A 72,089-nucleotide genomic window follows, 5' to 3' on the forward strand; every position below is an offset into this window, starting at 1 on the left:
CACAGACACACAGACAGAGAGACAGACTAGGGTCAATTTAATAGCAGACAATTAACTTACTAGTATGTTTTTGTAGTGTGGGAGGAAACTGGAGCACCTGGAGGAAACCCACGCAAACACGGGGAGAACATACAAACTCTACACCAATACACAGATAAGGCCATGGTCAGGAATCAAAATCATGAACCCAGTGCTGTGAGGTAGAAGTGCTAACCACTAAGCTGCCCATGAAGAATTTAAGTGATCAATGCAGGTACTGATGGAATTAGTAGAATCATCCATGGAAATTTGATGGAAACACGCTAGAGCATTTTTTAAAGTTTTTAGTTTGCTTTTTACATTAAAATATTTTAAAACTTTCCAACCTCCCCATAAGTACTGTGTTGGAGGGTCACTGTCCTAGGAACCAAGCCATTTGTCCAATTTGCATTGATTGTACATACAGTGGCTAGTGACCTCTGGAACACAGGGTTAATATGATAGCTGTCTTTTGACCAACAGAGTTCCCCAGTCATTGCAAATGATGGGCGTCCCAGGAAAGGAATCCACAACAAAGTATAGGATTTGAGGGAGGTTTTAAAGTAAATATGGAAAAACCACTTTAAGGCAGTTACAGCTTTTATGGCTATTTAAACAGAGATAATTAATCTCTATGGTGCACAGGATGTCACCGCACACTAAGAATATCCTGCATGCTTGACAGACCAAGAACGCCACTTGTCACGTTCATGGTCCGTCAAACATTTGGGAAACTGTCAACGCAAAGATCAGTTAAAGATGATTAAACAGTGTTTCCAGATGTGACGTCTGTGTGTATCTGTCCTAAGGGATGTGATATAGTACATATATTTACATTTTCTTGTCTTTTTCTGACTTTTATTGGAACATAATAGAAAATCATCACATCCAGGGAAACTACCATCTATTTATTGTCCAATATACAATGCTCACCATTACTACATTTCTAATATTATCCTATAAACCCAAAATAACAGCATATAACAAATAAGACAAACACACATATGCCAACATGACCAATATATCCAATGTCCACATTGGATTGATCTTGTTTCCATAGTCCTTTTGACAATTGAATTAATGAGGGCTGAAATACATCATTGATGTTAAATAAAGCAACCTACATCAGTTACAGCAAAATACTAAAGAGAGCATGTTAGTATAGCAATATCCTTTATCATTTTCAACCTTTTGGATCCCATAAGTCACACATTGCCCATTAGCTTCACCCGTGGTCTTAAGTAGTGATTCTGTTAAACCCATTCCTTTAATTGAGATCAATGTTTTATGTTATCCAAATTTTGCAAATATAACTCATATCCTACTCTGTATATTTCAAAAAAACGTCATCACTCTGTCCAACTGTTCCCATCAGCTGGTCTCCTCCATAAACACGTCAACTTGCCATGGGTATGCTGGTTCTTGTAGTTCATCTAGGCAACTATGGTTACGGGACTTTAGAGAGTGAAGGGGGCTGTAAAAAAGTATCAAGTTATAGACAACATAAAATCTGGAAATATAATGGGGGAGGAGTTTGACTTCATACCACCATAACCATAATGCTTTATATATATTTATTGAATAGCTTATTTTTATGCTTTGGTTATGTGGTTATTGTGTGTTTCATCCAAACCTTTTTTTTCACTGTGACCAAGAAACAGAAAAAAAATACCTGGTAACCCCAAGCAAGTAAGTGAAGATCAATTATTGTTGATCCTGCTGAGCAAAATGCTGATTGGCCCGTTAGGAAATCCCTCTGGGTTCCACAAAGCCTCCTATGTTACTATAACAACGCAGACTGCAGAACAATAAAATAATACAGTAATAACATAATTGTCTATGAATATTTTCTGCTGTTTGAACCATTACGTTTATATAGTCCTCCTGTAATAGTGAATGGCTCAAACTGTCCTTCTGAGAATTAGTTCTCTGATAAGCAATATAGTCTGCAGTATACAATGGGCAGATATGGCATGACTGATATATCTTTGGATGTAGATTACTATAGAATATGTGTTATATTATTAACAAGCTTTAGCAGCAGTGTAATGTGATGTTTGCAAAACTAGCTCATCACACTTTCTAATCATATTGAAAGGCTAATGCCAACAATCTCCAAATTTTACTATAATTATTCCCTAACCAAACGAACACATCTTCTGTGATGTGAGATCTTGCTGTGCAAAACTATTGTGTGTATGGGCTAGACACTAGGTCCCCCACAAGTAGACAGGGAATTTACGTTAGTTAGAGCCGGACAGGCTAGGGTATGTTTTGTTGTGTTCTTTATATTCACATTGACAGTTCAACATCCCTAACATTAGGTATAATGTAGAGCCTGGTGGAGAAGATTGTATACCGTCACTGTAAATGAGTATTGCAGATTACCTATTACAACCATCACATGCCTGGCAATTGGAGGTATCTGTGCAAGTTATAGCTGGTAATAGGGGGTATTTCTCTGCAGTATGTGGATTGCAATGGTTAGTTATCTCTCTCTACTACGGCCCATTGAGTAGAGCTAGGCAAAAAAGGAGTAAATTTGATTCTGGACAAATTATGTTCTAATGCAAGGGGTGCAAATTAGTTTATTATTTTGCACATAAAGAAAATACTGGCTGTTTTTGTCACACGAATACTATTAGCTTTATTTTTACACTGAAATGTAAAGTTGCTCTAGGACAAGCCCTATCCCAACTATAAATCTGTCCCCATAATCTAAATTTACCTCCCCCTCCAATGCAACATGGTTTTGACAAGGTGCAAAGTTACTCCTTTATTTTGCTTTGCTCCCCTTAATAACTCAGGCCCTATATATCTATTAATGGGGCATGGTATATTTACAATAGATATCTGTTAATGGGAAATATTTCTCTACAATATGTGGCTGGTAAGGGAGGGTTTGATCAATAATAGATGGCATTTCTGTGCAATGTATGGCAGTCAATTGCTGAATAAGAAAATGGCAGTCATTTGCTGGGTAGGAGAATGGCATTAATTTGCTGGGTAGGAGAATGGCTGTGGTTTGTTGAGTAGAATGGCTGTGGTTCGTTGGGTAAGAGAATGGCTGTGGTTCGTTGGGTAAGAGAATGGCTGTGGTTCGTTGGGTAGGAGAATGGCTGTGGTTCGTTGGGTAAGAGAATGGCTGTTGTTCGTTGGGTAAGAGAATGACTGTGGTTCATTGGGTAAGAGAATGGCTGTGGTTTGTTGGGTAGGAGAATGGCTGTGGTTTGTTGGGTAAGAGAATGGCTGTGGTTTGTTGGGTAAGAGAATGGCTGTTGTTCGTTGGGTAAGAGAATGGCTGTGGTTCGTTGGGTAGGAGAATGGCTGTGGTTTGTTGGGTAGGAGAATGGCTGTGGTTTGTTGAGTAGAATGGCTGTGGTTCGTTGGGTAAGAGAATGGCTGTGGTTCGTTGGGTAAGAGAATGGCTGTGGTTCGTTGGGTAGGAGAATGGCTGCGGTTTGTTGGGTAAGAGAATGGCTGTGGTTCGTTGGGTAAGAGAATGGCTGTGGTTCGTTGGGTAAGAGAATGGCTGTGGTTCGTTGGGTAGGAGAATGGCTGTGGTTCATTGGGTAGGAGAATGGCTGTGGTTTGTTGGGTAGGAGAATGGCTGCGGTTTGTTGGGTAAGAGAATGGCTGTGGTTCGTTGGGTAAGAGAATGGCTGTGGTTCGTTGGGTAGGAGAATGGCTGTGGTTCGTTGGGTAAGAGAATGGCTGTTGTTCGTTGGGTAAGAGAATGGCTGTGGTTCATTGGGTAAGAGAATGGCTGTGGTTTGTTGGGTAGGAGAATGGCTGTGGTTTGTTGGGTAAGAGAATGGCTGTGGTTCGTTGGGTAAGAGAATGGCTGTTGTTCGTTGGGTAAGAGAATGGCTGTGGTTCGTTGGGTAGGAGAATGGCTGTGATTTGTTGGGTAGGAGAATGGCTGTGGTTTGTTGAGTAGAATGGCTGTGGTTCGTTGGGTAAGAGAATGGCTGTGGTTCGTTGGGTAAGAGAATGGCTGTGGTTCGTTGGGTAAGAGAATGGCTGTGGTTCGTTGGGTAGGAGAATGGCTGCGGTTTGTTGGGTAAGAGAATGGCTGTGGTTCGTTGGGTAAGAGAATGGCTGTGGTTCGTTGGGTAAGAGAATGGCTGTGGTTCGTTGGGTAGGAGAATGGCTGTGGTTCGTTGGGTAGGAGAATGGCTGTGGTTTGTTGGGTAGGAGAATGGCTGCGGTTTGTTGGGTAAGAGAATGGCTGTGGTTCGTTGGGTAAGAGAATGGCTGTGGTTCGTTGGGTAAGAGAATGGCTGTGGTTCGTTGGGTAAGAGAATGGCTGTGGTTCGTTGGGTAGGAGAATGGCTGCGGTTTGTTGGGTAAGAGAATGGCTGTGGTTTGTTGGGTAGGAGAATGGCTGCAATAGGACATATAAAGGCTCATAAAACTACCATTTAGCTATTTTTGTGCACCAAAGACACACTTGGCCTGATTCATTGAGGAAAGTAAAGCAAAACCATGTTGCATTGGAGGGGGAGCTAAATGTAAAATGTGGGAACAGATTTATAGTTGGGGTACAGCATGTCCTAGATAAACTTTTAATGTCAGTGTAAAAATAAAGCTATCAAGTATGTGTGTGCTACATTAAAAAAAAACAGCCAGTATTTTCCTTATGTGCAAAATAATCAACTAATTTGCCCCCCTTGCATTGTAACATGGTTTTGTCCAGAAGAAAACTTATTATTTTGTTTGCCTTACTTTCCTTAATGAATCAATCCCAGTTTGTTTATCTGGAAATGCTGTAGGTTCATGTCCATGCACATTCTGCACACACCAACACAGCTGACAAGTGCACCCATACAACTGGCATCTTTGCTGGTATCAGGTACTGAGTCTCCTGTGTACTGCTTCCATACCCTTCCAGTCAAAATGCGATTTGCATACAGTGCAACACAAATTGAAAACCATTACAGTGATTCATTTGTTCCAGAAACATTGTTGCCAAAGCAAGACGTGATCTGTATTTTTGTCTCGTGTGGCATAAATGGATACATTTTCTACGAACTAACCTGATGTATTTTGAATGCCTCCATGTATTTTAAACATATGCAACCGCAGCAATGACTTTGTCATCAATATGAAATATTCATAGGGGGCCCTACTCCAAGGAAGCTAAGTAACTACAAGATTACAGTATAATTTTGAACAACATATATCACATAAATGCTCAGAGATGGAGAACAATACAATCTGTTGCTGCTATGATGACATATTATCCAACTTTTTATAATCTGGAAAGGTCATATAGTAGCACTGACATAAAACAACATTTTGACACACTTATCGCGCCCCCTTATAATTGCATAGGTGATTAATGATTTATGCAAGGGGATTCCCTCCCCACCAAGTGAATCTTTTCCTAGCGCCGATCAATGAGGCTACACAAAAGGAGGGATATGCACCACACGTTCGCCAGCGGCTGTGAATGTGTAATGACGTTAGACCTACACACAATCGATGCTCTGCTAGATTTCAGTGGGAAGCTACAATCCACAAAACTCCACCTTCCTCGCTGTATGTCTCTGACACCAGCACAAAGAGCTACTGCAATCCTCACTCATCACCATCCAGAGTCTGCAATCAGGACTAGAGGCAGCGCGATCCTGGGCTCTCACAGACGTCAGCAGACCTCACTCTCATACATTAGGGGGGAGGCACTTATTATTTTTTGAGACTACTAAGGGCAGAGTTCATGCACCGAGTGCATTGAGTGGAGGAGCAGGAAGGAATATAGAAAACATAGCACAGGAGAGAAAGAGAGGAATGCAGTCAGAAATGGGAATACAATGGACTCCTTGGAAGAATGATCATACTTTATAGACATTGCCCCCCCACTCCACCTCTGCATCCTATCCTTACTTGCACACATAGGTCTTAACATGTGCCTCCCAGGATACCCTAGCCTGACTCATGAAAATAGTCTATGGACAGAGATCTGAGGTTACCAGGTCGTCAGCGAGGGTTGTACTGACCTCTCTGCATCTCAAGTACTTATTCTATTACTGCAATACTTGGCAGTGTTTGCAGTAGGTAGAGGGAGGTCGTCCTGCGTCTCCTTACCCAGGTTACGATATTTCAGCTACTGTCAGCCTGCAGACTATGGGCTGTGGAGGCAGCAGAGCTGATGCCATTGAACCTCGTTATTATGAGAGCTGGACTAGGGACACAGAGTCCACCTGGCTGACCAGCACTGACACTGAGGTCCACCCAGCAGGACTAGGACATCCCTGTCAGGATGACCACAGCTCAGCAGAACCTATTGTGAGGGACAAGAGAGGATCGGTTCATCCTGGTGAGACAAGTCACACATCATCATCATCATCATCATCATCATCATCACCCCCTCCAACACCAACCAGATACTGATTTACATTGTGTCTACTGTACATGTATCTCATTCTGAGTTACTGTTACCTAGCACCATTCAGGAACTTTAGCTGAGGGCATTTCTGTGATTTTGTCAGCTCATGTCTTTCCGAGGTCCTTATGCTCAGTGATCACTAAAATGTTCTGTGCTTGTTATCTATTTTATCTATATATATATGTATATATATATATATATATATATATATATATATATGTATATATATTAATATATATATATATATATACATATGTATATATATTTATATATACATATATATATATATATTAATATGTATATATATATATATATATATATATATATATATATTAATATGTTTTTATATATATATATATATATATATATATATATATATATTTAATAGATAGTAATTTACATATATATATATATATATATATATATATATTATATATATATATATATATATATATATATATATATATATATATATATATTTATTTTGCTGTGTACCTTTAAGCCTTTAACAAGGAGCAGGAATTAACATACTCTAGTCATCTCTTCTATAATCATACATATGTTGGGAAGTAGATGTGAGGTGAGGTGAACAGTTTCATTGTGAAGAACTGTAGCAATGCATTTTTACTAAGTCAAAATCAATGATTAAGATAATTATGTGTAGAATGTGATTTGTGTTGAGATAAAAAAAAAAAATCCCATGTTCTAATTTTTTTTTTGCTGTGTTCGTGTTTCATCTGTTGAGGCAGAATATTTCTAATAAAATTCTAATTGTTTTTGTTTTATCTGATTTTGACCAATGTAAATTAAAAAAAAACCTGCCCCTCCACTTCTTATTAGAAGACAATAAATAACATTAAGTTCTTGTAAAGCAGATGCTCTTAGTGGGTTTAATATTTGCAGGTATAGAGTTTGTTGTCTGGTAATCTGCATATATGTTTTACTTTGCTATATAATGTATTAATGCAATTTTTAATTATCCCAATGATTTGCCTTATAGGCAACGTAATAGAGTAAGCCACCAGAAACATTGCTCCAACAACTTTCAGTCACTATTGTATAATTATTTGTACTACATGTAAGGCAAGGTATTTTAACTTTAATTCTAATATCTAGACACAATATTTATTGCATTACATTTTTTTTTGCAAGAAGGTAGTTCTAATTATAACGTCATCTTAAAAATTAGTGGTCACAATAGAATCAATGGCTATTTGTTTTGTAAGCCCATCAATGCTTGAGTGTTTAAGGTGCCAAGAACTATTGTCCAAAAATAGGACGGATTTGTACATCACCATCACCATCTATTTAAATACCATATTTGTAAATTATAAGTATGCTATGCAATTAATTATGTCATACGGCATTTGATAAAAAAAAAAAAGAATTAAGTTGTACCTATTAAAACCCAGTTTGCCTATGGGGAGTTCATATTCTCTTATTCCTTTAAAGTTTCAAATAGTTGATTTTGTCCATTGTTTTGTATTGATTCCGTTTTTGTCCTATTTATACTGTATATTATTTATTTTAATAAAACTATCCCTATTAGTTTTTATTTTCAAACTGGCGGTATTACAAAACAGACTTTTGTACTGTGTATATTTCTTATAGTTTGGAAAGCAGGTTATTGTGATACAATACTGGCGTTTGTTTTGCTATTGCTCAGGAATGTGCGCTGTGAGAAATGCACTGTGTATCTGTATGATTCATATAAAAGCATGGCAGTCAGGAATAATTAACTAATTATTCCATTTGCTCATTGCATCTGGTCAGGGCAGAACAGAAGGGACATGTATTGTAGCTATTCAGAAGCAAAACTGGCTTAATATTTTCACTGGCAATCAAGTGTATGACAATGCATTAAAAAAAAAAATACCCAAAAATGTTCCCTCCTCTGGAAAGCAAAACTAGACTGGTCGAACATCTCTCTGTATTACCTCTGTATCATGGCTGCATGTCAGGTTTGTAGCATGTGCCGTGTGTTCCCATATGATATCCACACATTCAATCAAAAGCCATTACTAACCTGCTTTTTTGTAAGGACTTAGTTGAGGCAGTATATTATCCCGTAGCCATATGGGCTACTATTTCTCAGAATAAAGTGCTTGTAGCTAGAGATCGGTAAATCGAATTGGCTGAAGATTGGGCTAAATTTCAGTAATTCACTGCTGACAAATTCATTTGCAAATGATTCCTCATGTGCCAAAAAAACACCAAATGAATACCAACTGGAGAATGGGGCCAATCCTGGTGCATGGAATCTAAAGATGCCAATCAGCAAGCATCAAGAAATGTCACCGGTCTATAGCCTTATAAAAGGAGCTAACAGCTCATTCTCGTTGCACTAAGGCAGTGATTTCCAACGGATTCAGGAACCCCTAAGGGTACTTAAAGTAAATTTAAACTTGAAGTACCAGTAATGGCCGCACTATTGTTCTATTGTTCTAAGTGGATGGATCTACTTGTGATGTGTTTCCTGTCAGGTGACATATCAAGTCCAGTCAGGGAGCCAGGAAGGAAGGAGTTAGAATGATCAGAATGACCTGTCACCATCTGGAGAGCTATAGGTTGTCACAGAGTTTCTGTAGCTAGCAAGGTACTTGTAGTTCTACAGAATCTGGAGATATAAAACTTTGCTGTAGTAACATTAGAGTCTATTCTTCTTTGCAGCAATTTTAGATAGCTTTTGCTTAGCTTCGATCTGTGTGCACCTTTATTTGCATTTTGTTTAGGTGTCGGGACTGAAGGACTAATGTTGCACATAGAACCACAGTGTGTTTGTGGTGAAGCTCTGTGAAACATTTGGTAGTTTCCAGGGGGAAATAAAATCTGTAAGGGGTTCCAGTGTAAAGAACCACTGCACTAGGGAAAACATACAGTCACCTCCAACCGTCAAAATGGGCGCACAGAGGAAGGAGCACGCTCTCCCTGGTATGTCACATGACCTCACTGCGCTGTGCTGAGCTCACATGACACAGAAATCGTCTGCCCCATTCTGCCTTATTCTTTGCTTTATAAAATAACAGAGAATAAGATCTGGTGCAGCCTTTTGGGGGCCCGCAGGTCAAGGCTCTGCCAGGCCCATGGGTTACCTGTTGTCCACCCGAGATCTATATTGTCAGATTAGATTTAATTGTGGCACAATATATAATAATTGCATTGATGAATTCAAAATTAATATTGGCAAATTGTCTTGATACTGACACACATTGCCTCTTTACTTGAGATAACATGGTACATTCTTATGCCTGCCTACATAACCTTTTACTCCCTGTGGCTCTTTTCACATTGTCCTACTTAATTCCCAATTAAGTGATCCTTGGAAGGATCAAGTAATTTAAGATTAAACAAACCCACGCCTTATCAATTATGTAATTCAGCTCAGGTTAATTCTGTTGGGAAATTAGTGGGAAAAACTGGAGTTGAACAATAAGTCCTGGACAAAATAGGTAATGAAGACATGTATGAAATCAGCTTTTGTTAGGGGTCCCTGCATGCAATAGGCCAAATAATGTACACAGACCATCACTTATATCTCATATCTCCTCCTCTAATGCCTGAAACAGAACATTTACTCTCTACATTCCTCTAGGATCCATTGGTAGTCATAATTTCGATGGTGGATATGCCGCTGATTAACCTGTCGACACCAAAATGGTGACAGGGTAAATGTTGAAACATTTATGCTGTCTTATCACTGAAAATGTAGACTTTGGGCCTGATTCATTAAGGAAAGTAAGGCAAAAAAAATTAGTAACCTCGAACCTGGGAAAAACCATGTTGCATTGGAGGGGGAGGTAAATTTAAATGTGGAGACAGATTTATAGTTGGGGTACAGGGGCGCACGCACGGGAGGTTTCTAGGGGGTTTCAGGGGTTTCTAACGAAGTGCCCCACATAGCGGCACTGTATTGTATACAGCACCGCCGCTGACGCTTCTTTGACAGCGCCGCGCCTGCTGTATAGTACAGTGCTGCCGAAACGGAGCTGCTGCGAATGCGCATGCATTTGGGTGGGGGGAAACCCCCCCTAAAAATCCTGCGTGCGCCCCTGGGGTAGTGCATGTACTAGATCAAGCTATAAATTTTAGTGTACAAATAAAGCTATCAAGCATGTGTGTGCTACATGAAAAACAGCCAGTATTTAACTTATATGCAAAATAATAAACTAATTAGCACCCCTTGCATTGTAACATGGTTTTGTCCAGGAGGAAACCTACTTTTTTTTGCCTTACTTTCCTTAATGAATCAGGCTCATTATGTTTGTCGACAGTAGTAATGTCGACAGTCACAAAGCAATGCGGTGGCTATACAGTAGTAAAGTTTAACCCCCCCCAAAAAAAGACCACATTCATCATCATCATCATCATCATCATTTATTTATATAGCGCCACTAATTACACAGCGCTGTACAGAGAACTCATTCACATCAGTCCCTGCCCCATTGGAGCTTACAGTCTAAATTCCCTAATATAGACACACACTCACACAGACATAGACAGACAAACAGGGAGATAGACAGACAGGGAAACAGACAGACAGAGACTAGGGTAAATTTTTGATAGCAGCCAATTAACCTAGCAGTATGTTAAAACCCGCAAACCATTGGCGTACAAAGGGTTAAAAAAAAACAGAGCGCGCCCACCCCTCTCCAATCAGGTTAACCCTAGTGCTGCCAGTCTAGTGCTGGTACTAGCAAAATTAGTTGGAGAAAACCAGCACTAGGCTTTGCCAGCTGGGGTTGGTGGCACTATAGCATGGGAACCCGCAGCGTTGGGTCCCCCTGCCATAATGACAACCAGCCCCAGGATGGTCAGCATAGGGCTGGATTCCTAGGGAGAAGGCATCTGCAATAAAAATGCGCCCCCCACCCCCAGGGGTACACAGCGCTCTGAAAGCACCAGGACTCTTCCCATACCTCTGGGACTGTCGGTGCGGGGTAATTAAATTGTTTTTAATGTTTAAACACTATTTTGTGTTGATACACTACAGATCCCAGCAAGCCCCGCCTGCCATTAAGAGTCTAGGCATGCCAGTGCATGTAGTACTACAAGCACCAGCGTACCCATGGTTTCCAGGATATGCTGGCACTTGGGGAACCACAAGTGCCAGCATGCCCTACCACTCAGGACCCGCTGTGTTCTGTTGTGGGTCATCCCCAAATTTAAATATACCACACTCCTCGTTTTTCACAGCCTCAGCATACTTGCCGTCCCTTGTGGAACGTCTTGGAGACGACTGAATTTCGGGAAATGCTCCCGATGTCATCATGGACCTGCTGCATAAAGTTTCACCCATGGCTGTAAGAGGAATGGAGTAACCCAGGGGCTGCTCCATGCAGTCATTTTTCCCAGGGCACCGGCTATCGGGAGGGACACCTTTCACAAGGTGCTAGTGCAGCTTCAATGGAAGCAAGGAATATCATCATCATCATCATCATTTATTTATATAGCGCCACTAATTCCGAAGCACTGTACAGAGAACTCACTCACATCAGTCCCTGCCCCATTACTGCTTACAGTCTAAATTCCCTAACATACACACACACACAGACAGACACACAGACTAGGGTCAATGTGTTAGCAGCCAATTAACCTACCAGTATGTTTTTGGTGTGTGGGAGGAAACCCACGCAAACACGCAGAGAACATACATACTACCTAGGAACATACATACCTAAACTCCACACAGATAAGGCCATGGTCGGGAATTGAACTCATGACCTCAGTGCTGTAAGGCAGAAGTGCTAACCACTGAGCCACCGTGCAATATGTCGTTAATCTGTCTGTCCACTGCAGCAGGAAATAAATGTGGTGTTCGATAGTGTACCTGTCCAGCAGCCACCTTACTCCTAAGGCAACTGCCTCTTCTGCCTACAAAGTCACAGCCCTTCAGCGCTGGTGACAGAGGAGGTAATTGTGACACATACAGGCAGAAGGGAGGAGGAAAGTATCCATGAGTGAGGGATGGATGTTATACAGGTAGGGCTGTACATAGATATTACTGAGCCCTTTTTCTCCATCACTACAGTCACATTCAAACCCTGGCAATACCTTGTAACAAAATATTCAACACTATAACATATTAATACATCCTGTTTACTAGTATAGTATGACATAGCATTAACACTACGGTATGCTGAACTACTTATATATTCCTTTTGGTTTTATTAGCTGTTGAATCCCATTGCTCCATTGCTTTTATGCTCCAGCTTTACGCTGCCTTTTGCTGTTTTGCCTCCTGTACATCCTTTGTCCTGTTATGTTAGTTTTGCTATGTATACTCCATTCCTCCAATATACGGCGCTGCAGACCTGGGTAGCGCCCTATCAATAAATGATTATAATAATTGATGTTGGAATAAATCTTTATGCAGCCAGAACATGTTTTCCTCCAGGTCCTTAACCTACTAAACACAGCCGCAGTCTTCCTTTCTGTGCATTAAATGTGCATTAGGTAAAATGAATAACAAATTCTAATTTGTGATTATATTTTATACATAGTTCACGCGGGCAACATGTAGGCTCTTGCTGAGATTGGCATGCCCTTATGGGTCATTTCAATGAGAGCTTCTCAGCTCATCGCTGATCTCTGATTACAGTGTTCCTGGATGTGCTGACTGCTTCGATTGCTCCTGTAATATATTAACTGTAAAGGCTACAAACACTCTGATGTTTGTGGTGTGTTTTTATTGCATACTATATCGTAAAATGCATATCAACCCTATGGCATTTAATATGAGGTTTATATGTGTTTCACCCGGTTAGATGTGTTTACAAGCGTGTTCTATTCATGTTGTTTTAAACATGTCTCTGTGATTAAACAGGAAATTGTTATCTTGTTGAAGCCAACGCATGTGGAAACACATATGTAAACGATTTTCATTGCTTTGTACAATGTACATGTTTTCAACTTTGTTGATGCGTATCAGACACACTAAAATAGAACAATAAGGGTCAACTGCAAGCGAAACACACCTGAAAAACCAAAATGTATATTGTCTCATTATGTAGTTAATATCTTCACATTCATTTGCATGTGCTTATGTTTAGTGTCAGCCTGAATGTAGCTGAACAGATATTTATTTGTATTAGATGTGATACTAGGCACGCTGAATGATCTCTCTCTGCAAATATTTATTTTGCAGGTGTTTTTTCTGCAGTTGTTGGTAGTTTAGCTACTGTACTGTTTCTGTGTCAGTGTCTTTGTGTATCCTTTGCACCATGATGAATACTGTGTAAGCAGAATGGAAGCCTAGCTCACTCACCAGAATCCTAATGAAATTCCCTTTATTTCATCTGATGTCATGTGATACACAGAGAACTTTTCTCAAAAGCCCCAAGGCCTTGTATTGATGAAAAAAACAAACCTCTCCCATGCTTTCTTATTACCAGCAGTAATGAGATATAGATGTCAATGGAAAATTCGATTTTATATGAAGCCTGTTGGATACAGATTCTTTAAGATATCCTCATTATGTTTACCTGCTTTTATTTTAAAGGAAATTGGTGTTTCCATTTTGAATAACCATTTATTTACATCAGGTTTAGGACGCTTATGCATTGCTGTTGTGTTTGCATTAAAAAGCGCAAATGCAAATGACCTATGAAAACGCATATACACGCCATGTTTGATATGCAGTCCACATGCAGTATATCTGTGGTTGATATGTGCTGGACGCATTCACATGCGTTTGCACAATGCCTACAGAACGCAAGTGGCACATTGCTTTTCTCATTAATTTCAATGGTGGTTCCTGCATGTACGCTACATGTAGAAGCCCCATTGTAATGAATGGCCTATTGGAATGAATGGGAGAATATTTGTCTACTGCTGTAGTGAAATCCAGCCCCAGGATAGGCAACCTTAGCTGGTTCCCACTAGTAGCAGTAAAACTTACAACGTGGGGTCTCACTGTCATAGAAGAACCAAAGTGGATGGTCAGCAAAAAGTAGGAGTCTCTATGGAAATGGGGTTTGCAAAATACAGCATGACCCCTCACCCAGTCACTACCAACCCTACTCTGAAAGCCATTTGGATTTTTTCAGTACCCCTGGGCCTTGAGTACTGGGTTAATGAAAAATGTTGGGATTCTTGGAGTGGCATCTTTGCCACCTCAGTAGTTCTTGTACATAGTATGGAGTCCATTCCATTATACTAAACAGTAATAAAACATTATATAACACAGACACAATTGTTGAGTAAGCTTTTATTGAAAAGAAAAGCTCACCAAACCCTTGTACACTAATTTATTATTTTAATTTTTTTCGTATTCCAAGGCAATCTTCTTCTTGTAATCCAATGGAAATTCTTCATGTAATACATGAGGAAAAGTTGTAATCCTAAGGATCTTGTAATCTACGGGATTCATACTTAATATGTAATCCATGGCATCTTCTTTTAATCTACAGGAATTCTTTTTATAATCCAAAATAATTATTTTACTTCTAATCCAAAGGAAAAATCTAAAGGGATAAAATAAAAACCTAATATGAATTGAATTGACCGGGACTAGTTTTAAATGCTCAGTCAATCCCAATTGCTTTTCCACACAAGCTGTAATGTAATGTTTTGGTGATAAGGGGAATCCCGGGGATTCCCTGATTTGATCACACATAAATAGGGATTATTTGAATACTTATTAATATAGGTACAAATCAAATAAGCAATGTTGGGAAGCTCTATTAATTTCAATGGCCTATCCATTTCAGTTGAATTTTACAGGCAGTTCACTATTCCATTGAAATGATTGGGTCATTGGAAAGAATGGAACATTGAAATGAATAGGAAACATACAACACATCACTGGTTAAACTGTTTGTGTTAACCCTTAGTGGATACAATATACTCCCATAGAGATGTGGGGGTAAATGTATCACATTTATCCCGTGGACTTTTTCAAGCATGATAAACACATTGAAATGGAATAAGCAGCATCCACAAAAGCACACTGTAACGCAAATGCACACGGATGCAAGTATGAAAACAAATGGCAATGGACACATAGGTTTTATTTATCTACTGATTTCATTATTTTTTTTTGGGCAGACCTCTTTGATTTTTTTCTTTCTATTTCTTTACAGTCTTGTAGTGATAAATGAGGAATTATAGTTAAGGTCTAATCCATATCCTAACTGTGTTATTATATTCAAAAGAAAATATGAATTGTCATAGTTTTATCATATTCAGGGTTAAAATTTCTGAAGCAGTTACCATGTGGGTAATTTCTGTGGGCAGTAAAAAATAAAATAAAAAGAGTTATTTTGGTTTAATCGGCACCCTCTTTACATCAGACCCGCTGCTGGGGAGATGTCTTGGATCAGACTGTTGAAAAAAAAGAATTGTTGCATCTATCTGGTCTGTCTCCCAAATCACAGGATCTGGGTTGATAACTGATTATGCCACACAAGTACATGTCTCACACCAGCTTCCATCTGTCAAACCATTTCCATCGGCCATCCTGTCAATTAGGGTCCTGGGCAGACAGAAGTTTTAGGTTTATCAGTTAACGAAGCAATGTGGCTTAATGGTTTCCATATACGAAATAAAACCAGAGACTTACGTTTAAAAAAAAGACTTCAAGGCCTATTTTCTTCATATTTCATGATTTAGCAAATCTTGGTGCCAATTTAAGTTCAGGGACAAAAAATGTATAAGGTGTTGTGAATTCCAAATATTTGAGGCATACAGAACCTACAGTAATCACGCATCTTCCAGAATGAGACTTACTACTGTCACAAGCATATTTATATGTAATTCTGCACAACATGTTTATTGATAGGTGAATTAGGTCTCTGGGAGGTATCAGAGGAAATATAAGGAAGATAAAAATATGAAAAATATTTAGGACTATTTTTGAACAAACTATGATTCAAGCCCAGTGGGCATTCCCTCCCCATATTACTATGAGAGACCAGCCATTGGAACAGGTTATAAACCCATGTGTGATATTTGCAAATTGTCAACTCAGGGGATTCAATCAGGTTGAGGACTAATCATCTTATTCTGCCTTGTCCCTCGGCATACAGATTATACTGTGTAAGTGTTATATTTCTGTATTTTTATCCCTTTGTTTTGTATTTGTTCATGCATTATTTTGAATGTAATTTATTATGTTTTTTTTAAATTATATTCAATGCCCTGTACCTTTTTTATATTAAATCTAAAATGTATAAGTTTTGTCCTTGTTACTCTACAAATCGAGAAGACTTGCTTGTCCATGTTATCCCTGTGAATTCTGGTGTCTGAATTGGTAACCCTTTTGTCTAGCAAGGAGCATAGTGTGTGCCAGCGGGTACATTTACATAACAGAGTGTAGGGTCCTATTTCCCTAATACAATAGGTGGTGGCAAAGATTAGGTGTGGGGATGTGAGATGGCTGTTTTGGGGGTGGTTCAGCGAGATATGTAACCTGTGTGATATGTGAGTGTAAGATTGAATGCTGAAATGCTGTGTAACACCTTATAGTAAATATCTACGTGATAGGCACTGGCAACGTGCTTGTGACACCTGGCTTTTATCTTCAGCAGCAGGATAAATCTAGCCTCTCCTATTCTGTGTTTGGATGTAGTGTTAAATAGCTGCTTAAGGAACTTCCCTTTAGTGACATGATGTCCACAGGCATTTGCAACTTACTAATAGCCTAGAGTTTTGGATCCTTCCCAACATCACTAAAACAGTGTTTGAACCACAACTATCAAGAGCCCAGTATAGAGCCATGGTGTGTCCTGCTGGAGTCAGGAGAGAGAATTTGTAGGCTAAGACCTGAGACTAGTTGGAGACAGAGAGTCCAACTGTTTCATGAGAGCTGGTTTTCACCAGAGTATTAATGAGACTTACAAAGAGCATATCTGAAAGACCACAAGACTGTTTGCTACAAAGGAGTTGGCAGGTCTAGTTGCTCTTTTCTTAGACAGGGTCAAAGAAATGGGGTATTGCCCTAAAGGATTCTAAGTGAGTTGTTTTCTGTAAGATAGTTTAATTTTGCTTTGCCAGTACAGTTAATTAAAGCTAATTTATATTCCAAACTTGGTGGAGGCCTATGGTTTGCACCCAAAATCCTGTACTTGATTATAAGAAGCCTACTTTGTGGAAAACATTTCACAGTAGCATAGCATATAGCAAAAGCATTGATACAATTAACTAATAATGCTGAAGTGGGATTTGTCTCAGGACTGGACAAGGAGGACATTTTGGGACCTCTCGTCGAGCTGAAATTTACTTACAGATTTTGTAGCAGAATCATCTGTGGATTTATTCAAAATGATAACTAGAAAAATGTTGCTATCAGTTACATCAAGAAGGGCATTATGAAGCGAGAAAGCTTCAAGTGTCACGGAGAAGCACACAAAGTACTTTCTCAAATGAGGACGAGAAAGAGGACAGGCCTCAGCAAAAAATCAGACTAACTCGATCGGAAAGTGAGCCCATCCAGGTGAGCAGGGTTAGAGCCATAATGGTCCACATTAGGCAAACTGTCTGGATATAATTCAAACATTGATTTGTTTGTGGCCACTTCCTTACACTGGTCAAATTGGAAAAAGCTGACTACCCTTCAGTATGTCAGCCAGCTGCTAGAACAAGATGCTGTTAGTGGTTAGCACTTCTGCCTCACAGCACTAGGGTCATGAGTTTGATTCCCGACCATGGCCTTATCTGTGTGGAGTTTGTATGTTCTCCTTGTGTTTGCGTGGGTTTCCTCCGGGTGCTCCGGTTTCCTCCCACACTCCAAACACATACTGGTAGGTTAATTGGCTGCTATCAAAATTGACCCTAGTCTCTCCCTCTCTGTCTGTTTTCCTCTCTCTCTGTCTGTCTGTTTGTGAGTGTGTGTCTATATCAGGGAATTTAGACTGTAAGCTCCAATGGGTCAGGGACTGATGTGAATGAGTTCTCTGTACAGCGCTGCGGAATTAGTGGCGCTATATAAATAAATGGTGATCTGGTTCTGTCAGAAGAAAAATGTCATCGCTATTATTATCCTATCTTCTAGTGAGAAAAGCTACAGAAGGTTCCAGGCCAATGCTAGACTTAAAAAGACTGAGCACAAGGTCATACAAGGAAAGAAATTCAAAATTGAGTCCTTATTGATAATCATATAAACTATCAAGCCAGGGGATTGGTTGTTGTCCATCAACTTGAAAATTACATACCTATGTGTCATATGTTCGGGCCATCTAGGTTCATGTATCGCACCAGTAAGAAAGCAAGAAAGAGATAATAGCCTCTTTATTTTAACAAAGTGTACACTCAAAGTAAATGCAGCAGTGCTCCCCAAGGAGAAATGTGTCCCCCACCAACTATAACTAAATGTCAGTAAATTTACCAGTGTTGGTAAAAAACTACAACAAAGTCCCCAGCAGGTTACCTCCCAGCTCAACATCCTAACAAGCACAAACTCCCAGCATAAAGTCCACATTTGACAACCCAGGTGTTCTGATCCGTTAGATGGGTCAGTGTATCTTTCTGATCCCTTCCGCTCAGCTAACTCTCCTCCATCTTGGTGGGGCTCTAGGTATCAGTTTCCCTACCGATGTAGGCTCACCAATTCCCCAGAATCTGCGAGTGTCTCCCGATGGAATGATGACAAATCAGTCCTAGAGGTTCAGCACCCCGATCTGACTGAGCAAGTTCCTGGTTTAAATGATCTCCTCTGGCCAATATAGAGTACAGCTACTCAACGTCAGTCCAAGTCTTATCTTTACAAGATTCGCCAACAACAACCACCCTCCACTCCGGCTTTCCCTTTTTGTTCATCCCCCAAATCCCCCGATCCTTGCTCCCTCCCTTGGCCACCTTCCCGGGCCACAATCCATTTTCATTGGTGGTGGGTGGAATCTACGTGGTAACGGGTGGGGACAGAACATGACCTCAGCATCAGCCCCCCTGCTGTTCCCCTGCCATCAAGTCTGGTTTCGGACGTGCTGGGACAATGGTCAGTAAGTAGTCAGATCCCACCTGCTGATCTTAGATGTAGTCCTGACCTTTCTACACCTTTGTGATGTCACAGGGTCCCCAGTTGTTCCATGCTTCCTGTGGGCTGCCTTCCCCTCCCTCTCTGGTCACCAAAATGCTGGATCTGGCGACTGGGCAGCATTCAATAAATGTGGTAGTCCAATGTAGCATAATTGGTCCACTGATTGACAGATCGGATTGGCACAATATTTCCCTGATGGTGCCTGGTCTCGTCACAATACTTATTGATGAGGAGTATTTAAACCAAGTTCAATAAACATATAATGAAGGGAATTGTAGAGCAGCAAGACCTGTCCATATAGTAACAATGACCTCAGCACAGTGTCACTGGAATTGATTTTAAATTGATGATAACTGTAAAACGACCTTATGTATGTCCAAGACGTATCCAGTTTGCTTAAATATAATATGAAATCTTTCAGAAAACAAAGGTACTCCCACTGCTAAAAGTTATCTTATTAACTCATTCATTAAAACTTATGAGCCCAGCACTATTAGGCAGTATCTCTAACCACTGTGCAACATTGGTGCGTGGAAATGATGTTTGAGAGTCAGCGCATGTTCCTTCGCAGATTGGTCAGGGATTAAAATTGAGGAGGTGGATTGTTGTTAAATTGAGACCAAGTACTCCAGGTATTGTAAAAGGAGACAGATGGGTTTCTCAAACTATTGGTCATCATTTCCATGTGGTAGATATACCAGATTTTTTTTCCAGAGTGCAATGATAGTAGGAGGATTCTGATCTTTCCAAAGGCTAGCCATTAGGCAAGTGTCCAAACTCATAATGTGTTTGGTAAGCTTATCAAAATGTTTAGGCATGTCCAGGAACGGGAGAAGGTGTGGGGGGGGGGGTGCTTAGGGTGGAAGATAACGTCTGTAGCTAATAGGAATACACTAAGAGAGCGAAACTCTGACCAGAATCCCTGCAAGACCGGGCAGGACCACCAAATATGGAGGAAGGTGCCTGATTCCAACAAAAGAGAGATACATTGGGTTAAATTTTATGCATACTAAAGGCTACAGGCTATGGGATATGGGTAAAAAAACATTGATCAGTTTTAGGCTACCTTCCCTTTGCAGTTCTGCTAAAAAGTAAAGTATTACATTCCCTCTCCGTGGCACACACCTGAAATTTCTCATACATGATACAGATGGTCCCAATCTGAGGGCTACGTCCTGCTGTCCCTATTGGAAAAGCTTTGCCCCACAAAGTTGGGAGGCATGTTCCATTCACTGCTGGTGTGCATGGCAGAGCGGTGGTTAATGAGGGTAGATATGCGCACCAATGAATGGGTGTTTGGAAGGAAGGGGGGTAAGGGGCAGCCTAGAACTTCAAAAGCGCTAAGCATTCCTCTAAGCCTCCATTGCTATGAGGCCTTGTCCCACCCCAGCTGCTTCTTACCTTGGCAGGTGGGTGGCATTCCTGGCGCTTCAGACTGGCAGTGTGGCGCTTTACTATGGCGCTTGGCCAGCGTAACACTGTCATGTAGGAGCAGCAGCCAGCAGCTTCACATGTAAGGAGCTGCAGACTGCATCTCTTTCATGCCAGTGGCCAGTACTCCATGTGGGGGCATTAATATTACTGGATGAGTGACATTATGTCACTGACTCAGTGTTTTAGGTGCCTCCTAATCATTGGTGCCCTAGGCAGCCTTCTGAGTTCACCTAATGGTAGCACATGCCCTGGAGTCTCATATATGTCAAAAAGCTGAAAATACATAGTTACTGTGACCTCACTGGCCCTGCTCCTGTGTATGAACCCACACACTGTATTTCCGTACAGCAACTCTGCAAAGCTGTCACTCAAACCCCTCTTCCAGTGTAGTCAGAGAAGGAAATCTGTGCAGAGGAGTGAAAGAGATCATGAAGGACTTATTAAGTACAAGCACGCCAGTTATACCATGTTTATCATTGAATTCAGCTATACACAACTCTTGATAGTCATTTCAAAAACTGGATTTACTTACTTTTTAATTGCTATTCTGAGACACATATACTGTTTACAAGGGCAGCAATTAAAAATAGTAAATGCAGGATTTTGCTGCCGTTTTGTCAGTGCTAAGCCTTCAATTGCTGCCCTTGTAAACAGCACACAAAGATCCCACAGCCTGCAGCATTCACCACTGCTTTATTCATGTCTGCATTCCATGTGGAACACAAGACACGTGCTACAATGTGATAAATTGTAAGAGCACATAACATCCACAAACATAAAGAAGGTATAAACTTGATTTCCTGGTTACAATAGTCTGTTGTTCTAAAATAATGTTCTATGTGATACAGTAAGGATACAACTCCACTGACAATATTGGAGTTGAGTTAACATTTCACAAATTGGAGTCCGTGGATCTCTTTCTTATGAAACGCCTTTATTTGTGCACAACAACAAGGTACGTGCTTACATGCCGCTCAAGGGAGACTCCTCTGCAAACTAGTTTGGTTTGTGGGGAAGCAGAGAAGTCTCAAAAGTGTAATCACCACATCAAGGTCCAACCTCCTAACACGGTTTTGCTTCATCCTTTCAGCTTATTTCCTAAAATACTGCTCGGTTCAGCTTCACTCATGGCTTAAATTAATCACATGAGTGTGGGCACACTGGTGCTGTCGTTATTGCATGTGTTTTGAAGCTTCTTTTTTAAATTAAATTGCGTGGTGTCCGGCTACAAATGCACTTCTCTGCCAAAGTGCAACATGGAGTCACAAAATGGGTAATACTAATAGTAGAGTGTGAGACCCTTAGACCGATAACCCTGATCTGGAGCAAAGTTAAAGTCCTTAGGCAAAGCGAAAATAGCTGTGTGACCTTCAGCACATCAAGAAATGCCCATTAAAATATGTCAACCCTTCATCTAATTTCAGTAATTTTGCACCGCAAAACAAAATCTTTTTTTTTTATTTGGCACTGTTCTACAAATCATGGTGATGTGCCTATGCCATACTTAGGATAGAATTGGCCTAACTGCACCCAGCTCTTTCCATTGGTCATCCAACGATCCATGGGCATCAGTGCTAATCTGGGGGCACCTGTGTAAAACAAGGTGCACAGCATCCAGGGGCATCAAGAGGGTAAGGAAGTTCCATGAAAGCTGAAGAGCAGTAGGTTTTCTTTACCTGATTCTTGGGTATAACTACGGGTGTAGTGAGGGTGGTAGCTGCTAAGGGACCCTATATAACTGCCACCTATGCTGCTCCACTTCCTCTTTGATTAGTGTACAGGTAAGGCAGGTGAGGGGAGAGAAGGGAGGGAGAGCTGCCTTAGGATCCTTAGTCGTCTTTCAAAAGTTTGTGCTAGGGTCCCCAAGTTTCTAGTTTCACCACTGCTCTGGTTCCCTTCTATTAGTAACACAGCATCAAGTAAACAAATCCTTATCATGCTCCAATATCAATGTGGTCTAATTAGGTCAGTGGTCAGGGAACAGGGGTAAATTCCTGGGGGTAATGCTGCCGATTCACATGCTGTCAGTTGGATTGTAGACCCTTTTAAATGTGAAGTTGCTGTTGTACCAGAAGAGCCTCAAGGGTTGGCAGCGGCACTTCTTGAGCTTCGATGCAATAATGAAGCACGTATTGCATTTGAAAACAAAGCAGATCTGTCATATTTTTGGATGTCAACAGCTGCAAAGGCATCAAAATTGCACATGAGGAGGCAGTCAAAAAGTTGCTGCCTTTTGCAACAACCTACCTTTGCGAACAAGGATTTTCCACTCTAACAACATAAAAACAAACCAAAGAAATCAATTGGACGCTGAAGACTGTATCCAAATTGCTGTGACATCAAAATGCCCCAATATTGATGCTCTTGTATCAAAAATGAAGCAACATCATTTCTCCAAAACCTGAAGTTTTGAAGTTGAAGCTTTCAAAGAAATTTTGAATAGATTCAATAAAATTTTGAATTCCAATAATTAATGATAATATGATTTCCTTCCTTTCAAATCAAGGGGGTAACGTCGGCATATCTAAATATATTTGGGGGTAAAAGGTAAAAAAGTTCCCTGACCTCTGAATTAGGGCTTCCATCACTTTGTAATAAAATACTGGGTCACCCCAGTGACTCAAAGATTGCTCGGGCCACAAATACTTTCTTTTAGGTCCAAATAAATTAAAACCATTATAGCAACCTCTTGTCACATACCCTGGTAATTTGGGTTCATCGGGAGTTTCAATTATGGGAATAAATAACTATCCTCGGAAAACCGGGACACACGGGAGTCCTAGGGTTAATGTGTAGATTACAGGCTTCCAATGTCATTGGCAGCATCTAGATTATTTTAAATAGTTTTTCTTATCTGTCAAGAATGGAATGTTATCATCATCTTTTGATTTATTTTAAAATCGACATACTGTTGTTGTCACCAGTGAGAAAACTGCTCGTTACTAACTTGCCCTTTGTCAGGAATTCATCATATACATTAGTCACATAAGTGATATCATGTAGACAGGCCTGGGTTAAAGCAATTCTTGTGTCTGCGTGGGTGGGTGTAACAGAATTTCCATATCACTTTTTATTGACAAGGCAATGTAGATATAATAACTTGTATGTAATGTACAATAGAAAGCACTCCCAATCTACCAGTGAACCAAATAGGATATATCATTTGTTCTCCTGTAAAGGCTGTAGGATTAATTGATTGTCAATTTCAGATATTGCACTCAATAAATACAGGAGTTAGTCTCCACCCGTGAGATAGAGGTTGCAGTGGTTATATTTGCATCTGGGCCGATGTTCTGGGTGCCCCCGTGCAAGAACAAAATTTGTACCAAATCCCATGGAAAAAATTATAGCACCAACTTTCCCATTTTTGTGGGACTGTCCAGCAGGGGCGGATCTAGGCGATTGCTCTACCCGGGCGATTTTAGGGGGGGGGGGGGGGGCGATTTAGGGCCCGCCCCCTTTCTAATTTTTAAGGCTGCTGACGGCTGCACACTGTGCAGGTCTGTTCAGCATTGGCAGTGTGCTGTCCCGCTGCTCTGATTGTGTTTAAAACCTAATCAGAGCAGCCGGGCAGCACACTGTCAATGCTGAACGGACCTGCACAGTGTGCAGCCGTCAGCAGCAAGCCCCCCCTGGATCCGCCACTGCTGTCCAGACTTTCTATGACAAAAGGATGGCATGGTAACTGGGCTGTCTTTATTGCTATGTGTCACTTTGGTAATTTTAAATGTTTTAATTGATTGAAAATGCTCTTAAAAAAGTACCTCCTAATATTAGGTTCTTTGGAACTGGGAAATACCTCGATAGGGGGCATGACTGCATCATCATATGAGCTTGGTAGGTTCCTCTGGGGCGGGCCTAGCGCTTCTGAAACAGTTGGCCGCCCCAAACAAACATGTCTCTCTTCCCTTAAGAAAAAGTATGGAAAAGCTGCCTGTACCAGTGGAAGGTGTGCGCGGCACCACTTAAAAACAATTTGCAGTGCAGGACATACCTCACCAAAGTTCTCTGCAGTTGGGACAAAGGTTCTGACTTGTCAGAGCAGCGGGACAGTCCCCAACAGTCAGAACTATCTCCATCCCTCTTGATTCATTTACATATCTCCTCCTACAAGTCAGCAAGGAACAGCCTGCTCCTCCAATCAGAAGATGCAACATTGAACAACCCCTGCAAACACAGTCAGTTCTCTTTGGCCTGCTCTAACCAGTATAAGCGCATATTAGGTGCATGACATCACAAAACAACATTAACGCTGCAGGCCCGGAATTTTTCACTTTACTGAAATGACCATCAGTGTTTTTGTTATATAGAGAATTCACATTAAATTCTGAAGGGAACTTGTGGTTTCTGGTGTTCCCAAGAAGTGAAACCGCTGTGTAGAAAATGAAGACACATTATAACTGAATTGTTTTTTTTGTTTTTTTTATGAATTTTGTATTTTTATTCTGCATGTATAGCAGCCCACACGCTTTGACATTCATACAGTAGTGAAGTGGGGATGTTTTAATGCTATGGTGTCGATTACTTCAAACGATTTAGACTTGGTAAGCTATGAATAAATCTTTGGGAATCATTAATCATATGTCTCGGTTCATTAGCATTAAAGTTAATCTAACAGCATGTATATTGAGACAACTGTGATATATCCTGCCAATCCCTTTATACTAACCTGTAATTAAAAAAACTATTTGGCATGCTGACATTGAAAAATTAATTTGTCACGTGTAGTTGTAGGTTTAATTTCAGGGACAATTAAATATTCTATAAATCATGTTATGTATGAGTCTTGCTACTCCCGATGTATGAGACATGTTATTGAAGTTGTTGATTTATTATTTACTACTGAATTTATTGGTAAAGACAAGTAAATATTCAACAATTTTAGATGACAATAAGACCCAATGGAGCAGTGTTGCATTGAAGCGTAAGGCTGATTGATTTTACTTTGGACTAAGAAACCACTAAACAGCACCCACATATAATAATATTTGGAAATTAATTCTAAAAATTGTATATTTTTCTTTTTATTGAATAGTTATTGCATGATATTACGCTGCTACATTGTATGACTGATAATATATACAGAGAATTCTGAAAACAAGTATGTATTTGCAGCTGCTCAGTGATCATGTGATATAAGCAGACCTAATCGCATATTATTATTACCATTTATTTATATAGCGCCACTAATTCTGCAGCGCTGTACAGAGAACTCACTCACATCAGTCCCTGCCCTATTGGGGTTTACAGCCTAACTTCCCTAACACACACACACACACACACACACACACACACACACACACACACACACACACACACACAGAGACTAGGGTCAATTTGATAGCAGCCAATTAACCTACCAGTATGTTTTTGGAGTGTGGGAGGAAACCGGAGCACCCGGAGGAAACCCACGCAAACACAGGGAGAACATACAAACTCCTCACAGATAAGGCCATGGTTGGGAATCGAACTCATGACCCCTGTGTTGTAAGGTAGAAGTGCTAACCACTTAGTCACTGTGCTGCCCCAACACCTGTCCTTATTCAGTGTCAGCAGTAGAATGTGATTGAGTTGTTGGCTACCATATGCCATCCATGACACGGTGTGATGAATTGTGGGTTCTGATATACCATTGTTGTACTCATTACTGTCTGTTACTCTATATCAACTCCCATCAGCCTTCAGAACTGCCATTGTGTGGCTGATAGTTGAAGATTGGCCCTCATTCATAATACACCGACGCCACTGTCTTGTGTGAAAACCCAGGTCTGCTGTTTCTCATCTATTCATGCCCATATTGAAACCTTAATAAGTTTATAGTTCAAGGCACATTTTTTTCTCTCTCTGCGACTGGATTCTCTGTGCTGCTTGTCCCCTTCACAGTAACAAGGACTGCCAAGGCTACAGTTACTCCCTCCCTCGGTCCTCCTTCCTTATAGTTGCCAGATCCAGTAGAACAGTCACAACTTACTAATGTTAAGGTGGATACAGTGGCGGAACTAACATTGGTGCGGCAGGTGAAGTGCATCGGGGCCCATGGAGATAATGGGACCCGCTGCATGGCAGATGCAGAGGGTCAGGGGCCCTGGTTCCCTCCTCCCCGTCTCCCTGCTGTCACGGAATTGCAGATATGGCGGCTAACCGGTATTGGCGCAACTGAACAGGGAGGCGCGGAGTCTAACCTACCCCCAGTATTCACCAGGGACCACTGCAAGGGAGTTTGTACCGGTCGCTCTTCTCCAAGACAGTCACCGGTGTAGCAACAGTAGTAGACAGGCGTAATTAGGCAATCCAGGTCAGAACCAATCGAGAGGTGCAGTACAGTACACAGGGAGGAGCCAGAGAGAAGTCAGGTCAAGTCAAATAGTCAAACCAGTCGGGCAGCGAGGTACCAAAAGGAGACACAGGAGAATAGTAACAGGAAGCCGAGTCAGAACCGAAGAACAATGGATCAGAAGCGCTGGAGTAGGATTGAACCAATACTCTAGCACTAGACATGTGTCAGAGGCTGCTTTACATACCATAAGGTGAATCCTGATTGGGTTAGGGAGATTTTGGCAGTCAGACATGCTGACTGCCGACAGGTGAGAGGAGATAGCGTCCCGCCACTAGGCAACGGGATGTCGAGAAAGTGCAGGCGTCTGTCTCCTGCACCAAGTGTCAGTGCGGAGACGGCGTCTGACACCTGCACAGGGGCTCACAGCTCGCTAGTTCCACCTTTGGGTGGATGTTTAGTGTTTGAGCAAGTGGGTGGGGATCTGTCTTGCTGGATCCTTTCCTCAGGGACCTTACCATGACCTGGAGCCACCATTGCTCTACAGCTCACTAAAAGGAGTCAGTCCGTCCAGACCTCTTTAATACAACTGTATAGAAGATCTCCAGGGAGGACGACTGGATGGACTGAATCCTCCTGAGCTGCTGCCTTCCAGCAGGTTCTGGCTTTAGGAACCAGGAATACCCTGTGGGGAACGGACCCTCTCCCCCTATTTTTGTATGTGAGAAAGTAGATCAGAAAGAAGAATCTCCAGAAAAGAGTAATTACAAGTTACGTATTTTAGTGAAAAGAACCAGGACACATAGAAGCCTTTATTATATCACACTTTCCTCTCCTTTTTACTTCATAAATAATAATAAATATTGTCAGCTGTTACTAATGGTTCCTAGAAAATGTCAGTCCTGTTCATTCAGATGGAACTGAAATGTTCCTTCACGTCCTTGGAGAACCAGCCTGATGCCGTCTTCCATGCTGAGAACGAGCAGAAAGCATCTTGTGGAGCAACATTGATATAATTAACTGACAGCTGGAAAATCCCACTGCATTAGTTCTCGTTCCTGCTCATGATTGATGAATCTCAACAGTCTGCAAATGACAGATGTGACTGAGCTTTAAATATCATAGCAAGACTCCTACTGCTTGAAATACATATGGCTCACCCAACCAGCTGTATAAAGTCACATTAAGCATACTGTATGTACTGGAAAAATCACCATGTCTGGTACTGAACAATCTGGTACATTAAGACTCTCGGCAGAGCAGGCAAATCTCCCGCATCCGGCAAACACCTGGCCAAAATAATGCGATTTGCATCAAAACATCATTTTCGATACAGGGGTGGGGCCAAAAGGACACGATTGACCGCACCCCGCCCCCTCCCATCCTCTAGTCACGCCCTCTGTCCACTTCAGTGCCTAAAAGTAGACAAGTATGATTTTATAGAGAAAAAAATGGAAAAATACATTTTTTGTTAACATTTTGTCATTAATGACTATAGGCCTGATTCATTAAGGATCTTAACTTGAGAAACTTCTTAATTCAGTCTCCTGGACAAAACCATGTTACAATGCAAGGGGTGCAAATTAGCATTCTGTTTTGCACATAAGTTAAATACTGACTGTTTTTTCATGTAGCACACAAATATCAACATTAAATTTCAGTGTACAAATAAGCTATCAAGTATTTGTGTGCTACATGAAAAAAACAGTCAGCATTTAACTTATGTGCAAAACAGTATACTAATTTGCACCCCTTGCATTGTAACATGGTTTTGTCCAGGAGACTGAAATAAAAAGTTTCTTAAGTTTAAGATCCTTAATGAATCAGGCCCTATATTATTAACAATTGACATTACTTGATTTTTTATTTCTGTGCGTTCTTATGGGACTTTATATTCCACATATGTATTGTACAGTATGTGTCCTGTCTATTAGAGCAAAGTGGACGTCGGCCTGTATTCAACAACAGATGTATCTTTAGATACGCTCCTTACAGATGTGCGTATGCCTGATTTACGTGCATTTTTAAAAAAAATAAAAATAAAAATGAAATGTATGTTGGTTTTGCGTGTCTTAATGACTCAGGCCCTTAGTGTGCCATCTATATCTAACAAAAAAAATATCTTTATATTTTCAGATGAATTTGCAATCAGATAAGAGGTTTTCTGTGAATATTAAAACACACTGTTATTTATTGTGATGTTAAAGTGGACCTGTCACAATGAACTCTAGACTGTATAAAGAGGATGGAATCAGTGGTTCACAAGGTTTGCCAAAACCCTGCAGACCCAAAAATACAATAGAGTACAACATTGGTAGCTAAACTTGGCCGTGGCTTTATTGAATATTTGCTACCCAGTAAAACAAGTCTGTAACTTGAGTAGAAACACACATGAAAACCACTTTTCATTTACTTAGAAGACTTGATGCTTGTCACCGGGAGGCAGAAGGCTTGTGGAGAAACACACTCTTTCCCTTGTACCACATGGCTTATCACTTCGCTGGCAAGGACCTGAGCCCCACCAAGACTTAATAAAAGAGAAAGAAATTTGATAATTAGACAAAATGGTTAAACAAAAATGAAGCACAACAAAGGCGACACAGAGCTAGGGCAACTATGAGGAGACCCACCCCTTAAATCCAGTAGTTCTAGTCTACCTCTATCCAGCAGCTACCAATCCCCCAAACACTTTTATACCAAGCCTATGTAGACCGCTCCTTTCTTACAGTCAGAGGGACCTTTCATACAGTCCCATGCAGATGCTTCTTGATTATTGATCCCTTTTAGTAAACTTTTCCCAGGTCTAGGCATCATTCATGTAGATTTTAGGACCCCCTCCCCTCCATCCTCGGGTTCCCACTATAAAACGCATTGAGCCACTGGGTCAATGCTGCCAGTCACACATACATCTGCTATGGACAGGAAGTGTTTCATCGGCTGCTGATTGAGTAGTCACTAGCCTCTCCTTCCTGGGGCCTGGCAGAAATTCCCCCTTCATCCATAGAAGCTGTGTGCGTTTTATTGACCTAGAGTTATTATGGTGGTAAAGGTTACATTTGTCAAGGAAGTTACCGCTGTACGTGCTATGTGGGCGAAGTGGGGTGTATGCAATTGTAGAAAAAAGTCAACAGCCAAACTTTGAGTACAAATACTATACCTGGAGCCTAGCATAAGGTATGCATCAATTCTAGGAGGCCGTGTGCTTGGAGAAACAGTCACTACACCAGGAATACCACTTATTCCAACAGACTTCTACTTTCAACTCAAACATTTACCAATCTAATTATCCTTCAGCATGACAATAAACAAATTACAAGGCAAAACCCTTACAGGCATTGGCATTTGAAGGCCTGTTTCTCATGTGGGAAACTCTACATTGCTCGCTTCAGCAAACCTCTATCTACAATGTAATGATGACGACTACACTAAATAAATTGTCTCCCTTAAGTATGATAATTATGGGCCTGATTCATTAAGGATCTTAACTTGAGAAACTTCTTATTTCAGTCTCCTGGACAAAACCATGTTACAATGCAAGGGGTGCAAATTCGTATTCTGTTTTGCACATAAGTTAAATACTGACTGTTTTTTCATGTAGTACACAAATATCAACTTTAAATTTCAGTGTACAAATAAGCTATCAAGTATTTGTGTGCTACATGAAAAAACAGTCAGTATTTAACTTATGTGCAAAACAGAATACTAATTTGCACCCCTTAAATTGTAACATGGTTTTGTCCAGGAGACTGAAATAAGAAGTTTCTCACGTTAAGATCCTTAATGAATCAGGCCCTATATTATCACAACTCAAGAAACATTATGTCAAATAAAGCACTAAACCATCTCAAACCCCCACCTTCTACTATACCATACACTATACACACCTCATTACACACAATCGCATCTCACACACCCAACTGCTTAGTTGGGTACACCTTGATAAGGCAAGCACATCATTTGCCATGAGTGATAATTGTGTCCTACTCTCCCTTGTTTTTACCTCCAATCCACAAATGGTATTTTTGCTAGTTGTTTCATGACGATGACGCAATTGTATCCACAGACATCCAAAATAAAATGTTCTTTGCATTATAATTGCTTTGCATTAGAAGCTCAGATTCATAGATGATATACCATTATGCTTTAAGTGAAATACATGTGTGAATGGCACACAGCAAATACAGCAAATTAAATGTCTCATTCCAGTGAAGGAGAGGGCATGACATCAATACGATGAGATGTATGGTATAAATAGGGTTGTGCAGATTCCCGAAAGATTGCATTTATGCATAACAAGTAATGTTTATTCTGCAATTTATTTCTATTCAAGATTTATCACTGAGTAAAGTCCTCATTGTTCATTTGCCTGTAGTATATTTTATTAGTCCAACATTCACAAGCTTATTTAGTAAATGTGTATTTCAGGAGTAAATGTCTCTCCCAATTGTCAAAACTGCAGAAACTTACCAGAGAGTAATGCCCTAGTATGTAGCATGAATCATTGTTTGGAGTAAATTTCTGTAGAAGTCTTTACCAGCAACCTCTTTCAGGAGCAGTGTACCTACAGGTTTGTTAACTAGTGTGGGTGGAATTAATTCACAAATAAAATATTTACATGAAGTTCTTTAAATGCAAACTCATGGTAAACACTTTAAATGCTGTAGAAAAGTAATTATTTACCATTGTAATGAACCACATCATCTCATCTCTAAAGAGGAGACCTACACTATCTAGGCTGAAGTGTGCCATCCTTCTCAAAGTGTTCTCCTCTCACGCCAAGTCTTCGACTAGTAAGTCAGTGACTCTGGTTTTATTTCCTATTTTATTTCTGAAACTTATTTATGCAACCTATTTTGTATGTCTTGTTATTAATTGTTTTGTAATTAAGCCTTGGAAACATTTTTTGGATTAATACATTTTTAATCTTGCATATTGCATATTCTAACCCATTCAGGCACTATGAAGAGCCAACAGGTCACACTGCATTTGTCTCCAGGCTCACTTCCATTTCAGGTTGGGCCGATGTCCTCACGCATGCTCATACGGGCATCTTCAGATCAATTGTGGTCTGACTAGAATGAATTTTGGCCTTTCAAGATGAGGACACACATAGTACAACCAGTAGTAGACTGTTGGAGGTTTTGTACTGCCTCACCTGGTGCGTGGATCTCAGTATCCAGGTATTCACCAGGGATCCCGCAGAGGTAGTGAGTTTGGCCACAGAATGCCCACAATTCGTGGCCCCCAGGCAAGCCCCACCAGCATCTGCTGACAAGGGACAGGACAAGGTAATAAATGGATCAGGATATAGAACATAGGGACAGGCAAGGTGACCGCACAGACAATACAATATTGGAACCCTAAGGTCAGGGTTCCTAGCAGGCAATCCTAGTCATTACAAGTCAACAGCACATAGAACAATAAGCGCACATATACTCAGAGGATCGAACTAGAAGAACCTATTGCTCTGGCATTTGGAACTGAACACCACATTTCACAGAAAAATGTACAGAATGAAAAATGCCACCTGGATAATTCAGGTGTAACAAAGCAATACACTGTGTAATCAATATTAGATACATGCTAAAAAATGTGAAATGGGCATTTTTTTAACTGCATCTGGAAGGGTTACAATGCCTGAACATTGCTAAGAAACATTTAAACAAGCTTGCGCCTGGTTTTTGACAAGTCATCATCTGTGAGTATTTGCACCTACACTGTAGTTCTGGTGAATCGGAGCAAGTAGAAAGTGTGGGGGTTTGATATATGTATATCTATCTATCTATATATACTATTGGGCTGTGCCTAGCCGGATGCATATGGCATCCAAAGCGATAGGTGTACAGGTACATTGGTACATTGGCATTTCAGGTCATGGGACCCCAAAAAAACACCAGGCACCACTTGTTAGTCTTAAAAGAATATCACAGATGTAACATCTTCACATAAAGGGATCACGCACATCAGAAGCTTTAATTCAGGACCATTCTACTGGACTGTACCCCGTCACCAGATAGAATCATTTTCAAATAGTCAATTAATTTAGTCAAAATTGATTAAATCGGTCAACTAAATCTGTAAGTGAATGGCCGGCTCAACTAATAGCAGTTGGGGTAAGGGGAAACATGAGCTACATGGACAGATCTGTAAGGAATGCATTATTTCAGCCATACCCATATTGACGTCAGAAACTGTGTTCTAAGGATAGTTTATGGTTTTATTTGGTTAATAACACTTGAGTTTTACATGCATTTATACCGCTGGTGCCGCTATTTTCCTATATAACTTTTGCCATTTTTGAAATTGGTATTGTTCACAATCCTATCAGCTTCTGTCAGACCTGCCCAAAGAGCCCGTATTGTTATCTGTAAGAGCATTTATCCAAGGTGACCCTCACATCACTCCTGTCCTCATTACCAAGAGCGTAACTATAATCAGAGTAGTTCATGTAACTGCTATGGGGCCCGGCACTATAACTCGTATGGGCCCATCCACTTCCAGAGATTTAGTTTCACACGTGTTTGTTATAGAATTCCGCAGAATGTTGTATCAACAAAAAACGTTTGGTCTGTGACATTATTTCATGTACTGGAATCTGTAAAACCTCTTAAAACACATGTAGTTTGTTTTTTTTAACCATTATTATTGTGTTTTGCATTGAGCCAGGCTCAGCGTGGTTTCTGATTACGGTATCACTCAGCTGTCATGTACTTATCACACATTACCACACATCCTTTTAACTGTTGTTACTTTCATGTTCCCTGCCAGCATGTTTCAAATGCAAGACTTTGTGAAGCTGGGTTCTCAGATTTTAAGGAAAGGTTTCCGTGATGAGATTTTTTATGCGACATGTTTTTCGTAACTGATTTAGTTTGCTTCAGTTCTTGTCTTTCTCGTGTATTTTCCTTCTCAGTTCCATCTTATTTCTTTTGCATTTTTTATTTTATTTTTAAATAATTTACATATTTGATGCTGCTTTTTCCCTAATAGATATTTTTAATATAAATAATTGACATAAATTGATGTGAGATATTGAGGGATCAGTCAGTTCCAGGAAACCGGAGCACCCGGAGGAAACCCACTCAAACACGGGGAGAACATACAAACTCCTCACAGATAAGGCCAGGGTCAGGAATTGAACTCATGACCCCAGTGCTGTAAGGCAGAAGTGCTAACCACCGTTATAAATATAACGTAATAAATATAACTTCAGAATCAAGTTCAAATGAGGACTTCAATAGCCACCACTAAATACGTAGAACTGATTCTGCAAAGGTACCCTCGCTGGGTAAACCTGGTTTCGTGGAATTTTAAAGTGTCTTAATTAATAGAATTGAAGCAGAAGGCAAAAACATAACAAGACTACAGCATCAGCTGAGATGGAAAAACAATGGGTGTGATAAAGCTAATAGGAGAGATTGTGTAATGATGAAAAAATAAATGACACTCTTGTGTAATGGATTGAAAGAAAATAAAATAATCTACCCAAAGGATTTAAGCAAAGCTGTGAAATGAGTAAACGATTTTCCAATAGAGAAACGATGCAGAAGGAAAGTATGATCACGTCACCTCCGTCTCTCCCACAGTTATCTCCCAACGGCAGTGTTTGGCCCACGCAAGCTCCTCAGCTCATCTCCACAAATGTTTGGAGAAGGGAGAGGAAGCTCTTGCAGATATAATAACAAACTGCACAGAGTATGTAAACGAGACTGCTCTATAATTTGTCTGCGGGATAACACAGGAGACTTTCAAATAGACTAGAGGACATTTACCAGATACTACCAATGCAAACTGCAAAACACCTTGGTTTTGCACCACACAGCTCAATGTGCACGGCTACGATTTGCTATAGAGAGATGCCTCTGCAACCTAAAAGTGCGACTAGGTGTTCTGAGAGGCAGAAAATCTCCAGAGTTGCATTGTGCAAAACTGTATACGTCACATCCAACCTCCTGCAGTGAGTCAAGATTTCCTCCGGGGAGCATACGCTTGCAGAGCAAGATAGCAGCATTTGTGGAGGAGTTTCCACAGGGAGGAAGAAGATGTTGGGCAGAGTCCCTAGGACGCCCCTACTGAAGTACGTAATAGGTTAGATTTCAGTTTGTGGAGCGGGGTTATTGTAATGAGGTAAATGAGTGGAGAAGGCACATTTTCTATGGCATTCCGTGCTGTGCGCAGCCATTCCCACCCCCATGCATTTCATAAATGAGGTTCATAATCTTCCTGCTTTAAGCAATCAACAGAGTATTCCAAAAGTAATTTTTACATTAACTTGTGTAGATATTTCGAGGAATGGACAGCAACAGTCAGTTTTTTATAAGAAATTCTATTCAACTGGGGTTTTCCTCCAACTATGTCTGTATAACAGTCTAACGTGATGTCTTCCCCAGTGTTGTCTTTCCCTATGGTATCTTCTGTAACGTCTATGGGCCTGATTCCTTAAGGGAAGTTAAGCAAAAAATTGAGTAAGTTTTCTTTCTCAAGTTTTCTGGACAAAGCCATGTTACAATGCAAGGGGTGCAAATTAGTTTATTATTTTGAACATAAGGAAAATACTGTCTGTTTTTTTATGTAGCACGCAAATACTTGATAGCTTTATTTGTACACTGAAATTTAAAGTTATCTAGGACATACCCGAACTATAAATCTGCCATCACATTTTAAATTTGCCTCCCCCTCCAATGCAACATGGTTTTGCCTTACTAATATTTGCTTAACTTTCCTTAATGAATCAGGCCCTATCCCTTTAACTATGAAAGAGGTGTCATGTTCAGTCCCTAATGTTCTTCCCGTGTGTCTCTTAGGCGAGGATATAAGGGAACAAAGATTGCATGGTCGTCTGCTATTATTGATCCATATCAGGACCCTTAGTTCTAGCTGAAGCAGGAGTATAGCTGAAAGTGGGGACCTTGATTATACCCCTGCTCATCTGGGGAATGCTGAGGTATACTTCATCAACTGCCAGAACTTAGAGTAGCTCTAGCAGATAGGGATGGGTCTAGGGGCTAGATTTACTAAACTGCGTGTTTGAGTGGAGATATTGCCTATAGCAACCAATCAGATTCTAGTTATCATTTATTTAGAACATTCTACAAAATGACAGCTAGAATCTGAATCTGATTGGTTGCTATGGTCAACATCTCCACTTTTTCCAACCCGCAGTTTAGTAAATATACCCCTAGGACCGGAACCTGCGCTGGAATACGGAACTGGAAAGAGAATAATTGTGACCAAATCCTCATGCATAGCACATACCCCAGCCATCTACTATACACAACATTTTATGTGCCAACATTTCATGTACTATGTCCTAAAACCAGGTTCCAACAGCCAAAACAAAAGGGGCTTATTACATCACAGCGATGGAAACATGACCTTAGTCCTCATTATCAATGTACCATCCATTTGTAAAACCCCAACATGCATTTACCTTAGAGATTTATTTTTTGTAGCAATTAGCCACGATTAAGTCCTGGAACATATTGCGCTGTCACATAATATTTAGATTCAGCTACAAATCTGTTGTGGAGTTTTAAGATGAATTGAGTCAAATTAAGATATGTATTGCTCTAACAGTCATATATTTACATAAGAAAGGAAACAGCCATATCTGCACAGCCATATGTCTAAGAAAGTATATTCTGGTAATCCTAAAATATGCAGCACAGATGGTTTAAACCTTTTAAAAAAACATTCTCTTGATCTACTTGTCATCTGTAGTTGAATTAATTAAAGCGTAGCTGTCACTTATTCACAGAGGAGGCAGATATTTTGACTGCTAAAATAATAATCAGCCTGTCAATTCCCTAGGACTAGAGACCATTCAGGCATGAGACACAGGGCAGAGGAACAGAGTCAAACACTAACAAAATTGGCATTACATAGGAGATAGATTTGGGCATGATTATAAAATTCTTCTACTAACATACAAGGCCATCAACAAAATTGCAGCAACATACATTTCCTCACTTGTCTCAAAATATCTCCCAACTCGACACCTCCGTTCTGTACAAGATCTACGTCTCTCTTCCACACTCATCACATCCTCCCATTCTCGGTTACAGGACTTTTTTCAGGCTGCACTCACTTTGTGGAATTCCCTCCCTCGCACAGTAAAACTTTCCTCTAGTCTTCAAACCTTCAAACGTTCTCTGAAAACCCACCTCTTCAGACAAGTTTATAATATTCCTCTATTACCCTCTAAATCTCCCTAGATTACCCTATTACCACCCTCTACACAGCTAACACAAGACAACAACCCTCTGACCAACATTGCCACACACAGCCCACTCAATACTTTTACCTTTGCTTTCTAGCTGGTCCATTGTGCAATATGATGTAGCACATGCCCTTGTGTTTCAAACTCCCATTCTCCCATAGATTGTAAGCTTGCGAGCAGGGTTCTCTTACCTCTCTGTCTGTATGTATTACTCAGTATTGTCTTATTAATGTTTGTTCCCAATTGTAAAGCGCTACGGAATCTGCTGGCGCTACATAAATGAATATTGATGATGATGATGATGATGAAGAGTGGATTCGTCCATTTGCTTTACCTATATTTGCAGTTTTTTTGCACTGCGTCGGCCCAGAAAGTGAACTTTAGCAAATTAAGCTATTAAGACCTACGAGTTTTTGTCACTTAAGACTCTTTGTGACTGAAGAGGCATGATGGGGCAGGGAACGGGTGTTCTAACATAGGCAATGCACAGTAAGGGCGTGTTCGGATAATTGTGTACGTATTCACTATGGGTTGTAGTCACTGAAGAAGCAGTTTTATTTGCGGGTACCGGGGTCAGGTGTAAGTAGCGGATGAAGATGATGATAATGATAAACACCCAACATTGTAACTAGAGGTTTGCAAATGATTTGCGGGCACTTATTCTGACTATATAGAACAATATGTCGCACTAGTACTCAATTTAAATGGAATTAGCTATCTAATTATTTTATATTTATATTTTTCACAGATGATTCTGTTTTAGCATTAAATTAGCATAAGGTGGAACCACCAGAGCAATTTACAATATCAATACAAGAACAAGAAAAAGGACGCTGGATTTATATTGGTGCACGCAAAGACTCCAAATTATTCCACAGGGTATTTCAGAGATCCAAAAAATAGGATTTAAAACATTATTGTGACTGTTAATGTACTAATCTACTCAACACTAACATATGAAAATAATATATCTTGTTAGATGTACTCTTAGAACCTCTAATATATATATATATATATATATATATATATATATATATATATATATATATATGTATGTATATATATATGTATATATATATATATATATATATATATATATATGTATTTATTGCCAATCCCTTTAAAAGTATGTTTCCCAGGTATCATGCTACCAACTCCAATTACTGCATTCCTGTATAGCATGTAAAATAATGTCTTCTGCTCAAGTCTTTAGGTTCTACTGCTTGTAATCTGCGTAAGTCATAATAAAGTCCTCTCGAACCTCGAACCCCACCTTTCCTATTAGGGGGACAATGATCAATAATCATCACCCATAGTTCTTGTCCTGGAGGTTGAACAAGGCAAACTGTACAGTCACAGGCTGATTCATCCATTGAATTGTTCACTGCCAGATATTTAATTGCCGTGTTCAGTGTGCTACGTTTCTGAAACCTAGGTCTGGATGCACCAGTAATCCCTTGTGTATATTTTGATACAAGGACATTTTAGCATGTACACATATACTCTGTATTGCTAATGAAGTTGCGGTTGATGTTGTCATTTTGTAAATAGGAATCCTTCAGCTGTGAATGATGATTTCCAATTTATCATTATCCTTTTTCTGTTGTTTTTTTGGTGGAAAAAATTGGCATATATTAAAGCTGTTTATAACCTGTCTGCTTGAGATCTTGAGATCTCAAGCAGACAGCTCTCTTAACCCTATGTTCACTATTCACGACAATAATACTTAGTATGAAGTAGTCATGTTCTAGGGGACAAACCATGTTACAATGCAAGGGCTGCAAATTAGTTTATTGTTTTGCACATAAGTTAAATACTGGCAGTTTTTTCATCTAGTACACAAATACTTGATAGCTTTATTTTAACACTGAAATTTATAGTTGATCTAGGACATGCCCTACCCCAACTATATATCCGCCTCCACATTTTAAATTTATCCCCCCCCCCCCCTCCAATGCAACATGGTTTTGCCCAGGTCCAAAGTTACTCCTTTTTTATGCTTTGCTTTTCTTAATGACTTAGGCCTGACATGTTATTTTGCTTTTATGTTTTTGAAACAAGGTAGCGGCAACTGTGCACAGTTCCCAGTATTGCTGCAGAGAATCTTAGTTTAAAAATATTTGTTTTTAACCCTAAGGCCTTGTGCACAGGTACGTTAAATTGACATGCTTGAATCTCATATTTAATACCAATTATGCACTCTATAATGCTAATAGTACAAAATATAAAGGAGTAGACCTGTACACACACAGTAAGTACAAGGTTTTGGCTACACTTTTAACCACCATTGTGTTTCGACTCTTGTATTCAGGAGGCCCCAAGATATAGAAAACATTATCACCATATTTAATATTAATTGGGGGATATAAGTTAAGAAAACCTAATGGACATCTTTAATAGGAAAATAAGTATTTATTGTGGATCAGTCCTGAGTACTAATATCCATTTTGTTGTGTTTAAAACATATTGCTCTGGGGAAAGCAAGAGAATTATTACCTCCTAACATGTATTAGTGTAATCCTCAAAGACTCCAACCAAGAGTTTTTTTTTTATATTTAATACATCTCCTTTATACTAATTTATCAATTCCCTGTTGGGATAATTCTAGGTTCCTTATAATGAAACTATTTAAAGAGGGTTGAATGATTTCCGTTCTGGAAAGATCTTCACAATAGTCAACTGGATTATCTTGTTATCTTAAGCATATAACTGATTTATTTTTCATTTTGATCTGCTATGTTTAGATAAGCCTCATAATTAATTTTCTGTAAGGAGACCTTGAAAAGATTTGAACTAATTTTCTTATGTTCATTTATTATTTATTTATTAAAATGTATATACAGCTACTAATACTAATCCTAATACTTATAGTTACTGGAGATGTCTATTGGGCAGTCTCCGTAATTAATTTTTGAGCATCCAAGGAGGTAGGAATAAGACACAGGACTAAAAGTGACTGCTGTACAATCATCATCATCACCATTTATTTATATAGCGCCATTAATTCTGCAGCACTGTACAGAGAACTCACTCACATCAGTCCCTGCCCCAATGGAGCTTACAGTCTAAATTCCCTAACACACACACACACACACACACACACACACACACACACACACAGACTAGGTGCAATTTGTTAGCAGCCAGCTAACCTACCAGTATGTTTTTGGAGTGTGGGAGGAAACCAGAACACCTGGAGGAAACCCACGCAAACACGGGGAGAACATACAAACTCCTCACAGATAAGGCCATGGCTGGGAATTGAACCCCAGTGCTTTAAGGCAGAAGTGCTAAACACTTCGCCACCGTGCTACCTAATCAAGAGCCCCTATTATATATAGCTGTACTCAGATCTTCAAATACTAAAAAAAAATTACAGAAGTTGACCAGGAGCTGTCTTAAATAACCAGGGCTTTGTTGTATTTGTCCAAGGAACCCCACCATGTGGCAGAAAGGATTGATTAAAGCAATTTAATTTAAAGTGAAAAAAGCATTTAGGGATCACAGATCTCTGCTGTGTGTTTGCCAACAAATGGTTGTAATGGTAAAATGTATGAGGAGGAAGGCAGAATCCCACACTGACATTCTTTCCTACTTACTTCATATAGGCCAGCTGGATTTTCCTGCACACAGGTAAACCTTTTAATATCTATTTTAATATTTATTGTTACAGATGATATCAGAATTCTAAATGCCAATGATTAGCTAACTGACCTCACCTAAATTAATAAAACAAACGGCTGGAGGAAAGATTCAAGTAGTTAACATCTGCAAATAATTCAATTACTGTCAAATTAATAATTCAATAAATATGAAGCTCTATTTTGACAATAAAGTAATGTAATGGATGTTGTAAATTAGCACAAAGGTTTTTTAATTCCGTAGTCATAATTTAAAAAAATAAATAAAAAAACTAGTTTGGATCACAGGTATGAAGTATTATCAGGAACGCTTAGAACATTCTAGATAAGGGTTTTCAAATACTATCTGCGGCATTTCTCACATTTCATTGTTTAGGAGAGCTCCTCGCAGTGACCACAGGATAATCATGTCTTCATGTAGTACATTCTTCTTCTCATTATGTTTTATACTAGGACTTCACAGGGACTGCAGGAGGAGGCACTTGGTGATCCTGGCTATTTATATGATATTCAGACCTAATCATGATATTCAGATCTATTTATTAAACATGGAAACTTCCTATCTCCAGTGAAAACAGAGAGATTAGCTGACTTTCTCCAGTGAAAGCTATCCCTTGGATGCTTTGCCTATTAAACAAGGACCCCAGGTGCTAGATCTCCTTTTGTGAGATCGCATCCAGTTACTTTTACCTGTCTGATTTGAGACCACCTCACTTCCATACCCCCAAAATGCCCCTCTGGAACAACCCTGACTTCTCTCCAGGACAATGTCTCTCTAACTTTCTATCTTGGAAGAAGAGAGGCATTAAGTTGGTTAAAGTTGCTCTTGTTTCTGACCAATGCATCTCACTGGCGATGTTGCGGGAGAAATTTGTTTTCCCGACCGCCATTCCATTTACATACCTGAAGGTGAAACACTATGTTGATTCTCTCCCTAAACCTGTTATCATGAGATCTCTAATCCCACGTGATTCTCTCTATGTGCACAATCCTCTCCCGAAGGGTAATATCTCCATTTTATATATTCTTCTCAGCTCCTCTAGACAGTCCGCTACCCCTGTACATGAACTTAAATGGGAGGCTAATTTGGGCAGAGAAGGGCAAATGGACAATTGCAAGGGAAAGAGTCTACAAATTCTCTATTTCTTCCCTTCTTAAAGAAAATGACTTCAAAATATACTTTAGGTGGTATCTGTTCTCTACACAGTTGAGAATCATCTACGATGAAACCTCTGAGCTATGTTGGAGGGACTGTGAGGAGCGGGTGTCTTTCTTCATATCTGGTGGTCAAGCCCAAACATTGCTCTGTTATGGGATGATGTGGCCACTCTCATCAGGATATCACTAAAGTTCCAATCTTTAAATGAACTTGGTCTTTCCTCCTTGGATCCCCGCTAGAGGCTCTTGATAAATATTCTGAGAAACTCTCTGTACAGATCCTTAATGCGGCCAGATGTTTGATTGCAAACCATTGGAAAAACCAGATCTTCCCTCCAAACAACAACTTCTTAATAAAATTTGGTATCTGACGTCTATGGAAAAAATGTCTGCATACCTAAATAACAAGTCCCACAAATGTTCCCAAATCTGGTGTGATTGGTTTATTTACAATAGTCCCCCTACTCCCAATGCCCCCAACGACCCTGGCTGGGATGTTTCAGACCATTTCTTCTAAACATAGGCATATGATTGGTTTGATTACTTAATAAAAACATTCTAGTTCCCCTATGGGGGCCCAGCAGCCGCCAAGGGTCCTACTTCTGATCTCAGTTGTTCTTTTCCTCATTAGTAACCCCCCCTCACACATAAATGAACACACATTTGTATATTTCAAGGAAAATTAGTCTTCTATGTATTTAGTTTGTTGCCTTGGCCAACTATCTGATTGTAAATCCTGTATATACCCTTACACTGTAGATTTGATTTACATTTGTTTGTTGTAGTCAACCTGATTACCATGTAAGATGTTTATTATTATGGCCTGTGGCGATCTCTTCTTTTGTCCCTGTATAAGTGTGTTCCTAAAAAATTTAAATAAATTTCCGTAAAAAAACAAAACAATCACAAAAACGCTGTACTTTCTGTACCTGCACCAGTGTGAGTAATAAAACTTAAATTAAAATAAAGCCATTAAGATCATTTCTATCCCTAGTAAAACTGTTAAGTACTATAGGAAAATAGCCTGAATCCAGATGCCTGCCTCAGCATCTATATAGGAACAATGAAGTAATTTTATATCAATGTGTCCTACTCCAAATCTTGCTACTTATTCATGAAGATGAATGCTAAAGACCTGTATCTGAATTCCTGAACTGAAAGTATACAGACCAGCTGTAAAACTCATTAGGAGTCAGGCTTCTAACTGAGGCTGCATCTTAAGTACTAAACCAAACCAGGTTTCTGATCAGTGGGAGATCATTCATTCACTGGCAAATGTCTGAAAAGAGCGTTTATTCTGAGAGTGTAGAGTTTAATGCAAATATATAATTCAACACAGCGAAATAGGAGAGAGAGGTATATTTTAAAATTTTTCTTTCTTTGTGGTTTCTGTAAATGGCTGTAAATTCTCATTGTAAGATACTCTTATTGTTTTTTGTTTGACTGCTGTGGTTCAAAGTCAGCAGTTAAAACAATAGACATTAATTAAGCTATAGAATGTTGCTACATTTTAAAGTATTTATTCATTTTAACAGCAAACATTACTGTATCTGAAGATCTAGATGGTAGGGAAAATCATTACAAATACTATACATGTAGCCACATAAGCTTGAACAAGCTCGGAGATGTTTGAATTAGCTTGAACACAAGGGCAGGCTGGGCTAGGGGGCAAAGGGGATCTGCCCCCCTGGGCTGGTCCCATAGTGGATTGGGCTGGGTCACTGGGCCACCAGCATTGTTTCCCTTTCAAATAGTCCTAAAAGGCTGCAGAGTTGAGTTTTACTCCCTGGGCTAAAATTTGCCAGCCCTCCCCTGCTTGAACATGGTGCCTCTTTACTTTGCTTGAATGTGGCTTGAAGTTTTTTAGTCTAAAGTTTGATAATTTATTGTGAATTTTTGAACTTTAGAGCTATTTTACAAATCAGTTCAAGAAAGCAGTGGAGATGGGTGGGGTACCTTTTAATGATTACCAGTTCCAAGACAACGGATACCCAGACAGGAATACATGAAGGTGTATTCCACAACAGACTGGTAATACTGACACGTTGAAACACTGACCTGAAACACTGCCGATGAATGAAGAACCTGGCAGGTAGCGATGACGTCACTTTCAAGCTCCACACTATGTTTGCGGCTGATAACTTGGTTTTTAAGGAGGTGCCGCCTGTACAATGTTCTTTACACAGCCTAATAGATTGTTGTAATGGACCACTCTACTTCCTTTTAGGTTGTAAAGAAGTGTGTGGAGAAAAACCTGGGACAGAGAGGAGATCCAAGCTGTGGTGAAACACAGGATGAAGTTTATCCAAACATGCCGGGTGCCCAGCAAGCGTGACTGTGTAGCATGCCTCATGGCTGAACCATTAATAATGAAAGATTGGACCTGGTCGAATTTGTTGAAATTATACAAGGCTTGCTTGTAAGGAAATACCAGTGGCAACACATGAAGAGATGTAAGCGAAATCAAAAGGGGCAACAAGCTCACACCTGGCAAAAACAGAGTCCAGTCACTGAGCGCCTTTGCTCAGCCTGTTCCACCTGACATCAGTGGTGACTTTTGGAAGTTCTTGAGCGACATGACCCAGGATGAAGTGTTATTCGCAGCAGCTCTCTCTCGTTTTTTTTTTTGTTTTTTTTTTTTTTTGGGTCGGCGGGGAGAAACCCCTTCCCCCCCCCCGACAATCCTCCGTGCGCCCCTGTAGAGGGTAGCTGAGAGGCTTGCAGACAAGCTTTGGATAAATGCGCCATGTGAATTGGTGATAAATGTGCAGCTCTATTAAATATATTACAAATATTTTCAAATTAAAATATAATGTTAAAATCCCCACATGCTTGTTTTGCATTTGTTGTATGATTTCTTATGTTAAATATATTTTTATATACGATATATTTTATTGTGCATCCCTATAGTACATTTTTATACATGATATTTTTATTAGACATTCCTATTAAACAGTACACAGGAAACAGGATTTCAGAAGGTGCTCTTTGCAGCTTATATCTAATTAGAGATTTGCTATCTTGCTGGAGGAGGTTGTTTGACCTTGACTAAAGCCTTTCATCTTGATTTTGTTGGCAATTCTTTCATTTCTCATCCAGGAATTTCTTTCACTGCAATATGTAGCATCATTTTTTTAGCAACAAATTACTGTAACACTCTTTACCATGTAAAGTGCCCCAAGAACTGTCTGATACTTCAAGTGGAAAATACCCATTTTTCAGGGCACCGTGTAACGTAAAGGGGCACTGACCTTGTATTTTAAAAAATGTTGTTGCGATCAAAGAACTGGAATGGAATATGTCCTTGGGGGCATTTGAGCAATGGAGTAGATTAATCAAACTTTGTAACTATAAGTACATCTTTCCTCGTCTATTTACAGCCAATTGTATGTTGCCATATGGCTTCTTTTCTTGTCATATAAGCCTTCTTTTGTGTCTGGTGAGCAGCTTCATTGTCGGTGCTACCAGCTTAAGGGCTTATTAATACTTTTGTTGGGAAATGGGTAAAACGCATGAAAATTAATGTGTTTTGGTGAGGCTTTTATTAACTTTTCCATGAGCAAATAGGTCATGGCTCATTCTATAAGATTAAAAGTGGACGTAACATTTTAGAAGGCAATGGTGGAAATGACCAAGAAACCATTCATGCTATTTTAATGCGACTTTTGGGCATTATGTTATAACAGCCAATCGCTGTGAAGGAGCCCTAAAAACCTTTTAGGAATATATCAAAGAATATATAAATACAAACACACACACACACACACACACACACATACACAAAAACACACACAAACACAGTGGTCAAAGTGGACTGGTATATGGCAATATGCCTTACTGCCACTTCTCTAGCTGCTTTAATTGTACCTTAGCAGGTTTCTATGTCATGATGATTTTCTTCCATTCCTAAGTAAAGGATGTTCGGGGTCGGTTTTCTGGAAATCGAGCCCATACGAACTTAGCAGATCTGAGTGCCAAGCCAAGCCAGCTCAGTACTTTTGCATGTCCTTGGAACTGAAACCGATGAAAAACATCATTGCTGCTTCGTTGGATCCCACAAGTTTTGGATTCTATAACTACCGCCATCCACGGAGATCCAGCGCCATATCACAGACAGAAACAGAAGGGTGTTCTTGACAGTCTCCAATGTAGTTGGCTAGTTTCATAGTTAAAACAGAAAGAGGAGGTGTGGTAGTGCTCTTGGCAGTCTCTAGTGACATTGTACTGTGCCATAGCTCACAATGAAACAGGAGGGAAGGCAGTGTTCTTCATATCAGTATCCTCTCCAGTATCCACTCCAATCACATTGTTCTGTGCCATTGCTCATACAGAAACAGGAAGGGTGGTAGTGTTCTTATAAGTCTACAGTGACATTGCTCTGTGCCATTGCTCATACAGAATCAGGAGGGGTGGCAAAGTCCTTGTCACTCTCCAGCCACATTGCTCTGTGCCATTGGTCACACAGAAACAGAAGGGGTAGTTGTGTTCTTATAAGTCTCCAGTGACATTGCTCTATGCCATTGGTTACACAGAAACAGGAATAGCAGTGTTCTTATAAGTCTCCAGTCATATTGCTCTATGCCATTGGTCACACAGAAACAGGAGGGGTGGTTGTGTTCTTATAGGTCTCCAGTGCCATTGCTCTGTGCCATTGGCCACACAGAAACAGGAAGGGTGGCAGTGTCCTTGTCACTCTCCAGTGACATTGCTCTGTGCCATTGGTAACACAGAAACAGGAGGGGTGGTTGTGTTCTTATAAGTCTCCAGTCATATTGCTCTATGCCATTGGTCACACAGAAAAAGGGGTAGCAGTGTTATTTTCACTCTCCAGTCTCCAGTCACAATGCTCTGTGCCATCAATATGGATTCACATCAGTCCAAGAAGACCAGGATCAACGAGCAGCTGCTAGCACCAGTCATGATGATAGTAATCCCTCTATGTCATCTGCTAAAGCCTATGTTCAGGTGCATAGTGATTTTAAAACAAAAATGTAAACAAAAGCTTTTACCTTGGTAAATAAAAAAACACCTGTAATCAAGGCAAAGTTAACTGTAGAAAAACAATGGAATGTATTTTAGTCCAGCGCAATGGAGAATACTTTCTGTATTGTGCAAGGTGCTGAAACCATTCAAAATAGTCACCTATGAAGTGAGTGCAGACACTGCTAGCTTGAGCCAGAGTCCCTTAATTAGACTTTTGAAAAAGCAGCTTGAGAAACTGAAGGAGGAGATGAAACAAAGCGGTTGAGCTAAGTATGTCGGGCTTGTAGATCAAGTACGTTATTCGCTTTGCCAGGATCCAAGTTATCAAAATCTTGAAATCGGATCACTACATTTTGGCAACTGTTCTTGATCCTAGGTTTAAGAGCTATGGGCCTGATTTATTAAAAAAAGTTAAGTAAAAAATTGAGTAGTCTCCTGGACAAAACCATGTTACAATGCAAGGGATGCAAATTAGTTTTCTATTTTGCACATAAGTTAAATACTGTCTGTTTTTTTTCATGTAGCACACAAATACTTGATAGCTTATTTGTACACTGAAATTTAAAGTTGATATTTGTGTGCTACATGAAAAACAAACAGTATTCAACTTATGTGCAAAATATAAATTTAATTTGCACCTCTTGCATTGTAACATGGTTTTGTCCAAGAGACTACTTACTAATTTTTTTTACTTAACTTAACTCCTTTGTGAATCAGGCCCTATGTTTTCTCTTTGTTTCCGACTGACCCAGATCTCAAGAGATGCAAGGAGTTCCTGGTGAGCAAGATGATAGCTCAAGTGGTACATGACACGACGACGTCTTGTCCTTCAGTTTCTCAAACATCTGCTGCAGAGACCGAAGGAGGATGCAGATGACTTAGCACAACATTTTGACATCTGGGGGTAAATGTATGAAACTTCCCTTTACAATGCAGTGCCGCTTTAAATTTAAGCGCTGAAGAGGCTGAACACGCCGGAGATGAAGAATCCGGAGATTCATACATTTACCCCCTGGTCTAGTCTAAAATAATTGACCAAAAACCATGACACCTCTGCTGTAACTCCACTTGATCCTACTATTAACATCCAAAAAATGGTGGATGATTTTAATGACAGCGTACAAATAAATATGTCAGACAGTCCCTTTCCATACTGGGAGGCAAAAAAGGCAATTTGGAGACCCATGTACAAACTCGCTTTGCAATACCTAAGCTGCCCACCCTCCAGTGTGTACTCAAAGAGTTTTCAGCACAACAGGGAACCTTGTCAGCGATCGATATAGGAGGCTATTTCCTAAAAATGTGTAAAAGATGATGTTCATCAAAAATGTGTAAAAGATGATGTCCACAAGGAAGGCCTCATCAGAGTACATCAGAGTACAGAGACTTCTGTAATGTGCATTCCACCGGGGATGATTTAATATTGTGTGAGGATGACATACACACTGATGGGGGTGAGGATGATGACAACAACATCTTGCTACTGTAGAGTTCATTGACAGCACTGTTAGCCTTAAGGCAGCTAAGCTATTGGTAACTTGTTTTGTGTCGGCCCAAGCAAGCCAAGCACTTCAGCCACAAAAGTGGCACTCCTTGTCGCTGGAGTGCTTGGTTTGTTAAACTGTACATGTCTTTTTTAATATCTAACATAACATTCCCAAGGACAACTCCATCTTGCACCACTTTTCTTTTCTAACACTGCTGTGTGAAAATGTTTCCTACATGTGCTATGAACTGCCGTGTGTTTGTGGCATTGCTCTGGCAATTAGTAACCAGCCAGCTCGCTGCAGTCTTACAGTTCATTAACAGCACTGTTAGCTTAGCTGCCTTAAGCCCATTGGTAGCTTGTTTTGTGGGGGCTCAAACAATCCAAACATTTCTGCCACAAAAATGGCATTCCTTGTCGCTGAAGTGCTTGGTTTTTTAAACTGTACCTGGTACTCCTCCTGTTTCTGTGTGAGTTTGTTAGTTAAACCTTTTTAACATGTGGGTGGGATGGCCCACGGACAATTCCTTCTTGCACCACTTTTCTGCCACTGCTGTGTGACAATGTTACCTAGATGTGCTGTGAACTGCCGTGTGTTTGTGTCATTGCTCTGTTGCTTAGTTTCCAGCCAGGTCGCTGCAGTCTTTGGCCAAAAGTGGATGATAATAATATTGTGAGGTGTTCAAAATTGACTGGAAATGACTGGAAATTAGTGTTATTGAGGTTAACAATAATGTAGAAGCAAAAAAAGAGAAAAATTATGTGATTTTAGCATATTATAGCAATTTTTGTAAATAATACAGATCCAAACCCAAAACCAAAACACGCGAGGGCGGTTTTGCCAAAACCAAAACACGAACTTAATACAGATCCAAAACCAAAACCAATACACGGGGGTCAGTGAACATCTCTACTCCTAAGGCACACAAATATTCCAAACAATCAACATGGCATCTTAAGCAAGATGATTGAAGACATGCAACATTTATCTTGGCAGGCTGGTATAATTAAATGTCCTATACTACAGAAACACCCTGTCTCGTGATTGCATTAATAGGCTATAATACAAAAAAATTCAGACATAGCAGCTCCACACAAGCTGACAGTAATGGGCTCTTCAGGATAATCATGAAATTATTAATTTCATCTCCTAAAGCCTTGAGGGAAATATGCTGTAAAACTGCTGCTAGAAGCTGAAGAAATCCAGTAAATAGTCAATCAAGAAAATAGATGACATAGGGCCTGATTCATTAAGGATCTTAACTTGAGAAACTTCTTATTTCAGTCTCCTGGAAAAAACCATGTTACAATGCAAGGGGTGCAAATTAGTATTCTGTTTTGCACATAAGTTAAATACTGACTGTTTTTTCATGTAGTACACAAATACTTGATAGCTTATTTGTACACTGAAATTTACAGTTGATATTTGTGTGTTACATGAAAAAACAGTCAGTATTTAACTTATGTGCAAAACAGAATACTAGTTTGCACCCCTTGCATTGTAACATGGTTTTGTCCAGGAGACTGAAAGAAGACGTTTCTCAAGTTAAGATCCTTAATGAATCAGGCCCTATGTATGTATCATACAGTGAATTGGTGCTAATCGAAGCAGTGCCAGCCCTTATTTGCAAAAGTAAAAGTGGCCCTGGGGCACCTGCCCTCCCCCCATTGCCAACCTTCCCTGAATACAAGTAGGCATCTGTTTACGTTAATATTTTCAATGGGATGAATAAATACGTTTAGCATTGTGATATAAATTTCTAATTTGTTTGTGGCTAATTGTTCTCTAATAAAATAACAGACAGTTGATTTATAAACCAACTCATTTCCATTACAGGCATTTTGGAAGATGGAAAGTCAACCCAAACATGCGTTACTGTGTCATCCTCAGGCAAAGAAGGACTCAAGAAAACCAATTCAGGAACACAATGCGGGAAACCAACAGTCTACTCCACAGGAACAAAGACGCAGAAACAGAAGAGTGCGTGCAGGACAACAGAGGTACCACGGTTTACTCTCCTGCCCCTTAAATTGGACCCTTCACCTACACACAGTGCAAGCCTCCATTTTGTTGGCGGAACCAATATTCACTTAGTGCAATGTTGGCTAACCTGTGACACTCCAGGTGTTGTGAAACTACAAGTCCCAGCATGCTTTGCCTATATATATATATATATATATATATATATATATATATATATATATATATAGCAGCTTATTGCTGGAATGGTATACTGGGACTTGTAGTTTCACAACACCTGGAGTGTCACAGGTTAGCCAACACTGACTTAGTGTCTCATGCATCACCAATGTCACCAGTTTCTACTGAATCAATAGTCTGCATTCTCAGGAAGATTGGTTCATCCACACCTGCTAACATTCCCGATTGGAATTGGGGACAAAATAGCCCACACTCCGATATGCCCAAACCAGGCCCAAAGCTGGTCACGTCATGTCCATTTTGGTAGAGACCACGCCCTTTTCTGTCAGCTACCAGTTATGGGAGCTTTATATAAAATGGCTGCCCTCTGCTCTATTTTTGCCACAGATACACTTTAATACATACCATGTAGTGCAAGTCTGGCCTCTAATCATATGGGGTGTTATGGTTTGCTGATATGATAGAAAATCCACGGGGTTCCCCAGGTTTTGTGTGGAGAATATTATTCAATAATCACTTGTAGGAACAAATCACTACACAATCCACACTATTGCAGAGGAATTATTTCATATGAGTATGAAAGACAATAGAATGTTGTACTAAGAAAAGTCATTCATTTAAAGCTCTTTTGATTTTTCAAAGGGTTAAGAAGGATCGTCCACCATGACTAAATCTCCATTAATGTAAATTAAATACAATATGGAACATATTGTAGAGAACATTCTGTTTACTGTAGATATGAAGATAAACAACAGTACTTCCATGTATAATCAGCGCTCAATAGGCTAGTTTTACACTTGCAAGCAACAAAACACGTATAAATATGACATACTACTACAAACATTTTATTATTATTACAACTTCCGACTATATGTGACAACATGTCATGCAACGCAAATCCCATTCCGGGACAATATTTTTTACATGCAACAAGTGTATTACAGCAAAATTGTAGCATGAAAATGTGGTGTGACAAATTAATTTGTCTTCCAATAGTGAGTAACAGAACTTGCTTGAGCAGTATGATGAATATGTTGAAATATGGCAAAGACTATATAAGACCCACTGGAGTATATTTACTAAACTAGGGGTTTGAAAAAGTAGAGATGTTGCCCATAGTAACCAATCAGAATGTAGCTTTCATTTATTTAGTGCATTCTACAAAATGACAGCTAGAATCTGATTGGTTGCTATAGGAAACATATTTTTTTTTCAAACCAGCAGTTTAGTAAATATACCAACTACATCCCAAGCAGATTCAATAACCTGGTGCTCATTAGATAAAAACAATATCATACTAGCTCCAGAGCTGGTAGTTGAGCCTTTAACACCTGTCATTATAGAGATCATCACTGTGGTATCCACGTTCTTGGTACTCATTAATCATGAGATATATATGTTCTATTTTGTGTGTTTTGATGTGTTCAGTAGTTTAGTGAGTACAGCTAATGCATTTCTATAGCAACATAATAACAGGTGGTCTACTAATTTTCCCCACATATTGGAAACAGGTTTCTGCACCGATGTTAAAGTCAGACTATTTTACCAAGTGTGTAGAAGGCCTGTCTAGTACAGTTTACAACAATTGTAGTCAACATACCTTTTGTTATTTCTCTTAAAAATAGATAATTAAATACATTTCGGTGCTCACTGTGAACAACTAGCACTGAGAACTTTCACATGTGTTGGAAAAGTTCACAAGAGCACTTTTAAACGGCCACAATGTATCAACAGTCACCAGTATGCAGGCCCAGAGCTCCCATTAGGCAAGGTTAGGCACTTGCCTAGGGCGCCTGGAGGGCGCCACAGATTAAAAATTTCTTTAAAACTGTGCGGCGAACGCTGACCATACCTTTCACGGCCGCCGCACAGCTTCACATACATCCACAGGGAGGGGAGGGACTATTGCTCACCACCACCGCTCCCTCTCTGCTCCGTCTCCTCCCCTCCACTCACTGACTGACTGTCGGGCGTGACATCATCATCACGGCCCGACAGTGTCAGTGAGTGGAGGGGAGCAGACGGAGCAGAGAGGAGGCAAGTTAGAAGCAGGTAAGAAAAGACGCACATTTTCAAAATCGGCGCCCCCACCCTGCACACTTACACACTATTTTGTAAGTGTGCAGGGTGGGGGCGCCGATTTGGAAAATGTGCCGGGCGGGGGGCGGGGTTTGGCTCCGATTTTGAAAATTTGCCTAGGGAGCCATGGACCCTAGCACCGGCCCTGCGAGTATGACAGCAGTAGCAGTGCTCAGTGATATACAAAACAGCAGTAATACTGTCCAGTAATGTGTACAGTAGCTGTAATACTCTCCAGTAATATGTACAGCAGCAGTAATAGTGCCCAGCAATATGTACAGCAGCAGTAATAGTGCACAGTAATACGCACTGCATCAGTAATAGTGCCAAGTAATATGTACAGCAGCAGTAATAGTGCCCAGTAATATGTACAGCAGCAGTAATAGTGCACAGTAATACGCACTGCAGCAGTAATAGTGCCCAGCAATATGTACAGCAGCAGTAATAGTGCCCAGCAATATGTACAGCAGCAGTAATAGTGCCCAGCAATATGTACAGCAGCAGTAATAGTGCCCAGCAGTATGTACAGCAGCAGTAATAGTGCACAGTAATACGCACTGCAGCAGTAATAGTGCCCAGCAATATGTACAGCAGCAGTAATAGTGCCCAGCAATGTGTACAGCAGCAGTAATAGTGCCCAGCAGTATGTACAGCAGTAATAGTGCCCAGTAATATGTACAGCAGTAATAGTGCCCAGTAATATGTACAGCAGTAATAGTGCACAGTAATACGCACTGCAGCAGTAATAGTGCCCAGTAATATGTACAGCAGCAGTAATAGTGCCCAGTAATATATACAGCAGCTGTAATAGTGCCCAGTAATATGTACAGCAGCAGTAATAGTGCCCAGCAGTATGTACAGCAGCATTAATAGTGCACAGTAATACGCACTGCAGCAGTAATAGTGCCCAGTAATATGTACAGCAGTAATAGTGCCCAGTAATATGTACAGCAGCAGTAATAGTGCCCAGTAATATGTACAGCAGTAATAGTGCCCAGTAATATGTACAGTAGCAGTAATAGTGCCCAGCAATATGTACAGCAGCAGTAATAGTGCACAGTAATACGCACTGCAGCAGTAATAGTGCCCAGCAATATGTACAGCAGCAGTAATAGTGCCCAGCAATATGTACAGCAGCAGTAATAGTGCACAGTAATACGCACTGCAGCAGTAATAGTGCCCAGCAATATGTACAGCAGCAGTAATAGTGCCCAGTAATATATACAGCAGCTGTAATAGTGCCCAGCAATATGTACAGCAGCAGTAATAGTGCACAGTAATACGCACTGCAGCAGTAATAGTGCCCAGTAATATGTACAGCAGCAGTAATAGTGCCCAGCAGTATGTACAGCAGCAGTAATAGTGCACAGTAATACGCACTGCAGCAGTAATAGTGCCCAGTAATATGTACAGCAGCAGTAATAGTGCCCAGCAATATGTACAGCAGCAGTAATAGTGCCCAGTAATATGTACAGCAGTAATAGTGCCCAGTAATATGTACAGCAGCAATAGTGCACAGTAATACGCACTGCAGCAGTAATAGTGCCCAGTAATATGTACAGTAGCAGTAGTAGTGCCCAGTAATATGTACAGCAGTAATAGTGCCCAGTAATATGTACAGCAGTAGTAGTGCCCAGTAATATATATAGCAGCAGTAATAGTGCCCAGTAATATGTACAGCAGCAGTAATAGTGCCCAGCAGTATGTACAGCAGCAGTAATAGTGCACAGTAATATGTACAGCAGCAGTAATAGTGCCCAGTAATATGTACAGCAGTAATAGTACCCAGTAATATGTACAGCAGTAGTAGTGCCCAGTAATATGTACAGCAGCAGTAATAGTGCCCAGTAATATGTACAGTAGCAGTAGTAGTGCCCAGTAATATGTACAGCAGCAGTAATAGTGCCCAGTAATATGTACAGTAGCAGTAATAGTGCCCAGTAATATGTACAGTAGCAGTAGTAGTGCCCAGTAATATGTACAGCAGTAATAGTGCCCAGTAATATGTACAGCAGTAGTAGTGCCCAGTAATATGTACAGCAGCAGTAATAGTGCCCAGTAATATGTACAGTAGCAGTAGTAGTGCCCAGTAATAAGTACAGCAGTAATAGTGCCCAGTAATATGTACAGTAGCAGTAATAGTGCCCAGTAATATGTACAGTAGCAGTAGTAGTGCCCATTAATATGTACAGTAGCAGTAATAGTGCCCAGTAATATGTACAGCAGTAATAGTGCCCAGTAATATGTACAGCAGTAATAGTGCCCAGCAATATGTACAGCAGCAGTAATAGTGCCCAGTAATATGTACAGCAGTAATAGTGCCCAGTAATATGAACAGTAGCAGTAATAGTGCCCAGTAATATGTACAGTAGCAGTAATAGTGCCCAGTAATATGTACAGCAGTAATAGTGCCCTGCAATATGTACAGTAGCAGTAATAGTGCCCAGTAATATGTACAGCAGTAATAGTGCCCAGTAATATGTACAGCAGTAATAGTGCCCTGCAATATGTACAGTAGCAGTAATAGTGCCCAGTAATATGTACAGTAGCAGTAATAGTGCCCAGTAATATGTACAGCAGTAATAGTGCCCAGTAATATGTACAGTAGCAGTAATAGTGCCCAGTAATATGTACAGTAGCAGTAATAGTGCCCAGTAATATGTACAGCAGTAATAGTGCCCAGTAATATGTACAGTAGCAGTAATAGTGCCCAGTAATATGTACAGCAGTAATAGTGCCTAGTAATATGTACAGCAGTAATAGTGTTCAATAGTATGTACGCAGTAACAGTAGTGCCCAATGATATACTATCTGCAGCAATAGTGCCCAGTAATATGTACAGCAGCAGTAATAATGCCCAGTAATATCACCAGTAGTAATACTGCCCTGGAACATAGCAATAGTAGTAGCAATGCTCAATAGTATATCACCTGTAGTAGTAATGCCCAGTAACATTGTCAGTAACAGTAATGTGTGCTAGCTGTACTACTAGTTCCCGCTAATATGCCACCATTAGCAGTAAAGCCCAATAATAATTACCACCTGGAGTCATAAGCCCAGTTATGTCACCAGCAGTAATGTCCAAGAACAAGTAATACGCAGTAAATTGAGAACAGTAACATTATCAGTCCAATAATAGTTCACTCTACTGGTAGAGCCCATTAATAACCCTCCAGTGATAAACTCAGTAATCAACCGCAACTACTAACCCTGCTGCCTCTTCCTCCTCAGCAGCTGTCCCAGGGGTCATTCTATTAGCTGACCTTCCCCCAAGGATGGAAGTCCACATGGTATGATATCCGCATCCGTCCCAGCAAACAAATGTATGATACTGGCTGATCTAGTGAAAGTGATCATGTAATTGAGCCTAATTGCAGCATTAATTTGCATCAGCTTTTAGCTAGGTCTAATATGTCATAATTAGACAACTATTTAGTATTTAAACATGTGAATCACAAGACAGCTAAAGGCTGAAGATTATCCATATAATTACAGTATTTAATATAGTTCTAGCTTTCTATTTGCAATAGCCGGGACAGCAAAATGGTCTCTATGACGTAATTTAACTGTTGACATTAAGGATTTTAATTAGTTAATAAATGAATAAAACTGTATGACACAAATAGAGATAAGAACCTAACAGGATAAATTAAATAACTTGGTGTTATGTGGTGAAAGGTGCTGTAACCACAGCAAACAAATGGTAATTATTATGTTTCTAGTGCTGATTATAAAAGTAAAGCTAACATCTGATTGGTTCCCATCCATTAAGACATTTGTACATATTGCACAATATTAAAATGTACTTGTCACCTGCACACAGTGGCCTGAGGAAATATTCATTAGGGACTAATGACATAAATGAGGAATGAGGCACAAAGTGTTTCACGTCTCAATAATGTCACTAGTTTGTAATAAATTGATAGTCTGCATTCTCATAAATACTTTTTCATGGCTTGATTCATTAAGGATCTTAACTTAAGAAACTTCTTATTTAAGTCTCCTGGACAAAACCATGTTACAATGCAAGGGGTGCAAATTAGCATTCTGTTTTGCACATAAGTTAAATACTGACTGTTTTTTTCATGTAGCGCACAAATATCAACTTTAAATTTCAGTGTACAAATAAGCTATCAAGTATTTGTGTGCTACATTTATATGTTGCCTTCATATGGGGAAGAAGGTGTGAGAGAGATCTTCCAGCCCTGTGTGTGAGATTTTAAAAGCGTCCAGAGGGATGGAGCAATTCATGTCACAGGAAGTTGGCTCACAGCATTTGATACGTAAATGTCGGCTTCTTCTCAGGTTTAACTACTCACACACTTTGTACAAGCCTCATGCTATAAGAGGTGGGGGAGGAAACTATTTCTTTTGTTTACTAAGACTCATGATAAAAACATGGCTGAAACTGAGGCCAATATGTATTAGAAAATGGTATATATTTATCAGTTTATGTGTCTCAAGGTTCATTTTAACATGCTACATGTAAAAACAAATCTCCATTGAGGTTCATTATGATCTTATTTTTAATAACATTATTTTCAACAGGCCAAAAGAGACAGCAAAAGGATGCCAAAAAAAGAAGTCACAATCAACTTATCAAAAAACCTAAGGCCAATGGACAGCGATGGGCGGATTACAGAGAATTGCGTCAATTAGGATGAAACGGGGGAAGCCGAGGACACATTGCCAACCATTTGCGCACTTTAAAAGAGCTGAAGGCTACAGGGAAAAACGAATCTGCTGACAATTTATTGACTCATTATGTTGTTAAAGATTTTGTTCTCTATATTGCAAGCAGGTATGTGACGTTATACATTTAGGTATTGAGATGGGAATAAAAAAGTACACAACAGTTTGCTGCTGAGTGCCTTGAATGAGACGTCTTCAGTGAGTTGATGGGAACGTAGCGAAATGGGCATACAATTATTCTAATAGATATATGGAAGGTGAGGTGCATTGCATAATAATAGACTACTATATATTTAGAGCATTCTCCATGATTTATTAGGGAAAGGAGCAATACATAGTTTGATCCTTCCATTATGAAATGTACAAGGCATTAGTTTGTGACTTTCACATTCAGTTAAACTGAAATTTCACCAAGACCGTGCTTCACAATTTCTTATAGGGAGAGAACTCCGTGATAGCGAAAACAACTTTACAAAGGTTGTTTAGAATTCCTTTTATAAGTAGGATGTTTCTCTTTTCTATATTACAATAAAAAGGAGGCCTGTGTATTGTGCTTATACTACTCCTATTAGTGGCTGTGTATTTTTCAATGGCTTCGACTCTGCATGCAATAACTGCCAACTTCTGATCTTTAGATGCTAAGCCAAATCCTCCTAACTACAGACAGTTCATGGGACAGTCTATGGGCTAGATTTACTAAGCTGCGGGTTTGAAAAAGTGGGGATGTTGCCTATAGCAACCAATCAGATTCTAGCTTTCATTTATTTAGTACCTTCAACAAAATGACAGCTAGAATCTGATTGGTTGCTATAGGCAACATCCCCACTTTTTCAAACCCGCAGCTTAGTAAATCTAGCCCTATGTCTCTGTCCAAGACTCGAGACATGGTTTACTTCCTATTTCTGCTTTTCTCAGTAAGACCTACTCATAGCTGAACATGGCGTCTCGCCGCGTTGCCTCTCCGATCACGGTAATAGCTAACACCCACAGTTCACAACTCCAGTCCATATTAATATTTATTTAATCTGTACTTTTGTAATGAAATGGGTTTAAAATAGATTTTGTTTGTTTTGTGTTCTATAGGTTATTCTGTATGTCTGAAGCAGTGTTGATTACAATCATGAAAAAACATGGCTCCCCAAACCACATACTTGAAAAATGCTCGATCGCCCACCAAAACACTCATAAGTCTTTAAATAAACTCAATTGACTACAAAACAGCGGAGCCAGATATGTATGGTCTGAACGGATATTCATATGACGGAGGCCTATCAAATCACTAGGAACTAGTGACATCACTGTAGTATTGTACTTTGGTCAGTCTGTCATTATGTACCTCTCAGATTAAGAAAGTATAGTATTGCACTGCAAAGTATACCAAGGACTGAGGGTAGCAAGAGAAAAATAATGGCATTGTTTTGTGTGTTAAGCCTTAGTGATGTCTCTAGTTCCTATTATATTCTCATGGATATCTGCTCAGCCCCCCCAAATATCTGCTTCCTCTGGGCATAAGTTACAAGTAGAGAGGAGCGAAATGTTGAAAACTGTTCTGCATTTCACTCCAGGCTTTTGAGCAAATTGCAGGCGGAATTTGGCCTCAAATATTCCAAATTTCTACCGCAATCACAGAGCAGAATTAATTAACCGTCACTACCCCCGCTCCTTTGTGCGTGTATACTTACTGCACAATGCAAATGTACTAATATAGGGCCTGGTTCAGAGTGAAACGCAAGTGTAACATAAATTGCGTTTGAACAAGTTGCAGCTAAGTGAATGTGTACAGGGGCAAACACAGGATTTTTAAGGGGGGGTTTACTCCCCCCCCCAAACAAAAAAATATATATAGAGAGCTGCTGCGCATGCCTCCGCGCATGCGCAACAGCTCCATTTTGGCGATACTGTACTGTACAGCAGCTGCAGCGCTGTCAATGAAGCACAATCAGAGCGGCCGGGCAGCACACTGTCCCTGCCTGTCACTGCCGAATGGACCTGCACATAGTGTGCAGCCGCCGGCAGCAAGCCCCTGCTAGGGGAGGGGGCGATTGCCTCGATCGCCCCTCCCTGGATCCGCCACTGGCGACTGCATCCCAGACTGAATCCAAACACATTTGCTCATACATAACCATACTGTACATCGCCAATGTTAGAAGACCGCGTCCCTCCCCTGTCTCGACTCTCCAGGTGTAAGGAGTAGTAAGTTCCAAAAAGTTGCAGGTCAGAATAGCTGCAGTTGTGCGCGTTCACTTTTTGAACATGCACAGAGTGAAAAAACGCAAAGATATACACTACACAAAACAGGTCTCACTTTGAAACAGGCCCGTAGTGATGAAAGGCATTCCACAGTATGGAGAAGCAAGAACTTTGCACCTTTGTGAAACGGTCACAACATCAGTTGCAGTCTGTCGCTGCGTTAGAGGAAGGCAACTTCAGCCTCTCTATCTGGTATAGAACTAGAGGTCCCAGAAAGCCATGTCTGTCTGAGAATCAATGTGCAAGACTTATATTTTTTCTGCTATGTGCTTTTGCAATGTATATGATTGTGTGTATATTGTATATTATGTTTAAAGAAAATATGAAAAATTTGAGCTCCACAGTCTCTCTAAACATCTTGCATTACTTCCTGGCCTTTCAGGGCTGGTTGAGAACCATTGAAAAAGAAAAATCTGATATATTGCTATTCCCGGCGCCTCTAAATGACAATACTTTTTAAAAATCCCCTCCTGAAGGGGCAAAACAACTCTTATGAAGGGCTATTGTAATGTCTAGACATGTGTTCATTTGTGCTTATTTCTGTTACTCGTTTATTCATTCTGTAAATATCTAAGTGTTGTATATGTCCTTCCTTCTCTCTGATGTGTCTGACATCTTGTTTTTCCTCCAAACGTCTATGTGCACAAATAAAGTATTTCTTGCATTACAGGGCTGCTAGACAGGCAATGATCTAACTCTGGTGATTATCTCCATTTCAAAGATGCACTCCTTACTATTTAATGCTTTTTTGAACTTTTAATAAATATTCTTGTACTCTGCATAGTGCTGTTTTATTTTAGTCTGCCCTGATGTCATCGATATACCTATATTACATTCACCAATATTTTACAATCATTTCCAGGGATTGGGATTTTGGTAGTGTTATGTAAACAAGGTGAAACTTGGCAGGCTACAATCCTCATAGTGATATGTTTACTAGACTTGGCTATACTTTAATGGTTTTACATCTAAAATAGACCATGTACACACAATACGTAGTAACCTATAAAGAGAAAAAGACTAAGGGGGTAGAGTTACTAAAATTTCTAAAATGGAAAAGCTGAGATGTTTCCCATAGCAACCAATCAGATTCTAGCTATCATTCTTTTGAATGGACTAGATAAATAATTAGCTGGAATCTGATTGGCTGCTATGGGCAACACCTCCACTTTTCCTTTTTTTAGGAATTTTAGTTAATCCACCACTAAGGGCTAGATTTGCTAAGCTGCGGGTTTGAAAAAGTGGGGATGTTGCCTATAGCAACCAATCAGATTCTAGCTGTCATTTTGTAGAAAGCACTAAATAAATGAAAGCTAGAATCTGATTGGTTGCTATAGGCAACATCCCCACTTTTTCAAACCCGCAGCTTAGTAAATCTAGCCCTAAGGGTCTGATTTAGAGTGTAACTTAAGCTTAAATCTACCGTATAGATATGTTTCGCACAAAAAAATGCATCCGTCATCATTATCAATTCGCTAACTTCCACCGGGCCTATGGGACGCGCAAATGGTACACCGGTATGTGTAAGTTACCAGCAGTGCATCTGAGCTGAGAGTCCCGGTTTTGTCCAGAGGTGAACATACCTTGGGAGTTTCTTATGATGGAATGAAGAGTATACAAGCTTTGCACCGTCAACTGAGCTCTCGCTGTTTATCCGTCAAGAATATCCATATGGAAGATTTGCTGATCGTAGTGACTGCTGGTGTGGACTTGCCAAATAATCTAAATGCATCTGCACCTACACATATTAGAAGTACTTTCCACATAATTTAATTCACTTACACAGAGAGACATCAAATTTGTATTTTACACATTATTTATTATTTGTATGCAGTTGATTTTATTTCATTGTACATATTAGCATTGTATACAAACATCGATTGCACCTGAATTCAATTTATCTTAACTTACATAATGTTTTTCAATGATCAATAGTTGAATTGTGTTCAATTCAATTAAAACATTTATATTTCTCTATATTAAGTTATTTTAACTATATATTAGAGATGCTCAGGCTCAGTTCCTAGAGAACCGAACACACCCGAACTTAGAAGAGCCAAATACCGAGCCGAGCCATTGCGCGCCCTCGGAATTGAAAACGAGGCAAAACGTCATTGTGACGTCGTTGGATCTCGGCTCTCGCGACTTTTGAATTCCTTTTTTAAGATAGATCCAACACAGCGAGGGGTGGGAGGGAGGGGGGACCTCCATTTTTATTTTCTGCCACTGCTGTGTGCCAATGTGTTCTAGATGTGCTAGGAACTGCCGTGTGTTTGTGTCATTGCTCTGTCGCTTACCATCCAGCCAGGTCGCTGCAGTATTTGTCGGAAAGTGTATAAAAATAATATTGTGACCTGTGAGGTGGTCAAAATTGATTGCTAAATACTTGAAATTAGTGTTATTGGGGTTAATAATAAAGTAGGAACAAAAAAAGAGCAAAATTATGTGATTTTATCATATTTTAGGATTTTTCCTAAAAAAAAAATCCAAAACCAAAACACATGAGGGTGGTTTTGCCAAAATCAAAACCAAAACCAAAACACGAAGCTAATCCAGATCCAAAACCAAAACCGGTTCACGGGGGCCAAAGAGCATCTTTTTTTTTTTAAATCCAGTATTTTTATTTAAATTTTTTAAGATATAAACATACTAAACAACAAAAAGAAAAAAAAAAACAATTGCATACATATCGGAATTAAATGACGGAATTTACAAGATTACATTAAAGCATAATAATAATAAATGTGCTATATTCATTCAAGATCATAGATCGTAAATGCTTATACATAAGTATGTTACACATGCAGGGTTTATTACATGGACTCAGATACTTATTATAAAAACTGCGGTAGCCATACATTTAAGTAAATAGAGCATCTGTACTAGATGACATAGGATAGAATGGAGACTCTAACCATCTGTACCATATATTCTCAAATTTCTTCAGAGCCTGTCTGCTAGTATAAACAAATCTCTCGTGCCTTATGGTGGTATTGACCAGTGCCTTCCAATTTTTAACCGTGGGACTCGTCGGGGCCAACCACAGCCTCGCTATACAGACCTTAGCCAACATCAATAACTGTGAAATGTACATTTTTGTCAGTTTATTAACTTTCCCCTTCAATCGGAGCCCAAAGAGACAAGTGGCCGGTGAACTAAGAGACACTTCAATTCCAGTAACCTGAATACATCTCCTGATCCTTCGCCAGAAGATTTGTATACATGAACACTCCCATAGAAGGTGCCAAAAGTTAGCATTGATCGAATTGCATTTCGGACAGTTAGGGGTAGCATCCGGGCGAAATTTTGCCAATCTAATAGGGGTAAAGTAGGCCCTGTGTAAGATAAACACCTGTATTTGTTGAAATTTTAATGATGAAGTATAACCTTTAGTACTGTCTGTAACCATTTCCCACTCCTTGTCTGATAAAGGGCCAATATCTATTTCCCACTGATTCCTCAAACCATCCAAATCATCTGCAGTGGATTCATACAGAAGACATGAATACATTCAAGAGATCAGACCTCTATAACCCAAGGCCTGTAATTGTTTCCTCAGTGGATCCACCCCAAACACCAAAGTCTCCCCTTTAAATTGTGTGTTTAGGGCGTGTCGTAACTGAAGGTAAGAATAAAACATTGTTCTGGGTACAGAGAATTCCCCAACCAACTGTTCGAAGGATTTAAGTACATTTCTATCATAAAGCTGACCTACCGACACCACACCCAACCGAGACCACTCCCTGGCCCTCTTCACTGTATTCAACTTCTCAAATTTCTTTGCCCCCCAGATAGGAGTATATGGATCAATGTCAGTTTGTTTAATTATTTTATTACAGATTGTCCAAATCTTAACTGCCTGAATCAGGAGCGGAGGAGCCCGCATACCAAGCCGCCCCGCCAGCAGTGACTGTAAGGGAGTGTGATTAGAATTAAATTGGTGTACCAACAACCAATGTAGCTCATGGTAATCGGGGTCCGAAACCCATGACTTAAGGTGGACCAATTGAGAGGCAAAATAATATAATTTCAAGTTAGGAAGTGCAAATACACCAGAAGATCTGGATCTATAGAGCGAGCTGAGCTTGACCTTAGCCCTTCCCCCTCCCCAAACCAATGAAATCAAATAGCTATCAATGCAGCGGAAAATGGAGGGTGGAATATATACAGGTGACTGCTGGAGTATATATAAAAACTTTGGCTGCACCATCATCTTAATTAAATTTATCCTACCGGAGACAGAAAGTGGGAGCTTCTTCCATACATGAGTTTTTTCTTTAATGTATTTGATCTGGGGCCGCAAATTAAGTTCTACATATTCAGCGGGGGTATTAGAGATCCATATTCCCAAGTATTTGAATTTCGATGCCCATTTTAACTGTAAGCCTTCTGGCATTGTCACGGGACACTCCCATCCCAGAGGGAACACGCTAGATTTATCCCAATTAATTTTTAGGCCGGAAAAAAAACCAAATCCATCAACCACCCGCAGCAAATGTTTTAGGGAAGTGTCGTGATCTGAAAGGAACAACAGCATATCATCTGCATATAATGCCACCTTTTCCTCTCTGTGCTCTGATCTAAGTCCCACAATTTCTCTATCATGCCGGATCTTACAGGCCAGCGGCTCTTTTGCTAATGCAAACAGGGCCGGAGACAACGGGCATCCCTGTCTAGTACCCCGCTCTAATTGAAATTGTTGAGAAAGATGCCCATTGACACAGACCCGCGCAACTGGATGTGAATACAAAAGTTTAACCCATTTTATAAATTCCGGGCCCACTCCAAATCGGGACAATACCTCCCACAGGTATGGCCACTCCACCGAGTCAAACACCTTGGCTGCATCCAAGGACACCACAACTTCGCTCTCAGAAGAGGGTGACTGCACCTGCAGGAGAGTATACAGCCTTCTAAGATTGATAGACGTGGACTTGCCCGGCATAAATCCCGTCTAATCCGGATGAATTAATTCCAGCACCACTCTACTTAACCTTAAAGCCAGTAATTTTGTTAGAATCTTAACATCATTTGACAAAAGTGAAATCGGGCGGTAGGACTCAGGGTGCAACAAATCTTTCCCTGACTTAGGCAGCACCACCACTATTGCCTCTGCCATTGAAGGGGAAAGAGCGCCAGTCTCACCCAGCTCGCTGAATGTATCCAACAACCTAGACACAAAAAAGGGCCAGTGTTTTTTATATAATTCAATTGGGATTCCATCTACTCCAGGGGCTTTACCATTAGGGAATGACATAATAGCTATATCAATCTCTTCAAGAGTAAAGGGTGAGTCCAAAAACTCCCTACTATCATCGGAGAGGACAGGAAGGGAGATACCATTCAAATACCGCTGTAAGGTATCCATGTCATATCTGACCTGTGACTTATATGTATTAGTGTAATATTTATGAAATACCTCAACAATATCAGGCATCAGATACCTCTTAACGCCACTGTCATCACAGATAACCAATACTGTCGCATCTGCCCTCTCCGCCCTTGTCAGATAAGCCAGGAAGCTACCATTTCTATCGTCCTCTGCATATCGTACATGCTTAGAAAACATAAATTTACGTTTGGATTTCTCAAATACATATTCTACCCACTCTCTCTGGGCCAACTGCCATGTTCCCCTTGCAACCTCAGTTTTGTCCGCAATATATTGTGCTTCTAAGGATTTACACTTTTTCTCTAATATCTGTTCTTTTTGTCTGGACGACTTTTTAATTTCAGCTATGCCAGCAATTAATGTCCCCCTTAGGAAAGCCTTAAAAGCGTCCCAAACGGCCTTGCTGTTACCAGATTATCTACAAATATGTATCTACAAATAGATAATAGATTATCTACAAATAGGTCCTGCAGGCCATTGGGGCATCTGAAAAGCGTGTTACGGATAAAATAGGAGAGGTGCAGGTGGACCTCTCTCTTCTCTGGCAAGACGTGCAAAAAATCAGGGAGAGAGTGGGTGAAGTGGAGACCCGTGTGTCTACATTGGAGGACACTTCTGCACCAGTTGTGGGCCGGTTGGAGAGTCTGGAGTCGCAAGCCTCTCTGTTTAAACAAAAGCTTACGGATATGGAGGGGTGTTTGCATCGCAGTAATATTCGGTTGGCTGGATTGCCCGAGAAAGCAGAAGGTGTCTCCCCAGAATCCTTCTTGGAAAAGTGGTTAATCCAACTGTTTGGTACAGATTCATTTACAGCCCAATTCGCAGTGGAGCGGGCCCACCGTATTCCAACTCAAGCACCCCCTCCTGGAGCCCCCCCACGCACCTTCATAGCCAAATTGTTGCACTATCGTGACCGAGATACCATTCTACGCTTGGCTAGGCAGAAAGGTTCAGTGGAATACAATGGTCAGCGAGTAGCAATGTATCCTGACTTCGCTCTGGATGTACAAAAGAAAAGGGCTCAATTCATTCCGGTGAAGAGAAGATTGAGAGATTTACAGATCCCATATGCCATGATTTTCCCTGCCCGGTTGAGAGTGGTTTCGGAGGGCCGTACATCCTTTTTTGATACTCCCCGAGAGGCTGCAATTTGGTTGGACCGCCTAGCTGCTGCTGGACGCTGATGCTGGATGAGTACTTTTTTATGTCTCTCCTGATAGTCCTTTGGACATTGCTGATTTGTCATTGATATTATGCATGGTATTTGCTATACATAATGTAATTTCTCTTATGTGGTACAAAAAAAAAAAAAAAATGTATTTCGCTCAGTTGGGGTCTGTGATTTTCAAACTAATATTGAAAGGTCCACTGTAAATAAAAAAAAAATAAAAAAAAAATGTAATGGGCTGGAGAGCCCATGGCTTTAAGGCCGTTCTTTTCCTCTCTTGTCTCAATTCGCCCCTTTTCCTTCCTTCCTTTTCTTTCCTCTATCTTCTGGTATTTTGCGGGTTGGCGGGTGACCTCTTTTGGTAGTGTGCTGGCCTGCTGAATATTTTAAGGTAATTTTAGTTAGGGTTTAAGGTATACTTAAGTTGGGTGGAGTATACAGGGTGGGGGTATGGGTTTAGTATTAAAGTTATTTAAGTTGTGGGTAGTTTTAATGTTATCGCAAATATATAGACAAGGATTATATGTGCTTATAAGTATGTCAATGTATGCTCTGCAGGGCTGTGGGATGCGGGGTAGTGAGATAAGAGGGACTACTATTATATGTATTCTGGTACATCTGATAAGGAGCTGAAAATTCTCTCCTGGAATGTGCAGGGCCTAAATAATGCTGTGAAACGTTCTCTTGTACTAAGACAAATTAGAAAAAATGATACTGATATTGTTTGTCTATTGGAGACTCACTTACACGGTGATAGAATACTCGCCCTTAAAAAAGCATGGGTAGGTAGGGCATACCACTCTACGTACACGACTAATTCTCGAGGGGTCTCTATTAGAGATGGGCGGGTCCGGTTCTCCGAGAACCGAACCCACCCGAACTTTGGGTATCCGAGTACCGAGCTGAGCAGCTCGGTACTCTCCCGCCCATTCCGAATCCAAATCGAGGCCGAACGTCATTGTGACGTCGTCGGATCTCGGGACTCGGTTCTCGCGATACTTCAACTTTATAAATACACGCCTCCACAGCAATCCATCGCCATTTGACAGAGGGAGAGAGCAGGGTGTAGTCATAGGCTAATTAGAGCAGGGACAGAGAATACCATATTGTTCTTGCAATTGCTCTAACCAAAATCGCTAGTGCAGAGAGGAGGATAGAGGTTTATTATTTTTTCTTCATATTTGGCACTCCCCAGCGCTTTTGGGGTGTCCCCCATAATTGTGCATTAATATTTCTGGCTGTCAAAAGTCATATCTGTCAGCAGTATCTACTAAATAATTTGTAGCACACCTCAGTGTTTTTGGGGTGTCCTCCCTAATTGTGCATTAATATTTCTGGCTGTCAAAAGTCATATCTGTCAGCAGTATCTACTCAATAATTTTTAGCACTCCTCAGTGTTTTTGGGGTGTCCTCCCTAATTGTGCATTAATATTTCTGGCTGTCAAAAGTCATATCTGTCAGCAGTATCTACTCAATAATTTTTAGCACTCCTCAGTGTTTTTGGGGTGTCCTCCCTAATTGTGCATTAATATTTCTGGCTGTCAAAAGTCATATCTGTCAGCAGTATCTACTCAATAATTTGTAGCACACCTCAGTGTTTTTGGGGTGTCCTCCCTAATTGTGCATTAATATTTCTGGCTGTCAAAAGTCATATCTGTCAGCAGTATCTACTCAATAATTTTTAGCACTCCTCAGTGTTTTTGGGGTGTCCTCCCTAATTGTGCATTAATATTTCTGGCTGTCAAAAGTCATATCTGTCAGCAGTATCTACTCAATAATTTGTAGCACACCTCAGTGTTTTTGGGGTGTCCTCCCTAATTGTGCATTAATATTTCTGGCTGTCAAAAGTCATATCTGTCAGCAGTATCTACTCAATAATTTTTAGCACTCCTCAGTGTTTTTGGGGTGTCCTCCCTAATTGTGCATTAATATTTCTGGCTGTCAAAAGTCATATCTGTCAGCAGTATCTACTCAATAATTTTTAGCACTCCTCAGTGTTTTTGGGGTGTCCTCCCTAATTGTGCATTAATATTTCTGGCTGTCAAAAGTCATATCTGTCAGCAGTATCTACTCAATAATTTGTAGCACACCTCAGTGTTTTTGGGGTGTCCTCCCTAATTGTGCATTAATATTTCTGGCTGTCAAAAGTCATAACTGTCAGCAGAATCTACTAAATAATTTTTAGCACTCCCCAGTGGTTTGCGCTCAGAATGGATTCAAAGCAGTCCACATATGATCTAAATGAGCAACCAGGTTCTGTCACCAGTCCTGATGTTAGTGTTCCCAGTACGTCATCTGGCCAAGGCGATGTCAAACAACAGAGTGTTTTCAAATTAGTGCAAAAAACAAAAACCCAAAAAAATTTTACTGTATTGAAGCGAAAAAGAAGTGTAACTGAGCAAAAGTTAAGTGACGATAAAAAAAAAATTGCAAGCATGCCATTCTACACACGCAGTGGCAAAGAGAGAATGAGGCCTTCACCTTTGGCTATTAGTGGCAGATCCCAAAAAGTTACCCAGCCTACAATTGGTGCACAACTACTGTTACGCGTCAAAGCCGAGCTGCAAGATAACAGTGAGGCATTACAGGAGAATATTTGCTCTGATTCACAAATGACAACAATCCCTGTGGAGAGTCCATCCAACAGTGGGATGTCTAATCGTGACCATTCTGTTAGTCTACCCATAAAGAAGGGCCCTTTCAGCAGTTCTGCTGATGTGTGCCTGAACAGCCCGAGTGTAGCCGGTGATACACCAAGTGAGGATGACACTTTGTCTTTAGAAGAGGATGTGGGGGAGATTTGGGTATCCGACGATGAGGATGCGGTTGATTGTGTAAGTCCTGCAGCAGTGTGGCACCAGTGGGAGCAGTTCTGGCATGTGAGGTTCTGGCACCAATATGCACTTTCCAAACACAAGCAGGGATGACGCAGGGGGCAGACCACAACAGTTTGACATCTGGGCTGGTTTGAAGGATTTGTCAAAAAAATGTGTGACCTTGACCATAATTCCAACCAATCCTACTATTAACATGCAAAGGATGGTGGAGGGCCTATCAGGGATTAAACTGTATTTTTCATAATTTTCACTAATAATGTTTGGGTGTAATATACACCCAAAGACGAGTGCTCAATTGCTAAGAGTCATTGATGGAGAGGAAGACAAGCAGGCTTGTCTGTAGAATTTGCAGGCAAATTGTGCTGCGTTATATAGGTAACACCCAAAGAGAAGAGCTCCATTGCTCCATTGCTAATTGTAATTGCTGAAATAGAAATAATAGGGCTGACAGTCTTGGTCTAAATCTGCAGTTACATTTTATTGTACCATAGCTCATTGCGAAACTGGAGAGGTGGCAGGGTTTAGTGATAATCTTCCTCCAACAATACTAATTCATCCCAATATCCCAATATCATAGAAGTCTGTGTAGTATGATGTAATTGCTGATAATGGCCTTCCAAAGGGAATGACTAGTTGATTTTAGGGCAGAGCTGTCACGGTTTTTGGGCAATTCTTTTACAGCACAGCAAATATCAAAATGTTTAGCGGACTCATCTGCATCACCACTGGGTGTCTTGGGAAAGCAATTTCTTTTATTACAAGCAGTTGCCAGAGAAACTGAAGGAGAAGACGTCCCAACAAGATGTTGATAAGTCTGGGATCCTTGCAAAGAAAATTAAGTATTTCATCTACAATTAAAATATAGTTAGCACATTTACTTTGTTTTATTGCACACTATAATTTTATGTAGCACCTTTTCAAAATCTATTATTAAGGCAATCACTTGACTCAAGCTAACTGTGTCTGCACTTTCTTCACAGGTAACTACTTCGCTGGACTAAAGTATATTCCCCTCAAATGCTAGTCTTCTTGCAGCTGCTGTATTCTCCTACATGCTGTTGCAGAAACCACAAATTGACCCTAAATGTTTATGGACACAAACAGCATCTCCTGCATGTCATTTTTCAAAAGTTCTGTAACACCAAGTTGATAGTGTGTGCAAAACAGGAAATGTGATGGAATTCAGCCCCGCTGTAATGCTGGACCAATATTGGGGTCGTAATCAGAAATGACATATCCTCAGGAGACTCCAAGCAGGATTAGCCATCTTTCAATGACATCCCTTAGTTTTTGGAACAGTTTGTCAGCTGTATGCCTCTTAGTGAAGCTGCTGATACACAGAGTAGCCTACTTCTCAAAAATGTGATGCACCTGGGTACATGCTGCTGCTGTCCATGCTGGGGAAGGCGAAAGACCAACCCAGTGGGCTTTCACAGTCATATAATCTTTTGTTTGCCCAGTTCCGCTTGTACACATATCTGTGGTTAAGTGTACAGTGGGTAGAATACCATTTTGTCACCCAATAATGACATTTTTAGGAACTTTCCGGTACAGGAGAGAATAAGCTTTTCTAGTAAAATGGTATAGTGATGACATTTGCTAACAGGGACATAACACCTCAATTAAATGTCTTAAACCAACTGTATTAATAGTGGACATTGGACACAGATCTAACGCTAGCATAGTACCCAGGGCGTCTGTGATCCGCTTTGCGACTGGGTGACAGGTTTCATTCTTGCTTCCTCTTGCAGAGGATTGTTTACTTGCCAATTGTTGGGGGGGAAGATTGCAGGTGCTGGGATGTAGATGAGAGAAGGGAGGTAGATTATGCTGGAATGCTTGTTGTTAATTTTTTTTTAACCAAAGTTTCTGATTTTCCCAACAGTTTGCCAATAACTCGCTGAAAAATGACGAAACATGGATGAGGATCCCAGATGGTTAAGGTCCCTACCTCTACTGAGTGTGGCTTTCAAAATGTTACAAATGGATAGACAACTCTTGCCAGGATTCGTGTAAAAATAATTCCACACTTAAGAGGTGGATTTTTGGTCTTATGCCCAGGCATGACAATGGCCTTTTTGTTATCACTGGCAAGAACTGCAGCAATTTTTCTTTTCAAGTGTATGAAAATCATATTGTGACATAGGAGGTGTTCAAAATTGAATAAACAATGACTGGAAATTAGTGTTACTGAGGTTAATAATAATGTAGCTACAAAATAATACCTAAATTATGTTATTTTAGCACCAATAAATGTAATTTTTATAACAAATTGCAAAACAAAACCAAACAAAACCAAAACCAAAACCAAAACACGCAATGGCGGTTTTGCAAAACCAAAACCAAAACCAAAACACGACGGTAATCCAGATCCAAAACCGAATCCAAAACCAAAACACGGGGGTCAGTGACCATCTCTAGTCTCTATATTGGTACATAAACGTCTCTGCTTCTCCTTGGAAATAATTCAAGTGGATGCAGGGGGAAGGTTTGTACTGATAAAGGCTGTCATTAATTGGGTTCCGGTGATTCTGTTAGCTGTATATATACCCCCACCGTATAATGGTGAGGTGTTAAGGAAATGTGGAGAATTCATGGCATTGGTCCCAGAGATTCCAGCCATTTGTATAGGGGATTTTAATAATGTGATAAATGGAGAGGTGGACAGATGGCGAGAGAAAAATGCTGTAGTTGGCAACTCTAAGTCGGCTTTTTCTGCTCTGGTTGAGGAAATGGGGTTAGTAGATGTATGGCGTTTGAGGCACTCAGAAGATGTCCAATTCTCCTGCTTTTCTACATCATACAATGCATTTTCAAGAATTGATCTGGCTCTGCTGTCACACTCTCTGGTACCGCTGGTAAGGAGCGTGGAATATAGGGCTAGGGGAATTTCTGACCACTCGCCCCTCTGCCTATCTATTGATTTTGCAATT

The 72,089-nt window shown here is 40.1% G+C and overlaps 1 protein-coding gene across 1 annotated transcript; it reads left to right on the forward strand.

Annotated features, from left to right (window-relative positions):
* Nucleotides 1-5,488: 5,488 nt before the first annotated feature.
* BAALC (BAALC binder of MAP3K1 and KLF4) lies at nucleotides 5,489-58,071 on the forward strand. Its single transcript, XM_075213915.1, has 3 exons — nucleotides 5,489-6,340; nucleotides 50,415-50,578; nucleotides 57,366-58,071. Exons 1-3 carry the CDS (start codon nucleotides 6,148-6,150, stop codon nucleotides 57,474-57,476), a joined length of 468 nt encoding a protein of 155 aa, XP_075070016.1. The 5' UTR covers nucleotides 5,489-6,147; the 3' UTR covers nucleotides 57,477-58,071.
* Nucleotides 58,072-72,089: the final 14,018 nt, after the last annotated feature.

This window comes from Mixophyes fleayi, chromosome 5, assembly GCF_038048845.1.
Source record: "Mixophyes fleayi isolate aMixFle1 chromosome 5, aMixFle1.hap1, whole genome shotgun sequence".
Taxonomy (NCBI): domain Eukaryota; kingdom Metazoa; phylum Chordata; class Amphibia; order Anura; family Limnodynastidae; genus Mixophyes; species Mixophyes fleayi.

What these genes read in the sequence shown, in the direction of transcription:
- BAALC (XM_075213915.1), top strand. Translation starts at nt 6,148, where the DNA reads ATGGGCTGTGGAGGCAGCAGAGCTGATGCCATTGAACCTCGTTATTAT. An exon ending in GAGAGGATCGGTTCATCCTG is followed by an intron (nt 6,341 to 50,414) that starts GTGAGACAAGTC and finishes TTTCCATTACAG; the next exon opens with GCATTTTGGAAGATGGAAAG. An exon ending in GTGCGTGCAGGACAACAGAG is followed by an intron (nt 50,579 to 57,365) that starts GTACCACGGTTT and finishes TATTTTCAACAG; the next exon opens with GCCAAAAGAGACAGCAAAAG.